Source organism: Nyctereutes procyonoides, unplaced genomic scaffold (genome assembly GCF_905146905.1).
Source record: "Nyctereutes procyonoides isolate TBG_1078 unplaced genomic scaffold, NYPRO_anot_genome, whole genome shotgun sequence".
Lineage (NCBI taxonomy): Eukaryota > Metazoa > Chordata > Mammalia > Carnivora > Canidae > Nyctereutes > Nyctereutes procyonoides.
Window position 1 is genome coordinate 18,301,582 of NW_026575141.1, and position 56,320 is coordinate 18,357,901.

The 56,320-nt window shown below is 39.2% G+C and overlaps 1 protein-coding gene and 1 pseudogene across 1 annotated transcript; one reads left to right on the forward strand and one right to left on the reverse strand.

The window, feature by feature from the left end:
• Positions 1–7,896: 7,896 nt before the first annotated feature.
• On the reverse strand, positions 7,897–35,984 carry PON2 (paraoxonase 2). Its single transcript, XM_055307582.1, has 9 exons — positions 35,838–35,984; positions 26,694–26,764; positions 19,878–19,933; positions 15,238–15,403; positions 14,575–14,701; positions 12,868–13,068; positions 10,023–10,104; positions 9,161–9,289; positions 7,897–8,520 (listed from the first exon to the last, which is right to left on the reverse strand). Exons 1-9 carry the CDS (start codon positions 35,909–35,911, stop codon positions 8,362–8,364), a joined length of 1,065 nt encoding a protein of 354 aa, XP_055163557.1. The 5' UTR covers positions 35,912–35,984; the 3' UTR covers positions 7,897–8,361.
• A 2,668-nt stretch (positions 35,985–38,652) lies between these two features.
• LOC129498098 (transmembrane protein 258-like) lies at positions 38,653–38,891 on the forward strand (annotated as a pseudogene).
• Positions 38,892–56,320: the final 17,429 nt, after the last annotated feature.

The following is a 56,320-nucleotide window of genomic DNA, read 5'->3' on the forward strand; positions in this document are numbered from 1 at the left end:
GGGATGATTTTCATGCCTCCTTGGTACTAGACATTTGTGTGCAACAGATTTGGGGTTAAGCTTTGTGTTCACTGGACCATGTACATGACATTGAGTGGGATTGACTGCATGACCAGGAGAAGTAGGAATTGGACAGAAGGGCTGGTGAGGTCCATAGAAAGACGGCATGGGATCTGTAGAGTACTGGGGGAATTACACCCAGAATGAAGTCAGTCCAGTAAGGACAGAGCAGTAGTTCCCAAGTTGGGTGATATGACTCAGTTGGAGGACTTTTTAAAACACAGATTGTTAAACTTTAGCCCTAGAGCTCGTGATTTGTTAGCTTGGGGATAGTTTCTGAGTATTTGCCTTTCTAACAAGTTTGCATGTAGTATTAATGCTACTGGTCCAGGAACCAGACTTGGAGGACCACTGGGCTAGAGCATAAAAGACTATGAGAACGATGGTGAGAATTGAATCCAGAGAGGTTGGCAGGGCCTTGTGGGCCAAGTTAGGAAACTCGAATTATATCCTAGGGGGTTGTGGGAAACCACTAGAGTGACATGACCCAGCAGATGTTTTAGAAACATCACTCTGCAGGAAGAATGGATTTAGGAGGGGTAGGCGGCTCGCATCTTCTGGAGCCAGACAGAATAGTTGGTGGCCTTGGAAAACTAATTGGAGAAGCAGTGGAGATCAATTAATTCCTAAAGTCCTTAGAACTGTATGGATTTGAGAAATATTTGGGAAGGGAGCTGATAGTATTGGCAACTGGTTGGATGTGGATGGAGGGATAGTGAGGGACAGGGAAAAATTAAGGAAGGTGTCTAGATGTGGAGAATCTGATGGAGAAGGTTACCCATTCATGGATCTGAGGACCAGAGGGCAGGAGCAACAGATAGAAAAGCAGGGAGTCCATTGAAAGCTCTGATTTCCACTAGGCTATTATAGGAAAAATCTCTTTACTATTATAGGAAAATTTCACTTTCTTCTTCTAAGTGGAGCAACGAAAGTCACGTTTATCATGATCATCACTTTCAGGCTCTGAACTGAGTCCATGCAATGAATTTATTGTTTATTGTTAAATTGTTTATTTAAAGTAAATAATTTGTTTATTGTTATATTAGCTCTGAGGAAAAATCTGAGTAATGTCTCCTGTAGCTCAATACTACAAGTGATGGGATAGCTGGGTTCCATGATTTTGGAGCTTGAAAATTGTGTACTGCTTTCTGCTCTAATGAGAAACATCATTTTCTGGTGCTTCCAAACCCTATCAAGAATTGCATAACTGATGATTTGCAGTTATGAACTGGAAAAATAATTCCATCCTTTACACATGAAGAACTCCTAGGAATTGATTTTTTTTTAAAAGCCAACATTCTAAAAGGAAAAAAAAAAGACAAGAAAGTTCACAGAAAAATAAACACAAATCTCTTTGAATATCTGAAAGTGTGCTTAATTAAACTCAGTTGTAGTAACATAAGAAAAACTAAATCACATTGGGATATCATTTTTGCAAACATTTGAAAGTTTGACAATAAAAACCTGTTGGTGATACTTTGGGGAAACTCTTACGTGTTGCAAAATGTTACAGTTTCTATAGTGAGTTATGAAGTATCTGTCAAACATTCAAATGAAATTACCTTTTGACCCAGATTTTACCCCCTTTTGACTCACTTTTGGGAACTTATTCCATAGATACACCTGCACTCGTACAAAATAAGGTATGCACTTAATTACTTATTGAAGCACTGTTTGTAAGAGCAAGTAATTGGACTGGTTAAGTAAACTAGGGCATACTACTAGGCAGCTATAAAATAAATTAGTGAAGATCTCTCTGTAATGATATGAAAACATGTCCAAAAATTATCGTTAGGTAAAGGGAATATGTGGAACTCAGTGTAGGCTGCTACTTTCTGTAAAATAAGAATATATATTTGTATCAGCTTGTCTTTATATAAAAATATTGGAAAGAGGGGTGCCTGACTGGCTCAGTAGGAGGAGCGTGTAACTCTTAATCTCGGGGTTGTAATTTGAGCCCCATATTGGGTGTAGAGATTACTTAAAAATAAAATATTGGGCAGCCCCGGTGGCGCAGCAGTTTAGCGCTGCCTGCAACCCAGGGTGTGATCCTGGAGACCCTGGATCGAGTCCCACATCAGACTCTCTGTATGATGCCTGCTTCTCCCTCTGCCTGTGTCTCTGCCTCTCTCTCTCTCTGTCTCTATGAATAAATAAATAAAATATTAAAAAAATAAATAAAATCTTTATAAAACACTGGAAAGATTTACACAAGAAACTAACAAACCGGTTTCCTATAAATGAGGCAGATGGGACAGGAAGAGACTTCTCAATGCATACCTTACTATATCAGTTTGATCTTTGAAACGTGAGAAGAAATGCCTGTGAAAACAATGATTCATATTGCGGATGAAAATGCATAAAATCACACACAGGATGTGGAGGTGCTGTTGCTATTGCTTCACATGTCAATGGGAGCATTTGTTTCAAAGAATAACAGACCACATGTAATGCTATGCTATGATGAACCATCAGAAGTGTTCATATCTACCCAATGGAACCTGTGCTCTGAAATGGTGCGTGATGGGACACTGGGTGACTGGAGACAAGGAACTTTTCTTGTCATTCACATAGCAATATTGGGTGAGCACTTAACGATTACTTACTTGGCACTGGAGACTCATTGCGAACAAGATACCCTTGTCTTCAAAGAGCTTACATTTGGGGTGGGAGGGAGATTTCTTTTCAGGAGGGAAGGGAGGGACAGAGACAAAAGGGGAGAGGGAAGAGGAAGGGAAAAAAGGCAAAGTAAACATACCATTTGTTTCGTATTGTTTTATGAGGTGGTCAGTCAACTGTGGCCAAAGAGAAGACAGAGAGTTTCAGGGAGAAACAACTTATTGTATTTACAGGTCCTAGAGACAGGAGGCAGGGCACACTAGGCAGGGTCACCTGGGAAAGACACCAGGGTGATCAGGAGGCAGAGGACAGCAGAGAGGTTTAGGTTCCTGCTTTTTGGGGTATCTACAGGAAACGCAAGGCAGGACATGGTGAACCGTTTAGGTTTGGCCAGTTTGAGTAATTTAGCTGGGCTTTGTGCTATAGGAGTGGTCTCTAGTTGCTTGGCACCTGGTCCTGGCAAGATTACAACAGAGGAATAGGGTCTCCTGGAGTGTGGGGAGTAGATAGAGGAATATGGCTCTGGATTGGTTAATCTGCCTATCAGAGAACTGTTCCAGGCTTTGCCCTTCGCTATCTCTAAGAATTGGGGAGGCTACTCTCAAAAGGTGACATTAAAACTGAGCAGGATGGGGAGAGGGAGGTGATGCTTGGGTGGCTCAGTTGGTTAAGCATCCGACTCTTGACCTCAGCTCATGTCTTGATCTCAGGGTTGCGGGTTCAGACTCTGCATTGGGCTCCATGCTGGGTATAGAATCTACTTAAAACCAAACCAAACAGAGCAGGAGGAGGAGCAATCCAGGGGAAGGAAAGAGTTTGCTCTGTGTATGCCAGGACATGCAACATCAGTGTGGCTTTAGCAATTACAAGGCAGAGTGGTGCCAGACGAAGTTGGAGAGGGAAACAGAGCCCAGATCACAGTAACACTTTGCAGGCCTTCTCAAAGAGATTGGATGAGCACAAAGGTTTTAGGTGGGATATGATGTGACCTGAGTACTTCACTATTGAGTAGAAAATGGCTTAGAGAGGGCAAATCCTAGATGAGAGGAGCCCACTGGGAAAAGCCTTTTGGATAAGAGGTAACAAAGGGCTCAGCTACAGAGCTGGCTGTGGAGCTGGATGAGAATGGATTTGAAATATCACTTGGAGATACAATGAGGAAGAGTTTCTGATTGTTAAGGACAAAGACAAATCAAGATGACTGCAAAGTTCAAGCTGACAATGTTAATTTTGGAGCAAGTAGTGTTTAGGTGGTATGTCAACCACTGGAATGAACGAGAGAGATGAAAGAGGAAGAGCACTCAATCCTGGACCCTAGAGAACCATTACATTTCTATTTTGAATGAGATACAGGAACTAGCAAAGGAGGCTGTTAAAAAAGCAACAGACTCCAAAATGAGTTATTTGTGCTAAGCTTACATGACCAAACTTAGACCTCATACCTAAAACCTAACTGCCTATCCCAGGAACCTTAACTAGGCAGTCTAGAATTAACTGGGCAGCACTAATGGGGGTCATCTGCCTGGTAAACAACTCCCATCCCCCAAAGAAAGGTGACCTTGCCTGAAAAATTATCTCTTTGCTAAGATAAGTTCCTTGTTCCACTACCTTCTGCCTATAAAAGCCTTCCATTTGTACAGCTCATCGGATCTCCTATTTGCTCAATGGGATGCTGAATGGGATTCATGAATCATTGAATAAAGCCAACAAGATCTTTAAAATTTACTCGTTGAGTTTTTTTAACAAGGTGAAAAAATTATTAGATCATCTAACTAAATTCCTACAGAATGAGTATTATCCTGACTTTAGAGACAGAAGTCAAGATAGAAGCCTGTGAAAAGGAACAAAGAGTATCTCTGTGATCTGATAGCAAATGATTTCCAGAAAAAAAGAGAGACAGTGCAGAAGAGTACAAATGGGAGACCAGAGCAGAGAATGTTTTTAATAAAGTGCTGCCTACCAATATCAGTGCTAGAAATGATAGGAAAATTGCCACTGTGCAACTCCGATATAGTAATCATCCAGGCAAGAATCATTAGCGGATGCTGCAACCAAAGAGATGAAACATTTTAGGGAACAGAATATTCACATGGACTTACAAATGGAGGGGAAAAACCGACCTTATCGACCTGGTGGTCGCCACCTGAATCAGTTATTCAGATTCAGGATCACAATGAAACAACCTGTCCATATATCCTGATGCAATGCAATGTGAAGAGCACATTACTTGTTAAATATTCTTGTCAAAATTGCTTAACCCGAATCTAATCAAGCCTTGAGTAATTTTACAGGAAATATAAATGATACTGACTGAATTAAGCTAAGACTCCAGGGAGAAACGATCAAATAAGTCCAGAATGCAGATCATTCTCTAAGACACCCTGCCTGCACTGGAAAAAAAAAAAAAAGTGTCATGAAGAAACAAACAAATGACAGAGCAACTGTTCCAGATTAAAAGGTAGTGAAGAGACATAATAAGCAAATGGAAACCTTGACTGGATCCCAGATTGGGAGTTGGGTTGGATGGGAAAGCAACTACTAAAGGCATTTGGATTATGTTCGGATAAGCAACCATTAAAGGAAATTGGAATTTGGATCAGATATCAAGTGGCATGACAAAAGCATCACTAATGCTCTTAGGTGTTATGATTACATGGTGGTTGTATAGGGGAATGGCCTTGTATTTAGAAGATGCAATCTAAGCCATGTAGAGGTGAAGGTTTATGATCTCTCCAACTTGCTTTCAAATAGATTCTCAGAACATTGAAAGCACCTATACTTGAAGACAAAAGCAAACGTGGCAAAGTGGTAACTGGTGATTGGTGAACAGAGGTGGAGGTTATATATTAGGTCACTGAACTACTCTTTCAAATTTTCTCCACTTTAAACCCTTCAAAAGTTGTGCTTGGCATGGGGAAAGTAGGTCTCTCCAAATTATTCCCTGATCACATTTCTTTGTTTAGCTCCTTCTAATCACTCCATCTATCAGCTGTCTAGCTATCTATCACCTATTAGCTGTTTTCTCATTTGTTGAATCTCCCACTAAAATACAGACACTGTGTCCAGTTCACCATTGTATCATAATGCCTAGCTCAGGGCTGGCTATGGGAAAGCCATTCAACGTCTTTAAGTTTTTTTTTTTAAGTGAACTGAAAGTTATTCACTTTGCAATAATAAAAATTAGACAAGGCTTTTTTTCCTCTTCTCGGCCTTCTATTTTATGGAATAAAAATCCTGAAAACGAGGAGAGAAAACTAAAAGAGCTATTGGGGTTCTCTCGACCCTACTCCTTTCACACTCAGAATTCCTTTGGTGGAAAGCCAAGTGAGTAATGACAATTATGAGTAGCCAGAGAGAGGTGGGAGTGGGTGGTATGGTAGTGGGTGCTGTTGAATTCTTCTTTGCTTTGCTGCAGAGACATCCACTTGCCTAGTTACATTGTGATTCTGGGATAGGATTCCATCTGATCAAATCAAAATGATTTTAGAAAAAGGATCAGCCTTAGAGTAGTTATCATTAATAATTAATCTGTATACAAAATGAGACAGAAATACTGTATTACAGCTTATATTTAACTTTCCTTGTTCCATGTATTAGGAATGTTGACATTTAGCTGTTGTTAAAGAAGTGAGGTTTGGTGAAAAACCAAAAGGATATTTGAATAAACCTATTGTCACTGAACATGATGTCATGTTGAAGAGAATGAAGACACTCGCACCCCCATGGGACTTGTATCCACCTAGTGGTGACATATCCCAATTGCAGTTTTAGTGCTTTTGAGTGACTTGACTTCATAACCAACCAAACTCTTAATCTCAATATTTGACCACAATGAGATCATCATTTATAAATGCAGTCTTTGTTATTAGATAAAACAAAATCCTTGACCCATAGAGGCCAAAATCAGTTTACTTTAAAAATTCTTTTTGTATTTCTAAGACAAATAATACATGAGCTTATTCAAGTTATATTTACCTTTGTTCAAATAAAATTTCTAATAAATACAATAGACAAGTTTATTTTACACCTGTATTCTGCTACTTCTCATGAATGTAAGCTTTTATATAGTCACTATTATCATCTAAAAACTAAAATAATGCTTTTTGGTTTTGCATTTCTAGTGAATAATATTTAATCTTGCTTTATTCATCTACGATTTATATTTTTTCCTATGGATAATGAAAACAGCAAAAAAATGGTCATGATTTTAGAACGAAATAGTTCCAATATACATTAGTAAGATACTATTTTGAAATGTAAATAAAAACATAGGTCAAGTAGACAGTGGCCAAGGTTAAGAACAGTTCTGCTGTCTACATTTAAAAGTCATTAAAAGATTCATTGAAAAGCAGAACTCAAACTGATAATTAAAAAAGAAAAAAAAAAAAACAGAAGAAACTATACAATAGGTAAAAGAGCCAATAAGGAGATCCTCATTGATTCCATGGCAGTGGCTTCATGTGGATGACAGTACAGCCTGTGACATTAGAAATAGATGGGGAGCCACCCCTCACTCGATTTGTGACCTTGAATATCTGTGAAATGTTAACAGTTATGTAACACTGATACCTACTTCCTCAGGACTGTAATTAGGACTCAATGAGATAATGAATGTACTATTTTTAGTGCACTATCTGGCAAGTTTAAGTAAATGGCAAATATTTTAATGATAATGATGCTGAAAATGGAAAAAAAAAGTATGAAAGGCGAAGTGCTTTGATAAGTTACAACAGGCAGAAACAAAAGCAAGTCTCTCTCCAGGACTTAAGGTGATTTTACAGGGCATTTAATGAATGAAAAGAACTCTCCTATGGGAGGCAGACACCCTTGGGCCTGACCCTAGCATGGCTAGGATTAACCATTTGGCCCTGGACAGCTGACTTCATCTCTCTCTGATGAAGGTCACAGTGGTTTCAATGGGGAGGTGGCATGACCTGCCAGCAGTGACCTTTTATTTCCTCTCTGTAGGCAAGGTTGGCTGCCATTAAGGAAGAGAGCTGAAGGAACACTCCATACTCATGGAGAATTGGAGTTGCTTTTTTAGTTGATTCTTTGTTCCATTTTATTGAAATAAAGAGCCCATTGACATTCAGCTTTCAGTGAAAGAAATTAACATCACCATGCCTGCCTATCCCAAGGAAACCCTACAAGGAAGCGGCCACTTTCCCATTCCCCTCCTGAGGACATGCCTTGAGAATAAGGCCACAGGCAAAAATCTGGATTTCAGTTGGCCTTTACTAGAACCCCAACTCATGAAGAGTAAACAAAGATGTAAGTACAAAACATCCAAATGTTATCTATCAGTAGTTCTGAGCAGTCACAGTGGTCGCACCGTTGGAGCTGAGGTTACTCACATTTTAGGGACACGTAGTTTACCCTGCTTCAGTGGAATGCATGCTCTGGCAGTGGGAAGGCAGAGATGAGGTTTCTTTTGTTCAATGAATCCACTTTACAGGAAGCAGCTGTGTTCTCTCTCCTTCACATTGTTAAAAATTGTCCCCTTTCCTTTTATGTTACAAGTGCTATCAGAACTGAAGGGGCCTTTCCTTGCCGAAATAAGACTAACTATACATGTCAGACATTTCTGGGCCCATTTTGCTGGTTAAATTCCCACAAAATTAGTAATTCATAGAAAATTAAGTGTTAAAAGAAGTTAGCACGCTTGCATGCCAAAAGTACAATTCAAAGTTCACAATACAGGGCTCTGTGATATAAAGTGCCTATGAGCAGCTTCCTATCATATACTGAGGCTACAGAACTTCCCTGGAGAACAGATCCGTTGTTGGCATAAACTGTAGTCACGGTAGGCTTCTCAGATAGAATATTCTGGATGCGGAGAACCTATTCAGGGGATACAAAAGATTAATACAGAACCACCGTACACCCATGTCACTCAATCACCAATAATCCTTGTCTTCCACAATGACACAATGATTAGGAGGACATGCTGTTGAAACACAGCAGTTACCAATCTTTTTAATGTTTAAATGAAAGTACTGTTTTAAGCCTTCAAAGAAAGTACTTTCTTAAACCTTCTAGCTACTGCATGCCAACACAGGATTTAGTGTTATTATAGTAATTGAGCATTAATGGAAATACTTCCACACTAATGTGAGTACTTTCACACTACGCTGGCACGAACAGAAGCCATGTCATGTGGTGAGCTGACAATAAGCCAGGTATTTAAAAAAATTGCCAGTATACCACACAAGGGGGGCGCACGTCTTTATAGAAAATGCCTTTTGACTAGTTTCCACCATAATTTAATACATCAAAAGATTATCTTTCTAAAAGTATTTGAATAAGTGAAATTCTGCCAATTATTGGCTTAAAGCACTTACAAAATCACTGCGTAAGTTTATTGTATTATTGGTTTAAAATAACTAAAGAACCCATCCCTGTGACAGTTTACTGTATTATTAGTTCAAAAGGACTTGAATAATTAAAGTTGAAAAATTAAGGTTTAAAAAAATATAAAAACCTCAGATGATGGAGGATTGTTCGGGTCATAAACGAAGAGCTTCTGGCCATTAGGATGACAGCCTACCAAGATGTCTCCCGAGGAAGGATCGATAGATAAATTATCCACCAGTGTATCCAACTTAAGTACCTTCCAAATGAAAAAATATCAATATCTAAATGACTTGAGAAACTTGATTAAATAATTTAGGGCTAACCTTTCTTGCCTCTTTACACATGGGAAAATTATACACAGCTCCCTGCTTCCACCCTTTTAACACCAATATTGCTTAAAATAAATTTAATAAACTGGTTTAGAGCCACTTTTCATCTTCCCTGAAATTAAGAAACTTTGGGTGATAATCAATCTTTCTAAAAAATGAACTCCTTTTCCCTTAAAAGATGCACAATGATCAGTTAGCTGAGGGAACTCATTCAAAGCAAAATAGGAAATTCTTAATCAATCTAAAATATGTGTTGTCAAGCAGGAAGAAAATAATGGTGTGGAACCCAATTTCTACCTTCATTTATTATTGAAAGAGCTGACAATGTGCATAAATCTTCATTTCAGAATTCATCTTTTAGTCTTTTCAATTGTGAAAATTCTTATTGGAATTCATTGGGTGCCATCAGTACTTCATGGAATGGGCTCTAAATCTGATGCAAATATCACTCCCAACCCTCTGCTGCATATAATCAGTCAGTCCTTGTGATTGCTGAGGACAGGAGATTTGGCCTGGTGTACAGAGGTAATATTTAAAAACTCAGAATAGCAACCCTGGCATCATATTCTGTTCTAAGTACTGTCATAATACAGCGTAACTTCATAGTTACAAAGCATGATAGGTTAATGCCTCTTTTATATATGAAAATAAGTATTTTACCTTCAATTGCGTTAAATTCATATTAGGGTGTTTTTCCAAAACGTGGATTTCATGAGCCAGTATATCAGCAACGTAGATGTACCTTCACAGAAAGGACACACTGGTTAGAGTTCCATGCCAATATAAAGCTTCATTAATACAGTATGGAAGAATAAGTCTTAATAACCTGCCAAGAAGTTAATCAATGATGGGCCCTCAAGGAATCCTTGATAAAGGTCAATTTTTATTTAAAAAGTAAGCTTTCAAAATCTATTCATTGTTGCTACAAACAATCACAGAATTGTTAAATTATTTTTCAAAAGGTTTGTAAGGGGAAAAGTAATATAGAACATTATTTTGAATATAAAGTCTGTGATATTTGCCACTGGAAGGACAAAACCAATGTTTGGCTTCCAGAAAAAAGCTTTTATATTCCGTGATATAATTTGATTATTTCTAGGTATCATTTTCACATAGAAATGTATGGTACAGAATATACTTTATTATTTATTAATAGCCATTCATACTTAATAAGATATTTATTAACATATTGAGAATTTTGAGAGTAAGAGATAAGTATTCAGAACAATCTGTCTACATCTAAGGAGGGTGAATTAATGGACTACTCTATGGTCATTTTACTCATTGAATTGACCGTTCCATGGCAACTGTTCTATTGAGCAATTATCATATATAAAGCCATGAGCTCGGTATTGTGACACACATAAAGAGGAGGCAGCCTTTTCCCAAAAAGGTTATAGTGTGTTGGGATGATCAGATTGGTTTGTACACACCAAACAAATAATACAGCATGACTGGTATTTCTCGTGGTAGCACAAGAAATATTTCAGGTCTAGAGACTGAGGAAATATCTAACTCCTGAGAACACAGAAGGCTTCACAAAGGAAAGGCATCTGCAGTGGATGTGGAAGGAGAGACTGGATTTGAGGAAATGAGGACAAAGAACCTTCTAGGCAGAAAAAAAAATACACGCAAGCAAAGGCGCAGGGGCAAGAATGAGAGACGCATATTTGCAAAATAATGAGTTCTTTGTCTAAAGCAGGGAAAGTATGAAAACAGTCAAAAAAGGAGGTAGAAACTGGCCTATTAAAGCAAGTCCAAGCCTTTAGCTTGCCTTGATTTGAGAAGCAATTGGGTCCCGCTGAATTTTTAGAATAACAAAGTGGCATAATAACAAATGGTCAGTTCCATTCAACAAGTACTGAGCATTTGCTTTGCACCTGGCAGTGCTCAGCAGGAGGAGTCAAAGATGAAGCCCACTGAGCCCTCTCTTTCGGAAAGCCTTAAAAGCTCCTGTAACACAGAAGGACAAAACTGGCGACAAGACAAAAAATGTCAGTGAGCTGAAAACGAGTTGGAAGAAAGTCATCACACTAGCCAGAGAGGATGAGAACCTAAAGTAGGCAGACGTCAGGGGGAAAGGAAAGGAGATGAGGGTGGGAGGCAGAAGCCCTGGTGGAAGCAACACTGCTCGCTCGCTGGTCGGACTGGGAGGGTGACAGAGAAGGAGTTAGAGCTGAATCCTCTCTCATCATTATAATTTGCAGCTTGGGTGCTGGAAAGTTTGAATTTCATAATTGAAAGATGAGAGTTGGGGAGAAAAACAGATTTGGCAGGAGAGTTACAGACAATTTAAATGATTCTACATCCATTTTCTGTAATCAACAAGAAAGAAGAAATTGTGTCATGAAAAAAGACATTTAGTTGTCAAGGAATGCCAAATTTATTTTGTGTTACATCTGTAGGAGTTTAAATTGTTCAGCATGCTAAGGTAGTACACGGGGAAGTTAATAAAATTTAACATCCCTTCTATATGTTACAGTTGGACGTATAGAAACAGGGAGATCATTTGGGAGGGGGGCAATTTGGCAAAATCTATTAAAGTTAACATTTAAAGAGGTCATTCTGGGGCACCTGGGTGGCTCGGTTGGTTAAGCATTTGCCTCTGACTCAGGTCATAATAGGGTCCTGGGATCCAGCCCCACAACCGGTTCTCTGCTCAGCAGGGAGTCTGCTTTTCTCTCTCTTTCTCTCTCTCTCTCTCCCCTCTTCCTATCACTCTGGTTCTTTCTCTCTTTCTCAAATAAATAAAAAAAAATTTTTTAAATAAATAAAGGAGGTCATTCTTTGAGTAAGTGGTTTTATTTTGAGGGTTTTTCTCTACAGAAATACTCGTACAAATGGGCAGAGGAAGAGTTCATAGTACTTTTAGCTAGTGCCCAGCTGGCATCTGAACCCAGGTCTCCTTGTATCATCTCCAAACATGAAGATGGATTATGCTGCAATGCTCCCTTAAGGAGCTGTTCTTTAAAAACATCTGAAGGAGCTTCAGTGGTAACTGACAAATACATTTTTTATTAAAAAAAAAATACAAAAAAAGACCTATGTATCCATTAACAGAGAACTGGGTTAAATAGCTTTAGGATCATCCCTATAATGGAATAATATGCAGCTGATAAAACAAAGATATATTCATTTAAAAGGAAGCACCCATCTCATGCTTTAATATCTATATGTAAATATCCCACTTCATAAAAATTTACATTTACAAATTTAAATTCTATAATGATATATAGCAAAATTTAGATATTGTAAGTAAATATATAAGTGCATATTATGTATTACATATTAACATAAGTTTAATACTATTTAATACAAATATATAAATATATACAGTATATTATATATGAGCTATATATCATGTATATATACATATATATGGTATATGTCAGAGACCAAAAAAAATCAAGGAAGCTTTTTACATTGGAAAAAAAAAAGCAAAGTGAAGAATTTGACCCAGCACACTACTAAGGAGAAATGAAGATACTCTTATAAGGAGTCATACTTTTTATCAGGTGAAATATTGATCCCATTTGCTGCATCAAATCCTTCTGCTACCACTTTAACTTCATCTGGACTGTAGTAAACAACATTTGCCCAGTGTAAGTTCAAGTATGTTTCCAAATACTTTAAGAAAGGATCAGAGAAATAGTGGTCATTGGTGGCATAGAAATGTGCTGGTCCAACAGCTATGATATCATTCACACTGAAAGAGAGAAAAATAACACATGAGAGAAAATAAAAAGCCAGTTGGTCTCCATATTAAAGATTAAATCTCTGGAAGGTATACACAATATGTGCTTTACATTTTTGGTCACAGATTTCCCAGGAACAGCTCAGCTAAAACTCACATGGCTATATTCATATGGATTCTATATAATATCATTTTTCAGAGAACAATTTTGTATGATAACAGGTAATTTGAAGACAGGTCATTTAGCAATTATGGCAGGACTATTACAAAAGAAAAAAGAACCTAGTGCCAATAGGGTATGTTTTTTGACAGCAAGAAATGCAGGGTTTAGCAACAATATGAAAGGATATAGCTCTCTATAGTATAAAGCTGGAGAGAGCCTCACTGGCTGCTGAGCTGGTTAGGCCGTCAATAACATTTACCTAGCTTTCATTTACTCAGTTGCTGGATTTTCTTGAGTTCCTTTGCTTAGTTATTAGTCAAACTAAGGTTGACTGTTCAATTTCTACCTGACTCACAAAGCCGACCTGCCGAGAATGAACGGGCACTCAATAAACACTTGCAGAGAGATGGATGATGATATTGCCATAGCACAATGCTGCAGGTGAGAGATTTATATGCTAAAAACAATTACATTTTTAAAACCAGTTAGGCAAGGGCGTTATTAAATTTAAATTCCAATTACCCTATGCAAAAATTTCTGAAAGAGCTGCTTTCTTTTTTGTTAAATGAGAAACAGAGCTATAGGGGAGGTGAGTCCCCTCTTTCTGAAACAGCACCGTGATGCAGAGGCTGCCTGGACAGTATTTATGCTCCTATTTATTATGAAGTGCATTTTTTGGAAGAATGATTAGAAGTTACATGCATAAGCTCTAGCTAAAGATGGAGAAATTAAAAATGCTCATCAAGTTCAAACTCAAAAGAAGCAGTAGGCTAACACAAGCAAAGCTGGGGAGATACACATGACTCTCTTTTCACCACATTATCAACCGGCTGTGTGTTCTAGAAGTAGGAGTGACCCACTTCCAGTCTGCATCCCTGCAATTCTGTGCAGCCATCAGCCTCCAGCTACCACTACCCCTGTGGAAGCACTTTGTGTTAGTACCAGACAAAACACAGACTTCATTTAAGCAGGCTACTCTTCCTTGCCAGGACAAGTATTATTGTTTGGGTGATGAGTCATCTGAGATGGAAGGTGACAGCAGGAAAAACAGTGAGGTTTGTCTTTGACTCCCAAGATGGTTCTGAAGAGCAGCTCCCCTGTAATCCTGTGTTTTATCATTTCTCAAGGGAGTCCTTACAGAACACTGATTATTAGGAGTGACATGGACTTTCCATGCTCTACAAGGAAATCACACACACACACACACACACACACACACACACACACACACACATGTACTTATGTATGTGTATGCATACACGTATTTTCGCTCTTATCAAGGCTGAAAGGACCATCATGGGGAATACATGGAAAAGCCAGACATAAACTGGAGAATGAACAAAAGGGCTAAGTACCTTGGAAGAAGTTCATGTTTGATTGTTTTTAGATGCAGAAGAGAATTTTCTTCTTCTTCAAATTTAAAAATTTCCACTGTATTCTTGAATTCTGGATGGTTTACAACAAAGAGATAAACTGTGTCGTCTAAAGAATTGAAAGAACAGAGTTAATTTACAAGACAGAACCATAGGACCTCTGGGCAGACACTGACATTTAAATACCACAGGCGGGGAAAGGTTGAATGTATAAGCCATTAGAGGACCTAACAGATCATTCTTCTTCCCAGGCTCTCCCATCACTGTCTGGCTGGTGTTATTTCTGATCATTGGTCCCCTGACCTTTAAGAAAGAGTGTTTCCCACTCCATATACCGAATTCATGAATAATCTGTTTATAGTTTAATTCAGAAATATAGCTCTTTTTTAATGCAATAATCATAGATATATGAAAAAGGTTATGAAATCTAAACATTCTCCCAGATGTTATCTGATAGAAATTCCGAACAGAGCCTAAGATGCTGCTAGCTGGAGAGGTAAATGATCAATTTATCTGTATGAAGAATAACAAAATAATTCATGAGTTAATTGTTCTTTTCTTACTATAGATATGATCCAAATCTATTTTCCAGTTATTTGCAAACCATGATAAGTTTCTCAGTGTGGGGAGCTCATCAGCTCTTACCGCTGTCTATGAAGGTGCTGATACCATGTGGATTGAACGAAGCCAAATTGAACCCACGGCTGATTCTTAATTCCAGTGCCCTCGGGTTTTCCTTTTTTAGATCCATCATTAATATCCCTCCAGGCTTATCTGGGGAAAAGCTGTGGAGTCCTGGACATTTTAAACCCTTTTTAAAACAGAGGAAAAAGTTAAGTAGAGAAGCTTAAGGGTGTTTATGGGCTAAAATAAACATATATGGCAGTATAAATAAATGATAGAAACTTTGGTTAAAGGTGTTTTCACTATAGCTACAAACAGCAAGAAAGCAGAGAGGAGACAATAGAAAAAAATAGGAACTGGGGGCCAGCAAGTTGCAAGATTAACAAGAACTTATTTTTCTGAGTGGAGGCACAAGACTCGGGTGCAGTCTCTTAAGGGGATACCCAAAAGGTTGGTGGACTGGGATATACCAGGCAGGCTTGAGAGGCATGGGGACAGAAGTGAAAATTTACAAATGGGCTGTTAACCCTCACGCCCTCAGCCTGCCCTTTGCTCCTACAGAGCCCAAAGTCTTGGTGAATGATGCCAGTCAACACTCGCCTCCTTGTCTCACACCCCAGATCCAATCCGTCAGCAAATCTTGTTGACTTTGCCTTAAAACATCTCTTCATAAGGATATGAACCTTTCTCACCACTTTGTCCATGACTGCCCTGCCCCAAACCACCAGCCCAATTATGGCAACAGCCTCACAACTAACTGCCCTTTTTCATTTTTTCTGGCCTTTCCCTATGGAAGGTTGGTTTCCCACCAGCATCCAAATGATGTCACGCCTCTGATCAAAACTCCAGCTCACTCAAATTACAAAGTAGAAGTTCTTCCGATTGACCAAAGGACCTGTGTGATCTGCCCTGCTCAGCCTCCTGCCCCTTCACCTCCTCAAACACTCCAGGTCTCTGCCCTCATCTCCTATTGGCACACAGTTTCCTTGATGATCTTCAAACAAACCAGCACATTCTCACTTCAGGGCCCTTATACATACTGTTCCCTCTGCCTAGGAATGCTCCCTCCATCACTTCCCCATCCCTGCAAGATCTAGGGCTCCTCGATGTTTTATATCTATGTCAAATGTCACTTATCACCACTTGGCACAGATACATATTTAGACATACATAAATGGCAGCCTGACCATACCCTCAACACAGCTGTCCCTCTCTACTGCCCCACTTTCCTGTATTTCTCAAGTGCTGCTGTCACCTGATACAGATTCATCCTCTTCCCATTGCAACATGAGTCAGAACTTTGTCTCATTTATTCACTGCTATATCCCAGGGCCTGGAGCAGTGCCTGGCATAAAGTTCATCCTTTTCTGACTAATTGCAAAGATCACCTTTATCATGTACAAGATCCCTGTCTGTATACTGATCTGTTTGGGGACTTAGGCCTATTCCTATACCAATATACCACTTTTTAACTACTACAGCTTTATTTTTATACATAGCCAATATATTTATGGCATGTCCCCATTCCTACACTTCATTGTTTTATTTTCACAAAACAGTCTTAAATATTTCTGCTTATTTCTCTGTATGAATTTTGAAAATAAAGTTGTTATGAATGGAACATTATTATTTTTATTTTTATTACTATTACATTTTCTTTTTTTTTATTTTAATTTTTATTTATGATAGTCACACAGGGAGAGAGAAAGAGGCAGAGACACAGGCAGAGGGAGAAGCAGGCTCCATGCACCGGGAGCCTGACGTGGGATTCGATCCCGGGTCTCCAGGGTCGCGCCCTGGGCCAAAAGCAGGCACCAAACCGCTGCGCCACACAGGTATCCCACTATTACATTTTCTATTTGGCTTTTCCCTGTGCGTGGGAAAGCCAGTGAGTTTTTCCATGCTCATTCTAAACCCAACCATTTCACTGAACTCTCCCCTCAGGTCGAATAGTCTATTAGTTGAATGTCTTGGATTGTTTAAAAGGCAGGTAATGATGATGTCTGAAAATTATGGCAGTTTTTTACTTTTTTTCTACCTCATATTTCCTTTTCTTGTTTTATTGGGTTATTAGGAGCTCTAGTAGATTACTGATAGTTATAATATTTAGGGGCATTTTCTTCCCTTTCTAAACATTTATAGGAAGGTGGCTAATGTTTTACCACTAAGAATGAAGCCTGCTGTAAGTTTCAGAGCAATTATCTTCTATTTCTTGTTTTCTTGGAACTTTCAATCAGGAATGAAATGTTGAATTTTATTTAATATTTTCTGAGGACTCACTGAAAATATCTGGGTCTTTTCTCTTTTAAATCTTTTAATAAATATTTTATGCAAATCTAAAAGAGTATACAAAACTTAAGTATCACTGTATGCACAAAATTGAAAATAATAGAAATTCTCTCCAATTTAAAAAATCCACCAAAATTATAAAACTTCAAGGCTGATAGGCTCAGTGCGGGATAAACTGGAATTACACTATTGCCATATGGCAGTGCCATTTCAGTGGCTAATAATCTCTATTTTGTATCACTATCCCATAAACAAGAGCATGATTTCAATGCACAGAAAGCTCTACCAGAGATGATGATAACTATTCATGTTGATTTTAATACTCAGTATCTTTTAAATCTTTTTTCTCTTTTTAAAAGTTTTATTTATTTTTACTTGCAGCAAAATATACATAACAAAATTTATCATCTTCACCATTTTAAGTGTACAGTTCAGCAGTGTTAAGTACACTCACATTGTCATTTAAATCTTTCTTATATCCCATTCTGGGTCATCCAGTTCTTCATTAAGTGTGATGTTGGTTTTGGGGTGACCCTCAAACCCATAACAATGGAACAGGATGGGTTGGATGGGCTAACTAATAAGCTTGGAAGAGGAAGAGACAGCTGCCATGAGGTAGGTATACATTCCTTGTTTAGAAAGGAGTACATTCTGGGAAACAGTAGAGACAAAGCTGAGTAATTTAAAAAACAGCAGTAAAGTGGGATTGTTTCTAAATTTGAAAAAAAGAAAGGACAGTCATATAACCAAGGAAGGACAAAAAAGCTGAAGAAATTCCATTGAGATGGCTATAAGATCACTGTGGCTGTTGTAAGCTCATCAGTGAAAATGACTATAGATTTATGTGCTTGGAGACCTCACTTCTCCTCATTCAGATTTATTCCTATGGGGTTTGAATCTTGAAACAGTTGAGTTCTGGATTACAAAAATCTCTGACAGGGCAGCCCAGGTGGCTCAGTGGTTTAGCGCTGCCTTCAGCCCAGGGTGTGGGCTGAGATCGAGTCCCACATCAGGCTTCCTGCATGGAGCCTGATTCTCCCTCTGTCTGTATCTCTGCCTCTCTCTCTCTGTGTCCTTCATGAATAAATAAATAAAATCTTAAAAAATATATATCTGAGAATACCTCCTTCCAAAAAAAAAAAAAAAAAGCAAGTGCTTTTTATATTCCTCAGGATTTTTGTGTCTCTAGTTATGAATAATTTTGACAAGGAGTTCCAATGTTTTCTCGTAAGCTTATATACATGTGTAAACATGTACTTCCCAACACATATTTCTAGTAGAATACAGAGTTTTCCTAGAAGTATTATTTTAATCATTTTGTGTAGGTGATTACATAAAACTTGTCTTTTGAAGCTGTATTTTAAAAATTTAATATAAATATTAGTGTTCTTGCCAAAGCCCAAACGTTTCCTTTTTTTCCTCAATGGTAACAATTAGCTGTTCAGTCTTCCACCTAAACACTATCAGGAACCTGATGAGCACCTTAACCCTCAATCCCCTCTAAACTCAGTACTCTTTCCTTTCCCTTGTGTCTGACAACTGTTTTATGAGGGCTGTGACTCTTCCGAAGCATCTCCACGCTTTTCACATCTGAGTCTGAGAGCCTGAAAATAATGGATGCTAAGAGGGAACAGAATCGTCACAGGCCGCTTTCCTCAAGAAAAACCGGACCCATGACAATACCAAGGACACTCACAGGGGCCCAAGCCAGAGAAGAAAAGTGGTCAGAACTTCCTCATCACCCTCTTACAGAGTTTTCCAATTAGATGGCTACTGGTGTAGGCCCGCACACAGGCTGATCAATTTTACAGTCTTTCTAATGTATGCCCAGGGAAGTGGTTATTTTTCAGCTTCTCAGAATTAAGGCAAAAGTGAAGAGTATAAATAAACTCAGTTGATAACTTTCACAAGAGGCTATTCAGAGGAAAAAGGAAGAGAGAAAAAGCCTTGGTCTGGGAAAGTTGATATTTTGTTTGAAAATAAACAAGAACAAGAAAATGAGATTAAAATTGAGTATCTAATGGAAAGAAAGATAGATGTTGGATTTGAAAAAGTATAAGGTAGTGTGGAATCTCCACTACCACACCCAAAGTATGCTTTTTAATAAGAAACTTTTGGAACAGAGACTACATTGGAACGTTTTAGTGCAGTGGGGACACAAAGAGCAATTAGTCAAGTGGCAAAGACTATTTCATCTCTGCATTTAGATAAGCTGTAGGACATTTTCCAAAATCCTGTTCAAACTGTATATTTTTTTTCCAGAACATATATTGGAAAGTGAGGAATTTTACAAACAAGCTACTGCTCTGCAGGCCTCATCCAACTTCCCTGGACCTCCTCCACTGAGACCAGGGAAGCAAGGAGATACTCACCACACTAAAGAAAGCCAGGCCATTGGGAAGTATATCAATATCATCCGCACCGGCTTCTGTAAGTTCAAGAAATAGATAAATGTCATGTTCAAATTCCATTATTTGTTAGATGGAGCATAACTGGGACTTAGTTTACTTTATCAGTGCCTGTATTTTTAGGAATGGCTCTAAGTTTTTCCAAGGAACCAACCACTCTTTTTAATACCCGTCAGTCTAAATCCCTTCCTGTAGTGCACCTCTGACTTTAAATGTTAGATATTTTATGTTTACTCAAATCAAAGTCAAGTAATCACCACATTTCCAGCTATAATACAGAAAAAGTTGACATCTGTACACTCTTACGATAAACATCCAGATGTCTGTACAAAAGTAATTGACATCAGGGGAATATTACTTTCAGAGAGAAGGGCTCATAGTCATTTAACCATGCAAATATCCTTGTCCCTTTCTCTGCTCATTCAATCTGAAGCAAACTCAGACATTTCTCTCATTAACAGAGATAAAACACCTGGGATTATATATTCCCTCTTTAAAAAACAATGTCTGCTTGTTCTCATAAGTGAAGAAAGCTGCCCATTTAATCTTTAAATTTAGGCTTTAAACTACAGAAAACAACCAGTAAAAGAAAATTAATGAAAAATACCATCCACCTAAGCCAGCTGAATCTTCTAACGCTTGTCTCTGAGCAAGCTACAATTACTATTGATTGTTTATTGATTGTCTGCAGTACACTCCACACAGCACAGCAAATAATTAGACATAAGACCTTCCCAGTGGTCTCACTGTGTAAATTCTGCAGACAGATAATAGACCCAAACACAAGAAAAGAGGAATAAAAATGGCTTAGATTAAGCCAAATCATGACACATTCTTTGAGTTCACAAAATCCAATCTTCCCCTTTAAGACCTCTCCAAAGGCTTTCTCCAAGATTATTTCTAGGTTGTCAAAAACAAACAGCATCTATGCAGCCATTTTGGTTTTGATTCATGAGTTTGCATTTGGCCGGTTGCCTCCAGTGTTGTTGGCTCTATCATAGTGGAGAAAAGCACAAGAAATTATAAATGCCAAGAACTCTGCTTTGTAAAGACAATTGCAATCATGAATGCCCTCATGCCTGTTCCTTGGCAAGATGATATGCTTAAGCAAGGCATAATGGAGGAGTTCTGAAACTAGGTCTGTGAATTCCTAAGGAGCCACAAATGGGTTTTAGAGTCTAGGAACTTGTTGCAATTCTGTACAATGCGAAATGTCATCTGTATGCTCAGCTGAGAAATTTTCTATTAAAAGGATCCTTGGCTTTCAGTAGGTTTAAAAAATGGCCAGTAATAGGGATCCCTGGGTGGCGCAGCGGTTTGGCGCCTGCCTTTGGCCCAGGGCGCGATCCTGGAGACCCGGGATCGAATCCCACGTCGGGCTCCCGGTGCGTGGAGCCTGCTTCTCCCTCTGCCTGTGTCTCTGCCTCTCTCTCTCTCTCACTGTGTGCCTATCGTAAATAAATAAAAATTCAAAAAAAAATACTAAAACCCACCTTCCTCCACTTTAAAAAAAAAAAAAAATGGCCAATAGCACAAAAAAGTTTTAAGAATCACTAGTCTCTGGCCCCGTGGTGGTTCTCAAATGGTAAAGAGCAGGGACCAGGGGAACTTAACACATATGTGCATATGCAACCACAAACATACAAACGCACACACTCACATATACATGTCACTCCAAGTTTTGCTTTCTGGAACCATTTAGTAGGAAGTCAATTAAATAAAATGTGTTGCTCCTGAAAAATTACTTAAAACATTTTAATTCCAATGTGTACATGTTTATACACATAGAGCAAGAAAAGATACACAGAAGCAGATTAACAATGTTTCTTTGGGTGCAGGATTATGAGTGATTTTCATTTTCTTCTTTATATTTTTGTTTAAAGTTTTCTACAAGTAATAGTATTGTTTTAGTAATCAGGAAAAGAACAATGTTTTTAAAAGATATTTTCATTTCAACCACATTGTAACCTTTCTGTTTAACCCCATTGCTTAATTCCAAGAAAACAAAGTCTTATCTGTAGGTTTTTTTAGTATATTTTCCAGAATCTACCCCCACCCCATCTTAATTTGATATCTATTACTACAACAGAATTTCATCATTTCGGGATGTCTGGGTGGCTCAGTAGTTGAGTGTCTGCCTTCGGCTCAGGGAGTGATCCTGGGTCCAGGGATTGAGTCCTGCATCTGGCTCCCTGTGAGGAGCCTGCTTCTCCCTCTGCCTATGTCTCTGCTTCTCTCTCTGTGTCTCTCATGAATGAATAAATAAATAAATACATAAATAAATAAATAAATAAATAAATAAATAAATAAATAAAATATTTTTAAAAAGAATTGTATCATTTCATATCACCTCTTTAGTGTGATTACTGCAAGAGTAGTCAATGCTGGAGAAATTTTTTCTGCTCTAATTAGTAACAGGAGTAGTACTAGTAGTAACCGGAATAGCTAGTAAGATAAAGTGTTTACCAAGGGCCAGGCTCATTGTTAAGCACTTTACATACATTATTTTACATAGTTTCTAACAGCCTAAGAAGCAAGATTATTATCTCTTATTTTAGACTTAAGAATACAGAGCCTTTGAATGGGGAGGCAAATTGCTCAAGGTCACAGACTGGGGACCTGAGACTCACATCCTTTTGTTCTAACTTAAAAGCACACAGAAAAAAGACAACCTAGCATCGAATGAATTCTTACAGTCAGAACCATCTCCTGGTTCCTCTCTAAAGACACTTTACTTTGTAAATTTGACTGTGGTCAATTCCATAGGTTGGCTTTCCCCCACAAAAGTTTGGCTTCCATTCCTCCTACCAAGATCTTCACCAATCCATATTCTGTGCTTTTAACAGACTCTCTCAAAACCCTCTTGCGCTAGTAAGTCTTCTAGCTTAGTACATCTGATTTTAAAACTTTTTTCTTACTTCCTTTGGTAATGATTTGTGTCAGAGACAGCCAACTGCTCCCCAGTATGCATACTCCCCTTCTACCTTTTCAGCTATAGGCACATGTCAACACAGCTCTGGACATATCCTACCCCTCCTTGCAATAGTTGTGGCCATTTGCCTCCATTCAGATTAATGGGATGTGAGAGCACAATATGAATGCAATTTCTGGGTAAAATACACTCAGCATAATATCCAAGTCTATGTTCTTTCTATTCTTTCCTGCTGGGAAGTGGCAATCACTGGAATTCTAGGCTTGGACCAAGAAAGAAACAGTATGTTGAAGACAGTTGTGTTGCTTCATCAGCCTTTGTCCCAGATTGGTCACATGGAACACAGTCATCTTATCACCGTAGGCCATTTGCTTATTTCTGGACTGTCAAGTAAAAGAAAATAAATTTCTCTCTCCTCTAGGTGTAACAGCAAATCAGCCCTTGCCATTCCCAATAGAGTATCTAATATGTAATGTACCTATTATTCTCCATCTTTTTGGCTCACTGGTGAGGTATGTGTGTTAACCACTCTGGGAGGAGATACTATATTGGAAAGAGAATTTGCAGAAGGTACTAAGCCCTTCTGAGCCTTGGGTCCTTCTCTGTCATAAAAAGAAAAGAAAAAAGAAATCTAAATCTCACAGTAGCATATATTTTATTTTCCTTTCATAGGTAGACTGTAAAGCAACTGATCACAAGAGCTGCAAACTTTAATGCTTTTTTCTTTTAATCTCCCGAGTAGCAGTTTTTGTAAAGGTCTTGATTGCCAAGTGTATAAAACCGCTAATTAACTCAAAAGAGACAATCCATTCAAAATTTTATTTTAGTCCAGAACTCTGAATGCATGCATTTGCAAAGACATTTAGAAAATGTTTTAAGCTTTTAAGCTTCAAACAGACTTAACTAGCTCCTGTCACTATAATTTTTATTATTTAGATGCTGACATTAGGCCAAATCTTGGGTAAAAGCTTGGTTTCTGTCTGTAAGATACAATGGGAAGGAATACAAAAAAAAAAAAAAAAAAAGGACAGTGAGCCTACTTTGTGACTCACAAAAAGCACATATCCTGTATGATATGTGGTAGATAACTATTTATTAAAAAACAGAAAGACATGAGATGATATGTATAAAGCACCCAAGAATTGCAAAGAGTTCATTTCTAGTCATGTAGCATTAGTGTGTATATGTGGGTGTGTGTGGTGTGAGTATGGGTGTTGATGGGGATGGAAGGGTAGGGAAAAGTGGTCTTACCTCTTGGAGGGATAGCTGGCCTCAAGTGCATGACTACTACTGTTTCCAAAGTGCAAACTAAAAAAGAGAACCCTTCTACCCTGTCGCCTACCATAAGAAGTTGCTTTTTCCTGTATGCGAATGTATATGCCCAGCACACTGTTATTCCTTGTAATGCAAAAGACCACCAAATAAGTGCTTGTTATTAAAAAAAATTAAAAATATAAAAACACATGCTATTATTAACCATTATGCATCACTAACATAGCATTCAACAAATGTTCATAGAGTGTGTGCTAACCACAGAGCAAAAAAAAAAGGAAAAAAGGCACAATTCTAATTAGACCTAAAAATGTATCCCAAATGTGCTTCTAATCACTCATCGTCTTCGCTCTGTTGCCTTTTGAAGTGCCTCAGAGGCATTAAACACTTCACAAGAAGGGCCATAGGTGACATATTTCCTCATTCTTTCCAATTCCAGACAGCAGCTCACACACATCACAACATAAAGGTCACAAACACAGACAGACGCCTGTTCAGAATACAAATGTCTTTGGGCTTGTTTTTCTCCGAGGAGCCCTCCATCCCAGTGAGTTGTAACAGCAATACACTTGGCGGTTCATCCTGTAATGTGTCTGGCTGTGCCCTATTGTCTACTCTGAGACTTCAATTCACAGAAGGTGGGCTCCACGGGGCCAAGGGCTGTTTAATAATTTGACAATTATTAACTCAGTAGCAAAAGTAACCTTCAAGATCACTGACTCAACCTCCCAACCTTGTACAACATCCCTCACAGACGCCATCTGGCTTTTGCTTTGTGGCCAGTTTTGAGAGGGCTCTTCATGATTGCAATCAGAAGGCAGGATAGAGTGGCAGAGTTTCTTCCGACTCCAGATAACCTTATTTCTAGAACAGTCTGCCTTATCCAGCGCAGATCTAGACTGTCTGGTATTTGATACTGAGTTTGTATCCTCCTGCTAAGTGTGTGGGCCACAGTAACAAAGAGAAGAAGCTTCAGGAGAAAGAAGTCAAGGAATCTAGGCCTAGGGAGATAGGACTGGGAAAAAGTATCAAAGTAGCAATAGAAAATAGTAGACAGGGCACATAAAAAACAGATGTTTAAAGAAGAGGCAAGAAACAGAACCAAAAAGAAAGTTTGAAGAAGAGAAGGCTGCTCTGAAAACTGATAGGTTTCATGAAAATGAAGCCTTCTTGCATGTGATCCAGCAGAGGATCACTAGTTTGTTTTTGCTCAAAGAGCATTTTGAGCCCTGTCTGTGGTAAATATGCTTATAAATATGAGCTACTGAGTTTATTAGCATTGCCAACTCCAGGGCAACATAACAATGGCTAAAATTTTTAATATTTTTTAATATTTATTTATTTATTTTTTTAGAGAGAGGGAGGAAGAGTGTATCCACGGGTGCATGCACTTGCGCACATGCTCACACACACACACACACACACACACACACAAACACGTGAGTGGGGAGAGAGGGGAAGATAATCCCAAGCAGGCTCCACACTCAGAGTGGAGCCCAGTTTGGGGTTTGATCCCTCAACCCTGAGATCATGACCTGAGATGAAACTAAGAGTTGGACCCCCAACCAACTGAACCACTCAGGCGGCCCAACTATCAAAACTTTAAACAGATATGCTAACTGAACGACAATCTCACTATTAAGAATTCACCCTAAAGGGATCCCTGGGTGGCGCAGCGGTTTGGCGCCTGCCTTTGGCCCCGGGCGAGATCCTGGGGATCCCATCCCGGATCGAATCCCACGTCGGGCTTCCGGTGCATGGAGCCTGCTTCTCGCTCTGCCTGTGTCTCTGCCTCTCTCTCTCTCTCTGTGACTATCATAAACAAATAAAAAAATAAATAAAGATTTAAGAATTCACCCTAAAGATATACAAGAGCTCTATGTACAATGATGGTCACTGATTTGTTTGTAGTTGCAAAAAAACTACAACCATCCGAATGTGCATTAGGAGGGAAATGATTAAATAAATCCTGGTACCTGCAAACATTAAAAAGATTGAGGTAGACCTACATGTGTTGACGTGGGAAGCTGTTCACACTGCATTTGGAATAAGCAGGTTGTAGAATATAATCTTACAATAAGATGCCATTTGTGAAAAATATGTATGTGTGCATATGTTTGCTTGCCTTTGAGCTGGAAAGAAAAACTTTATCTCTAGAGTTATTTCTATAGGGATGGAGATTTTTGTTGACAGATTTTTATTTTCCATTTTGTTACTTCTCTTCCTTCTCACACCTTCACTAGCTGACTGCTACGCTGTCAGAGCACCACTTCCAGGGGCCACACAGTGAAGATACAGACTTTATAAAACTGGTTCAGAAACGTCACTAAACAAGCAAGAAATCAAACAATAAACATAAGATTACACAAATAATTAACAAATTGCAGCAAGAGTGAGAAAGAGAAGAAATACAGGTGCATGAGATCAAAAAAAGATTGACTGAAGAGGTTTTTGTTGATTTAATGTGATTTTTCCTCTGATAAACACTAGTGGCATGCCAAAATACTGTTAATGAGTTTTTTTGTGTTTGTGGCCAAATGATGTAGGGTGTATAGCCAGCATTTTCTCATACTTACCGATTCCTTTAATGAGGTGGCAGTTTGGAAGGTCTACAGATTCTACTTCTCTGGAGGCTTTAAGTCGATTCCTGTTTAAAAAAAAAAAAAATCTATCTGTTTATGTATTCCTTGCTTTGTTGCAGACAGGGTTTAAAGAGGCTTACAGCAATACATAAAACACAGCATAAATCTAAAGCAGATAAAAGAGAAGATAGAAAAACAAGGGTAGGAACATAAAATCGCACCAGAAATGAAGTTAAAATAAAAATGCATATCACAAAGTTCTATATGTGAATGTGGGTCATAAAAGAAAGCCAATAACTCAACAAATAAAACTTGCAATGCAAGTTCCAATGCAAATACAAACACGGCACCACCAGGTCACATTTCTCACGGCTCTGGTGTTACGGGAAGAGCTCCAGATGTAGAACCAGAAGCCCTGTCTCCCTCCCGAGGGCCCAAAGGAGCCAAAAAACACCCAGGCCCTCTGCAAAATGACACAGTGCCTGACAGGAGGCCGAGAGAGGATGTGGGTTCAGAGCCAGGCACACAAAAGATACCCCACAAACAGCCATTAAGAAATACATGGAGGAGGTCCTGCCCCCATCACAACATTTATTGGGTGAGAACTTTGGAGAACACCAACTACTGTAACAAAAGTACATGCTGTTGTTTCACAAAGAGTAAAAGTGCAGAAATAATGAGGAGATGGTGAACTGTAATACAATATCTTCCCCACCCCCGGGCCCGGAAGAGGACCACAAAGCAGTCTGGCCAAACGCATCTGGGAACTCTTCTTTAGAAGCCACATGTTGTAGGCCTTCCCTTCTCGTCCCTAGCTCTCTCTCACCTTCTCTTTCTGTTCTCTACAGTCATTAATAATCATAATGCTCACAGACTAGTTTACATTTCTTCAAAGTGAGTCACACATACCACACATTTAAGAGATAAAACTGACAATTTGCCGCTTGTCCCTCTCCTTTTCATATCACTGACAGCGTCTGACTTCTAGACACAGGATTTAGGGAAGGTTACCAGTCTCAGGAATGTGGAAGAAGGCGGAGGCCTACCTAACCCAGAATTATGAACAGGTGGTAGCGACTATATATTTTGGCAACTCATATCTCGTATATAAAGTCTGTATATAAAGTCTCTAACTAAAATGTTCATCAGTGTGTTACTTCAAATTGTATAATTCAAATAGTGTCAAAATTTCTCGAAACAATATAGCAATAAGGCAACAAAATAAAAATTAAAGTGAATAAAATAAATATGTAAAATATACAGGCATAATAAAAATTAAAAATAAGTCTTTAAAAGTAAAGCAATAAAAAAAGACCATAAATCTCACATTTACAAGTCCCAGGAGTGATTTAAAGGGGGGGGGGAGGACAGAAATATGTATATTTCACCTAATGTGGTAGGCTGAATGACTTCATTTAATTGTAGAAACAACCCTAAGTACGTACCACTGTCCCTGCTTTAGGGATGAGGAAAGTGACTCAGAGGTGAAGGAACTTTGCTGAGGTCTGGCACCTGCTGGGAAAAACCTTCCAGAAGCAGTGCTCTAACCCACTCTGGTATTTTTCTCAAAAAGAGTGAAGAGATCTGTGTTTCTGTCTTAGCAGCAAAGCTACCTGATTTGACTCTCTATGGGCTTCAGTCTTCTTTATGCATAAAATAAGGATGAGGCTAGTTGACCTCCCAGGTTCAGTGGACACTGCATGACTCCAGAATGGAGATATGTCAGTAGGTTCCAGCTATGGTTTCATCAAGTTTCTGTATCATGCATTGGTTTGGGTGTCACTTTCATACAACCTACTATTATGCCCATTTAACGATATAAAAATAGATAATGAGAATTGTCATCTACCATTTTCAAAGATAAATTATATGGATAAAATAAAATTCAGATGTGTTTAAATGGTTTAATATGGGTTATTTTTTAGAGTCAACTTAGATCTGCAAAGATGACTGATAATTACACACTGCTAATAGGGCAATCTTCATCAACTAGTTAAGTTGTACAATATCATCTCTAAATACACAGACTGCCGACTATTCAAACGAGAATTACACATGGGCTGTGCATAAATTCTGGTTAACCAGGTCATTTTTTCTTTCTTTCTTTTATAATAAAAGACAGATGGGATTTTGCTTCCAACCTTTGTGACCCATCGAGACTTTCAAATTCATTCAGTGGAAAACTGCTCGGCTTTTTACCTGGTAGAAGTACCAGTTCCCTATTCATTACTGAACTTCTGTATTCCAGGGTGGTAGGCCCTATTAGCGACAAACCTAAAGCCATTCTCACTTCCTTTCTTCCTTGCTCCTTTCCATTGCAGAGAGAGACAAGCCAAATATTTGCTTTCCCAGCCTCCTTTATACTTAGGGGCAATCCTATGACTTGGGCTTTGGAGAAAGATTTTTGTTCCTGATAAAAAAGGCAGATACAAGAATAGTGCTAACTGGAGTCACCCCTTCTCTCTTCATGATTTGACCACACATGCCATGCTCAGGACTGTAACAATCATTCAGCAGCCTTAACATGACAAGATTGAAGACAGAAAGCCAAAAGTGAAGGATTGAAGGACAAAACTATAAGAACCTAATTTTTTGATATGATCATGGGCTTAAGGGACAAGCTGTAGAATGACTCTCCTACAAAGTTTTTATCATGTGAGAAAAATAAGCCTTATATTTGTATATGTTATAATTAATTGAAGTATAATTGAGGTATGTTACTTGAGGCTGAAAGCACTCTTAACTGTTAATAGAATTAAGAAGTTTGGGGGAATATACAAGAGAAAGCTACACAAACATCTTTGGGCTAGTACATCAATAAGCCTAAATGCTAGTTAATTCAGGCCAAATTAAAAATAAATAAGTAAATGGTACAAACACAAATAAGTGACATTTTGGCACAGCCTACTTGCTTCCTACCACTTATGTCCATAGCCTGCTTATGAATATACTAGGTCAGAGACAGCTGTCTGCTGTCATGCAGACATTGCTAATCAATCCCAGCATTCTTTCCCTTTAATCCATAGCCATCCTCACACACAACATTCCAGGCAACCACTACTGCTCTGGGTTCCCTTTGCTTTTCTCACTTTCCTCTTCTTTTTCATTAAAAGTTGGTTATTTTCCTTTGAGTCATAACTATGTGATAGGTATAATACAACAAAGCAAATACATTGTGTCCCTGGTGCACCTGAGTGGCTCAGGGGTTGAACGTCTGCCTTCGGCTCAGGGTGTGATTCCAGGGTCCTGGTATGGAGTCTCACATCTGGTCCCTGCATGGAGCCTGCTTCTCCCTCTGCCTATGTCTCTGCCTCTCTCTGTGTGTCTATCATGAACAAATAAATAAAATCTTTTAAAAAAATACACTGTCTTCCTTCAACTGAGCCAGCAATCATTTCCCCAATGACATCCACCAGACACATGTACATCAAGTTTCCTCATCTTGGGGTCCAGTGACCTTCAAAGAGTCCATGGGTAAAATTCAGGGATCCGTGAACATGGATGGGGGAAAAATACATCTTTATTTAAACCTTCTGAAATTAAGCATTTCCTCTGATGATGAGTGCAGGCAAGAAACCACAGAACTTTCTATTAGCAGCATCTGTGTCCCTCTGTCAAAACAGAAATCGCAGATACTGTTATAGTAAATATCACATTTCAGTTATAGTAAATATCTCAAAATATCATTTATACTCACCACTACTTCAAAATATCTATAGCTACATATTTAACTACCTTTATATCTATTTAAGGCTTTAATTAAGAAGCCTATGTTATTATATCTTACATTAGATTTTAAAAATAGGTTGGTAATGGTATTAAAGTATATAAATTAGTATTAACTCAAATAGTATTTAATTTTGTCTTGGAATCCTGTGTATTTTATTTTATGCATTTAAAAACATGATGTTGACCAAGGGTCCATCAACTGATCAATAGATAAAGAACATGTGGTATATATATATAACATAGAACAGCATTCAGCCATAAAAAAGAATGAAATCTTGCCATTTGCAATGACATAGATGGAGCTAGAGGGTACTATGCTAAGTGAAATAAGTCAGAGAAAGACAAATACCATATGACTTCACTCATATGTGGAGTTTAAGGAAAAAAAAAACAAATGAGCAAAGGAGGGAGAAAGAGGGAGGAAGAGAGAGAAATAAAAAATAAAATGTTAATTAGAGAGAACAAACTGATGGTTACCAGAGGGAGGTTGGGGGGAGGGGGATGAGATAGGTGATGGGGATTAAGGAGGGCACTTATCTTGAGGAGTACAGGGTGATGTATGGAAGTGCTGAATCACTATATTGTACACTTGAGCCTAATATAACATTGTATGTTAACAAATGGAATTAAAATAAAAACAAAACAAAAACAAACGAGGAGCACCACATGTACACACAAAAAAAATTTAAATAAAATAAAAGCATAATGCTAAGAAGCCAAGGCTTTAACAGACTGCCAAACAGATCTATGTCACAAAAGTCTAAGGGCCCCTGTTTGCACATTGTCATTACAGGTAACTTTCACTGAACGCTTACTATATATTTGGTGTTGTTTTAGCACTTTACAAGAATGAACTCTTTTATTTTTCATGGCCCCACTATGGAGTGTGTAGTATTAATATTCTCATCCTACAGGTTAGGACACTGAGGTACAGAAAGGTGAAATAAAAAGCCAAGAACCCAGGTAAACAATGGAGCTAAGAAATGAATTCAGGCTATCTAGCCACAAGCATGAACCCTTAGCCAATAGTCATGACCATGAAATCAATTTCTATTTTTTAAATGTTTTTTTAAAAAGATTTTATTTATTTATTTGAGAGAGTGAGAGCAAGAGCAGAGGGAGGGGCCAGAGGAAGAGGGAGAAACAGATTCTCTGCTGAACAGAGAGCCCTTTGTGGGGCTCGATCACAGGACCCTGGGTTCATGACCTGAGCTGAAGGCAGGTGCCCAGCCAACTGAGCCACCCAGGTGCCCCTCAATTTCCATTTCTTTTACTCAGGAGACAGCATTATCCATACAGAGTGGGAGGAGAGGGGCAATTAGTTATTATGTTGCCTCATCTTCAGCAAACTAGGAACACAGTGTTACTACCTGGCATGGCTTTGTTCCATATTTCATGGCCTCTGAATTTACAAACTACTTGTGGGGCTTTATCTTTTAAGTACAGACTTAAATATAGGCAAACGGGGGCTTTATCTTTTATATACAGACTTGAAAAACCCATTGGAATTCACCCCTTGGGCCCCTGTAATGCTTTTAGTACTTAGTAGCTAAGAATTTGTGAGTAAGCATCTTAGGCTGGAATTTGCTCCAAAGGCAGGAAAGCTAAGAGGCAGTGAGGAAATTGGGGCATCCAGAAGACTTGGTTTGGAGTATAGGTTCAGCACCAATTACCTGCTGAAATAACTAGTTGACCTCCTCCAGCCTCAGTTTTAACATGTCTAATACAGAAAGGAAGACATTATTGCAGAATGAAGGCATAAATGTAAAAGGCTTTCTTTCCAAATGTCAGTACATGTATGTATATTTTGGCTTAGGGACACCTGGGTGGTTAAGCACCTCACTCCTGATTTTGGCTCAGGTCATGGTATCTGTTGTGGGATCGAGCCCCACATGGGGTTCCACACTCAGCAAGAAGTCTGCTTGAGATTCTCTCTCTCTCTCCCTCTGCATCTCCCCCTTGCTCTCTCTCTCTCAATAAGTAAAAAAATATATATATTTTTTTAAATGTACATTTTGGCTTAATATTAAAGAACGTTTGACACTTTTGACACAATGATCAGCACACAGTAGTCACACAATACATGGTAGGGAAGATGGTAGTTAAAAAATAAAGCCTGACCTTGCAGAAGTGTTCAAAAGCAGTCTGGATGGCTTTTTGGTGTAACTGTCATAAAATCTATCACGCAAAAGGCAGAATGTTCAGATGCCTGTTTAGGGATTCCTGCTCATGCGTGGGTCTCTGATGTACTCAAGCCTCATGATTCATCCAAGGGTGTGTACTTTGCAACAGGTAGCAACTGGCTTGGGGATATTTGCGTAGTTCTATTTTCCCCTTTATTGCTCAACTTGGGAGGAGTGGAAAACTTGGGTGTAATATGCCATCCTCCCCTGAGAACTTTAGCCAGTTACAGTCCAGAAGGAAAGAGATGGCTTTGATTCCATTTATCCATCTGGGATATACTTATACTAAAAAAATATTCATTATCCATTATTTATCTGAAATTCAAATTGAAGTTTAAGTGAATACCCTGGGGGAGAGAAACAACTTGAGTGCCTAAGTACAAAGTGCCATCTCTAAAAATAGAATAATGAAATAGCAGGGGGCAGCCCTGATGGCTCAGCAGTTTAGCACTACTTTCAGCCCAGGGTGTGATCCTGGAGACCCGGGATGGAGTCCCCCATCGGGCTCCCTGCGTGGAGATGGAGCCTGCTTCTCCCTCTGCCTGTGTCTCTGCCCCCCTTTCTCTCTGTGTGTGTGTGTCTCTCATGAATAAATAAATAAAATCTTTTTAAAAAAATGAAATAGCGAGGAAACCTATTTCAAAAACCAGCCTGTTTTTTGAAGAGCCTTTCCTTATGGGGAAGTAGGAACATGCTGCTTTTCAAAATAGACCCTAGGGTGTAAAAGGAGAGATGCTATGCATTTGAGCACTCCACCTATAACCCTGTAAACAGCAGGCACTTGATATTCCACAATCACAAGGTTACCAGATAAAATACAAGACGCCAAAATTTGAATTTCAAATAAAGAATGATATTTTAGTACAATTATGCCCCAATATTGCAATGGGATATGCTTATATAACAAAATGATTTGTTGGTTATCTGAAATTCGCATTTAACTGGGCATCCTGCATTTTTGTTTGCTGCATCTAGCCACCTATCACATATCCTAATGTTCTCACATCAACTGATTTGGGACTCCAACTATCCAATGAAGTTAGATCTAGTGACCTAGAAAGTCACTGCTCAGTAAAATGTATTGCGGTCAAATCTTTATAAAGAAAAGACGCATTAAATTGTGAATTACCTATAAGGTACATTCTATGTAAATAAGCCTTATTTACTTTTTCTTGGTTTTGCAACTACAATTACCATTTAAAGGGACTTAAATTTAAAACTTGAAGATTATTAAGAAGAAGAAACCATTATTTGGGAAAACTTCAACTTGTGGGAATACGGGTGGTTTGGACTTTAGGGAAATTTAATGAGCTTGTACATTTTAGTGGTATCACCTTTGAAACTGAAAGTTGGACAGTCGTACAAAATCATCCATCTCAAGAACGTTCTGCAGAGCAGGTTTGGGTATTTACGTAACAGGAAAATTAAGGTCAGCATGTCCATTTTCTACCAGTAAGCAATCCTTCCTCCACCACATGTGTTCCTCCTACTTGCATCCCTCTATCAGCAGATGAAGCTCCAGCTCCAGGACGGTAGAGACAGAAGCCCTGGTATCACCTTTGATGTCCCCCTTTCTCAGTGAGGCTCCAGAGTATGGGCCCCTGTCCTGTTATTCTCTCCAAACTACTGCAACTACCTTAACGAGTTTCCCCACGTCTATTCACTCTCTGTTCTACTACTTCTCAATTGTAACTGCATATTACAATTATAAGGAGAATTTTTAAAAATAAAAAACACTCATCCCCAGGGCCCCACACAGACCAGCTGGATATGAATCTCTAGGGGTCCAGCCCAGACATCAGCCTACCAGGAGATGCTAAGGTACAGCCAGGATGGAGAACTACTGCTCTCTTCCAATCCGTCCTTCCAGCTTCATCTCTACAGCAGCGCAATTAATTCTGCTTTATAGCACAGCAACTGATTGTATTTTATATGATTCCTATTTAAACACACATACACAAACATCAATAGTTCTGCCTTGCCTATCAAAGCAGGCCCCAATTCTTGAACTTCTAATTAACCACCTCAAGACCCACCTTTTCCCCAACCCTGACTCTTCTCATCCCTTAACTTTATGCTCCCCTCAAGCTGGTCTACAGCTAGTCTCCAAACTTCACCACCTTTCCCCTCTGTTGGGGCTGCACTTTTCATCTGGAATGACCCCATATGTGTTTCACTGATCCTTCAAGGCTAACGTCAAATAGTCTCTTCCTCCTGAATGCCACCTTCAGGGGCTGGAATCTTTCCCCTTAAGCCTGTAGGGGTTGGTTTGTCCCTGGTCTGGACATCCTAATGGATATATTTGTTTTATTTCTCTCCTCCCCTGGCATAGAGTGAATTTAGAGATTAAGGACCGTGCCTCACTCCATTACAGGGGTCTAGGAGGGCACACCATACACAGAAGGTGCTCACTATTTCTGGAATCCTTTTGCAGGAGGCTTCTAAAATTTGAGTTGGTTAATATGTCCACGCATCCGCGGTTTTCCTCACAATTAAACTGGGAGATGGACCAGGCTCATGCTGTCTGACATTCCGGCCCCAGGGTTCCCTAGTGGCCATAAATAAGGAAGTGATGTAAGAACAGTAGCTGAGGATCTCGAGTCACTTCGATCTCCACAGCGCCAAGATTAGAAAGTTGAAAAGTTTCTCCAACTACGCGGGGGAAGGGATGGTGAGCAGCTCTATTACCGACGGCGACTGGTCTGGGCAGCAAAGAGCAGCACAGCAGCCCCCAAGATCTGAAACAAATCTTTATAACTAAAGGTTCGGTGCACGAGTAATACTAGTTCTGCTAACAAAGCTGAAGCGCTGGGTTTGCAACTGCAAAGCACCCGCTGGTCCAACCGGGTGGAAAAGAACCCTGCGAGGCTGCAAGGGCGCCTCCACTTCCCGGGAAGTCTGCAGCGCCGGCCCACCCGGTGCGGGGCGCGGGGGCCAGGAGCCGGGCGCGGGGGCCAGGAGCCGGGCGCGGGGGCCAGGTGTGCACCGAGCTGCGGCGCTGCCAGCACTCGGGGCTCCCCGCCCGCAGCTCGAGATTCCCGGCTCGGCCTGCGCCCTCCCCCGCAGCCCGGGCCGGCCGGGCCTGGGGGCCCCGGGGCGGGGGCCGCTCGGGGAGCCCGCCCCCCTCCGCCCCCCTCCGCCCCCCTCCGGCCCCCTCCGCCCCCCGCGCCCCCCGCCCCGCGCCCCGGCCAGGCCGCGCGCCGACGGCTCGGGGCCCCCCACCTACCTGAGCGCCAGGAGCCTCTCGCCCAGGAGCGCCAGCGCTATCCCCAGCAAGCCCACGGCCAGCAGCCGCCCCATGGCGCGGGAGCCGGCGCCGCCTCGCTGGCGCGGGTCGGGGAGCCCTGCGCGCGGCGCCCGCCTCCCCGCTCAGGCCGCGCTCCGCCCCGGCCCCGGCCCCGCCCCGGCCCCGGCCCCGGCCCCGGCCCGGCCCTTGGCCTTTGTCACCGCGGGCTCACCCAGGCGCCGGCCCCGGACGCCCCGCGGAGGCTCGGGCGCGCACCTGGACCCCTTCCCCGCCTCGCCCCGACGGGCGCCCCCAGGAGCCGCGAGCAGCCCGCGGAGCCCGCCCCTCCTCGTCTCCACCGACCGTCCCTGCTCCCTGGGCCTGGAAGAAACTTCTAGATAAAGTTTCCGAGACTCTTTTTCGCTACAGGAAAAGATTCCGGATTCTCTCTTGTAAATAACGCAGGTTGGAACCAGCTACCTTATATAACAAGGTGTAGACGCTCTGCTCCCCGTAAGGCTTCATCCAGACCAGAGGCCTCAAGACGTAGACCCTATTTTTGATCTCAGCTCAGCTCATGGGAATAAGAGCAGGGGTGGGGGGTGGGGGTTGTTTTCTTTTACTTCAACAGCCATAACATGAATAAAGAAAGAAAAAAAAGGCAGCCTGGGTGGCTCAGCGGTTTAGCGTCTGCCTTAGGCCCAGGGCCTGATCCTGGAGACCCGGGATCCAGTCCCACGTCGGGCTCCTTGCATGTAGCCTGCTTCTCCCTCTGCCTGTGTCTCTGCCTCTCTCTCTCTTTGTGTCTTTCATGAATAAATGAGTGAAATCTTTTTTTTAAAAAAAAAAAAGGAAAAAAAAATGTTAAGAGGGAAAGCTAAGTCATTAAGATTGAGACAGTTACAACAAATGAGTATGTCGGAAATAAGCTTCTACTGGTTCACAGTATTTATTTGCCACCCTGGAGGCCTGACAATTGCCAGTTTTCAACAAACATCAGTAAATAAAAGCAGATTCTAGTTTCTCATCCCCCTCCCCCTCCTCTGCCCCGCTTGCCAAAAACACATCCCTTTTGCTTCTGTGTGTATCTCTGATTCAGTCCTAAGGGATATTAGGTTATGCTGAATGGTAGAGAGATAAACAGCTGTCTTTTGAAAGAACCTTTCTGTGTCATGGTCCCTCTGGTAGGGACAAATCTCAATTCAGGATGAAGCCTAGACCAGATTTGGTGCTGGGCCACCAAGGGGAGAACACCCCAGAGTGTAGGGCGGAGGTGTTTGTGGTAAAGAACCAGGGCTTTCAAGGTCAGCAAAACCAACATAATCTCAGAGAATCTTGAAGAAACTTTAGTTTCACATTATTAACATAACCAGTGAGTTGCCTCAAGCCCCATCTCCTAATTCCCTAGTCACTCGTGTGAAGAGTACTATTTAACTCCATTCTTTTTTTCCTTAGTGTTGCTTCTGAAACAGTTTCTGCAGAAGTAGCCCCCTTCTTACTCTATCCCCACCACTGATCCTGCTAGGGCTAGGAATCGCCATTTCTCAGGGCAGATGGGGAAGGGAGAGATTTTCTGATTTGGAAATCAGAAGTCTCTCTTTTTCATTGTTGGAAGAGGGAGAAGACAGGTTATTGAAGGCTACAGTATATATCTGTTATCAAATTCTATAGTATAGCTTAGCAATTTTTTGAGATAACTGGGATTTCTGGGCTACACTGAGAGCATAACCCCAGGTTTATGTTATTTCGTGGGATAAATGGTTTCTAACTCTTAAATACCAAGTTACCCAACACGAAACAAACTTGTTCTGGACTTGTTTGTATGCTGGCAACTCTTTACACTTGGTATGAAACAGTGTTTCTCAAATAATGACATGTAACTAGTTTATAATTAGAAATTTAATGGTTCTTAAGTAAAATCTCAGAAATAATAATACCTTTTATCAATGCTTCACAAACTATGTGTAGTGAAGGACAGGTTTTTCTTTGCCTTTGTGAAGCACAATGAAAATAATTACTAGAAATGAAGTAAAAAATCAGACATACAGAATACAAGCCCAAATCTTTTATTATTTGATTCAACAGATGTAAAATTACTTTGTCAAATTTCTATAACAGTTTCTAAATGCTTGCTTTCAAATTTTCATATTTATCTCACCATGGACCAGAAACAAAGAGTTCACAGATTGAAAATGGTCTTTGGAGCACACTGTAAGTGGACTGCCTTTCATGATTGTACTTTTAACTCTTTAAAGTTCTTTGCCTCTATTATCATGTGTAATGTCCCTGGTAATTTGTGAAATAGGTGGCTCATGATTATTGTCATTTTATATACTGTGTGATCCCCTCAGTATGCCTTTTATTTTTCTCTCTCTCCTTACCTTTCTTTTAAAAGGGGGGGGGGCAGATCTTTTAACACAAAAATACGTTGAGGAGATATTATAAAGAATAATTATTGTTAGTAAAAGAAAGTATTGCTTTATAGATGGCTCTACTCTATGGCTTCTCATAGAGCAAAGGAGATCTACCTCCAACCCAAGTCATCTTTTTGAGAATCCAAATATGTTAAAAAATGTAAAAATACAGTAACAGAAAAATAGTTGTACAAACACATTTTAATATTTATAGTTAACAAATTATCATTCTTCGGTGATTAGGTTGAACACTATGAACTCACTTTTTGTAGAGATCAAAAACACCCCAATACAAAATACAATATAATTTGTGGTTCAGTAATGGAACTCAAGTTTAAAATGAGTAAGCAGCTCCTGCCAACATGTTATTCTGGTGGCAGAGCGGTGGATGACCTGGTGAAATGGAGCTCAAGGCCATGAGCCAATATACCAGCCCAGTGAACCCTGCCATCTTCCCCCATCTGACAGAGTGCTATTGGCAACTGGCATGTTCTTTACTGCCTGGTTCTTCATTTATGAGGTCACCTCCACCAAGTATACTCGGGACATCTACAAAGAGCTCCTCATCTCCTTGGTGGCCTCAGTCTTCATGGGCTTTGGAGTCCTCTTTCTGCTGCTCTGGGTTGGCATCTACGTATGAGCTCCCAAGGGTTCCAGCCAGGTGGCTTCACTGAACCCCTGCTTTTGTAAATTAATTTTTTTACTATTGCTGGAAGTGTCCCACCTGCTGCTCCCAATAAAGGCAGATGTGTGACCATAAAAAATAAAATAAAATAAAATAAAATAAAATAAGTAAGCTTATTCAGTTGGGTCAAGGCATGACCCAATTGCTATGACATATGGATAAATAAATTGTAAGATAATACTGAAAGTCAAAAAGAGTGCCCACCTATTCCCACTAGACCCAAGCCTATTTCTACAGAGGGCTGTAGGATTTGCTCCCTTTCTTCCAGGAGCAGTAGGACCCTGGAGAGAGAGGACAGAGGGGTAGAAAACAATGGGACAGAGAAAAGTTGGCAAGACCAGAGACAAAAACTTTCAATCTTCTTCAGAAGCTGACTCTGTATGGCCTGAACTCTATGGAAAAAAGTAAAGACACATTTCCCCCATTCTAGGAAATACATGCATGTTTCTTGTCTAACAGCAGTAATGTCTCCACTTACCTACAAATGAACCATGCAGGCAACTTCTTTCAGAGTATCAATCACAGCTCTTATTTACTGAACATCTCCTCTTCCACACACTTTAATCTCCATAAGAACCATTTGAATCAGATACTATTAGTATAGAGGTTATAAAGGCTACAGAGTTTAAGTATCTTACCCAAAGTCACACACCTTGAAAATGGTGACGCCAGAATCCAATATTAGAAAATTCATATCAAGACCCCATTTCCACCCTTGATATATATTTTATTAATTGTCAAATAAAAACATATCTGTACCTCTGCTATTCATAATAAGAACAGAGATGAATGAATTGGCAGTGAGAGCTAGTAGAAAATGATCTCATGTCAACTGGCATGAGAGAGTCTTTAAAACGAGGTTGCTTTTTATACTTTTCCTCTACCTGCTTGCATTACCTCACTTAATATTTATTGAGTATGTTCTGTATCTCCAAGTTGTTATTAGGTTACTGGGAATTCAAAGTAAAGGAGGTGCACATTCCTACCCTAGTAGGGTCTAGTCTAGCAAGAGAGAGAGAGGTACCTGGACAAACCTATGCAATGTTGTGTATCAAGGATTAAGAATTTTGATCTTTATCCTGTAAGTGATGTAAAGCCATGAAGTTAGGAAGACTGGTGTTTTACAAAGGTCACTCTGATGGCTGTGGGAAGGGGAGCTGAAGTGTACTTCCCAAGTCCACTTGAGAGAAGAGACAGATGGTGAACAAGGTAGAGGCAGTGGGAAGGGAAGGGAGGGAGCAGATTTAAGGAATGGCAGAGGCCTGGACAGCCTTGGTGGCTTAGCGGTTTAGCGCCGCCTTCAGCCCAGGGCCTGATCCTGGAGACCTGGGATCAAGTCCCACGTCGGGCTCCCTGCATGGAGCCTGCTTCTCCCTCTGCCTGTGTCTCTGCCTCTCTCTCTCTCTGTCTCTCTCTCTCTCTGTATCTCATGAATAATTAAATAAAATCTTTTTTAAAAAAAAGGAATGGCAGAGGCCAAATGCATAGAAACTGGTGACTGCAGGAAAAGGAGAGTTGAAGATGACTTGGGTTGTTCAAATGGGCAAATGGAGGTACACTGTTGGGATGGGAGAAAACACCTCGGAGTTGCAGGGGAGGGGAGTTTTGAAGAACATATCTGACGTGCTCAGAGCCCCAGAGACAATTGCAGACAAGTTTCTGACGCTCAGGAATGAGGACTTGTCTGGACATGGAGATTTGAGGATCATTAGCAGACAGGACAGCAGGCTGAGTAGATCACCTTCAGGAAGGGTAGAGGTTGTGTCCCAAAGTGAAGTGCTATATGCTAAAGTCCTAAAAGCTTTTATGGGTGTATAAGTAGCTAGGAGGTGGGTTACAAAGTGAGGAATGGGATAGAAAATTAGGAATTGAATTGAGCTTTAGGGAATTACCTTCAACTTGGGAAAGCAGACACTGGCATAGATGGGGACCATTTATTTGCCTTTTCTCCTGAATCAGGGCATGGTCTTGAAGTTGCTCATATCATGGTGCTCCAGGCATTTCCCTATCCATGGAAAATGAAACCTATTTGTGATGCCTGTATAGGGCCTGGGACCCACATGGAAGATGAAGATAGAGGGAGATTGGAAGGAAACTTCCAGTTACTTGTGCTTGACATAAGAAGGTCCCTCTCCTCGCTTCTGTATCTCCACTGGCAGGAGTTATAAGAGAGCCTTGGAACATGCTTCTAGCAAGACCTCTCCTCCAACACTCACTGCCTTACCTTCAATATCTATGGTCTCTGATTAGGCCCTTTAACCCTATGTTATGTGGTCAACATCTCGCTACTCAATCATCATCCTCTAGACTCTCTTACCATTTGGCTGAGTACTTTTTCCCATCTCCTTATCCCCCCTAACTTCCAAAACTCTTTTGTTGTGTGCTCTGGAACGCACAGTCATAACAAAATCCCCTATATTCTCACTGTCTTCTCTAAATATTCTCTTTGACTTTATGCATTATCATAAATGCATAACTGGGACAACTTTCCCACCTGTCCTAGAAGATTCTAGCTCGTGGTTCACAATCACTCCCTTTCCATGATATCCTTTCCTCTACCCTAATCTGCCACCTACTCCTATGGATTATATTTTAAGACTTTGCCATTACCAGTAATGACAATATCTCCAAAATTTCAACTTTAAGATCTCATTTTTACTACTACCACCTCTTATCTTTTTAGCTCATTCTCTTGCTCCACTTTTGAAAAATTTTTGACCTTGTTTTGATGTCTTACTTCTTAAAAGCTATTGCCTCTCCATTTAATTTCACTTTTCACAGGGCTGATTCATTATAAAGTGGCTTTTCACTGAAATAACATATATATAAATTTAGAGTAGTGGTTCTAAGTTCTGAGGATGATCATATACTTTTACCTAGTAAGAACTAGCGAAAAACTATTTGGCTAATTTCTTCAAGTGGGCAAGTTTTCTGAAAAATGCATTATTTCTTCCTTCGAGTACCCTTTCCTGCCATTTATTCTTTGTTCTGGTGAACAGCTTTGACTCATCCAGGCTGACAAAAGCAGTCCCAGGGATAGAACTGGGCCTGCCACAGAAAACAAAAGAAGAGTATCACTTCAGTTTTAGACGGGAGACTCAAAGTCCATTCAAGGAAACATCTCAGGAAAGGAGTAAAGATTAGCCAGCTGACTATCAGATTCTGGGGCTAGTCTTTGACATTGTCAGAGACATCATGAACCTGACTGCAGCTGGGAGGACAAGACAGCATTTTAACTAGTGGAAGGCAAAGGCAAAAGGCAACCATTGCCAGAGTCAGTGAAAGGACAATGATGGGCAGTGGGAGAGGCCAAGAAGTACCTCTGTAATGGCAATGTTTTACAGACCAGGAAAATGCTCACTTGTTTAATGTCCCAATTCCAGGACCTCCATCTCCCCTGCTAATGTACTATGTGTGTACAGCACAGACAAGCAGGAGGAATTTAGATTTTATTTGATACGTATTATTTTTGGAGGATAGATGTGAGAGTCTTAAGGAATTACTTTGGAGACCTATTTCATTTTCTGCCTTCCATTTATTATTCCTGCAAGCAGTGTTTTATTATTATTATCATTATTTCTTTTTAAGCCTATACGTTTTCTTTTCATTATTTTATATTTCACAGAAGTTGTGGAGTTTGAATTTGCCTGGGTGCCTTGGGAGAAAGAAGAGCTCACTTTTGGCATGGGAGTTAGGGGCAGGCTGATTTCTCATTTCAAACATAGATAGATATATGTTGATTTAATATTTTACGACTTAAGAACATAATGGATGTTTACATGAGGTATGATTAATGACAGAGATGGAGGGAAGGGATACTAACTTAAGTCATCTATATTCTTGGTAAACTTATGTTTCATTTCTAAGAACCTTTTTTATGTTCTTTGACACATATAAATCTTAATGTCTATGACTCTTCTATATAAGAAGAAATCAAAGTTACTTGAGAGTCTTAAGAATGGAAAATAAAGGCAACATGAGGCACTGCCTACAGGACCGTAGGCCATGAGAAATCATAAGAGTATGTCCAGGCAGGCCAGTGGAATAATGGAAAGTTCCTAGTGGAGGACATTGGACAGAATTGGACAGTGGGCAACATACAGGAAGAAGTCCTAAAAAAGGACTGTGGGCTTGTGGGCCACCAGCATCTGCTCAGATCAGGTGATGCTTGTCTGAGAGCACTCCCTGCTGACTCCCTTCTAGCCCAAGGTCAGCTGTGGAGCTATCTGGGATTGATAGTTGTCCCAGTGGTGCTGCAGGAGATATGGAAAAACTCACCCAGGCAATCTCCTAAATCTCTGGTAAGCCACCTCCTTGCCACCAAAGAGGGAAACAAGAAAAAATACTTTTTTCTCACTCCACCCAGTTTTCCTGCTTGCGTGGCATTTTGCATTTTGTTGCATTAAGTTGGTGACCACAGACTGTACCATTCTACCCAGGAAAAGAAAACAAAAATTCTCAAATTTTGAAAAAACCTTTAAAAGCTTAAGGGAAATATAAATAAAGAGTTATTGAGGACAGTTGAGGATGGACATGATAGATAAAATCAGTGATAGACAGGCAGATGGATGGATCAAGAGGTGGGTGATGAATCTTAGAGTCCACTGGAATACATAGAACCATTCTTTGAAAAAAAAAAAAAAAAAGAACCATTCTTTGAGCTTTTTGTTTCTCCATGTCTGGTGTCAATGATTATGTAATCCACATGACAGAGTCCTGGATGGTCCCCAGACCACCAAACTTAGAGATTACCTTTCTTTTTAATATATTTTTTACACTCTCTCAAGCCCCATCTCACAATCTGCACACCAAATTTCTACAAAGATTCCTTGGCATGAAGTGCAGGGCCTTATATCACCCTTCTTTCTTGTTTACTTTACTTGGAATTCCATCTCTGCTCTGTGTCTTGTACCTTGTGTCTCTTCTCTTCCCTCCATCCTGCGGTAGGCAGCTCTCTTTCATTTCCTTTAATTTTCAAGTAAGAACCATGAAAGCAATTAATGCATATGGCACCGAAGATTTGGGTAAATAGGGGATGGAGAAGAATAGCATTACATCACAGCCAAATAAACAGTATGAAAGTTACTATTATTTTACCTTATTCTATCTATCCTTGTTGTAGTTTCCAGTCATCTTCATCACTGGGCTTCTCTCTGGTTTTTGTTTCTTCTTCAGCCCAGTTGTCCTGCCATTTTGCTGGTCCATCAATCAATTTATCCAGGACATCTTTCTCCCTTTTGGGTTTCCAAGGGCAAAAACCACCTCCTCTGTGTTTTCTTATTGTCCCAGGAAAACACTGAAGGAAGTTTTCTCTGTAAATAATTACAACTGGTCATTCATTGATGAATTGTTCCTAATATACTGGCTATTAGGAACAGAAATTATCTTATTGCCATCATCCCTAGGGACTGCCCTTTGGGGAGTCCCTGTTCCTCTGGGATAAGGAGGGGTGGTTCTGAACCCAGGAGTTGGGTGTCTTATCTGCACAGCCTGGGACTTGCTCTTCTAAGGATTAACATGTAGAAGCAAAGAAGTCTGGCAGATCTTTCAGCTTCTGGCTCTAGTTTCCAGGTCAGGCTCTAGTTTCCCTCCTGTGCTAGGCAAATTTTTACACAATTTCATTCAGGAGTTTTGAAATCCTATCAGACATTACTAAAGCCTCAGCCAGGGAAGACACTATGTACTACTGATCTATTTCTTAAGGAAAATAATAATAATTAAATTTAGGGATCCCTGGGTGGCGCAGCGGTTTGGCGCCTGCCTTTGGCCCAGGGCGCGATCCTGGAGACCCGGGATCGAATCCCACGTCGGGCTCCCGGTGCATGGAGCCTGCTTCTCCCTCTGCCTGTGTCTCTGCCTCTCTCTCTCTCTGTATGACTATCGTAAATAAATAAATTTAAAAAAAAAAGAAAAAATAATAATAATTAAATTTAGAACCTCATAATTTTACAAACCAATAACATTTCTAAGCACAAGGTTTTAACAGGTAGCAGCAATTTTAATTAAATATCCCGTCTTCCAAAAACCGCTGCTTCTGAGCTCTATATTTTGCCTATTTGCTCTTCAAGGCAGGATCGTAGATGATAATTTTAAAAGGACTTCGATCCAAGGACACTTGGCTTCAATATGAAGACCTTCCCATTTTTGCCCTAGGATGAAATCTTTATGCCGAGGATTTCAACCTTCCCTTTGTTCTGCTTTCTCTTCCAGACCTCGGCTCAAAGCCTATCATTTCACACCCAACCTGGCTGCAGGTTCTTTTGCTAGCAAACAAACGAAAGTCTTAGCCCTCAAGAGGAATTCTACCTTTAGAACTCCAAAATAAGTGTTTTCTCCAGGCTATGCTTGGAAAACAAGGTCTTATATGTCAATAACTCTTCACCCCAGAGCCCCCCTTTGAGTTAGCTTTTCTATTCCTTATTCTGTAAACTATTAGAGGGTGCTTTGCTCTTGCCATGATAATATTGACAAATACAACTAAACTCTCAGCATTAGTACAAAAATGGTTCTCTGAGTCTTGTTTGTACTGTTTAGTTTTACCCATTATATAAGGCTTCTCAAGTACAAAGTTTTTTGGAAATGTTACTGCTAAGAGAGTACCTGTATATTGCTACAGAAGGAGCAAGAATGACTTTTATGCAAACTCCTTTTGAGGCCGCATGGAGAGTCATAAATATATTGACCCTGATTATCGAACCCAAAATGGGCACATATGACCTGACAAAAGATTTTCTATATTTTTACTTACACAAGCAATATATGAATGCTTTTGCACTACAAAATATTCAACAGTTACTGATAAAATTAAAATCTCCCTGACCCTTTTCTGAAGGAGAACACTATTCTTAGTTTCATATGTATTCTCTTTGTCTATTGTTTGTACCTATAGAAACATATGGTATTATTGTATGAATGTGTTTTTACTAAGCAATATTGCCAACTAATTTTTTTTGGTGCCTTGAGGATGGCTTTTCTTTTTGCTACAGAAACATTCTCAGAGGTAATTTTTGGTTTTAAAATGTAATAGTTTGGGATGCCTGGGTGGCTCAGTAGTTGAGTGCCTGCCTTTGGCTCAGGGAGTGATCCTGGAATCCCAGGTTTGAGTCCTACTTCAGGCTCCTTGCAAGGATCCTGCTTCTCCTCTGCCTCTGTCTCTGCCTCTCTCTGTGTGTCTCTCATGAATAAATAAAATCTTTTTAAAAATAAATAAATAAAAATAAAAAATAAAAAAATGAAATGTAATAGTTTATTAAAGTTACAGATTATGAAACCTATTTCTTATATTTATGGTAGCACTTATAAATATCTGTTCAGCACATTTTAACAATCATTTATAAGAGTTTATAAATGTTAAAACCAATTTATAAAATTAGTTATTTAAATTTATTTCAACCTGTGTTCATGAAACTAATATCATTTCTTTCCCTTTAAAGTTCTACATTGTTTGATTTAATCAACAAAATTTTCCAAGTACTTAAATAACTCATATATAGAAAATAACTATAAACAGGTGATTCTTAAGTTCTCCTAATGTTTCATTAATGACTATGAAGCACAGATATTAAATTAAAATCACAAGCCTAAAACCATTATATTGGAATCACAAGATTGTTGTTCCAATTAGCTATTATCTTGGTAGACTAAATTCTAAGTATTACAGAGATATATAATATAAATAAGTGCAAAATTCTTAATGCTAATTTATTGAAAACACACATTTGCTTATCTTGGCATTTATATACTTAATTTCAAATTTTCTTAGTAAACCCTAAGAAGACATTACCTACTAAAGAACAATAATGTTATCTTACACCATATTTGGGATGACTTTCTCATATGGTTTTGGAGTTGTTTTCTTTGCTTGATGGAGTTTTACAACAAACAGAGGACCTAGACTGTTATATAGTTGGAGCACTGTGATCATGATATGCACAGAACCTTACTTACATGAAAAGTTACAAAGCCAATGATTCCATAAGTTTAAAAGTGGGCTGGCCACAGACATAGTTTACATCCCTGGATTTGAGTCTTGTCCTTACTGGATTAGACTGTGAAATCCTACCCAGGTGGCAACATCATTTGATTAAAATTTACATTTCTAAGGGTAAAATAGGTAAATTTATTTCCATTTAATTCTAAAGACCTTTGAGCTTGCATAAATCCTACCTGAATTCTTTTCATATACTGTCTGTCACTACTGCCTATCACTGAGGTCCATAAAATTTCTATAGACACTTAAATTACCTATCAGAACATTCACCTACGTTTATTTTCCATGTTACTAGGTATCATAGCAGCACTCCTTCTTTGGTGCATCATATTTCACTGCATAGATAGATATGCCATTGTTTATTAACTGTTTCTATATCAATAGATATTCAGATGGTTTCTAATTTTTTGCTGTCCCAAATCATTCTACAATAAATAATCTTAAATGTGCTGTCTTGTCCCTAAGTACAAATGTTTCTATAGACTACATGCTTAGAAGTAGATTTGCTAAGTCTTTAGAGGATGCATATATTCAGTTTTAACTGATTACTGTCAAATTGCCCTTCACAGTAGCTATGCTAATTTAACACATCAGCAATATGAAAATACCTTTTTCTCTAGTAACAATCAACTGATATTGTTAAACTTTTTTTTTTGCCAGACTCTTGCATGACAAAAAGATATGTCATTTTCCTTTTTATTTGTATTGTTAAGAATATTTGTGAGGCTAAATATCTTTTTGTATATTCATTTGTATTACTTCCAGTTTGTTTGACTTTCTTATACATTCATGGGTCTATTTCTGGAATCTTTATTCTTTTTATGCTGAGCTAGATTTTTAGTGTGCCAATAATGCACTATTTTAATCACTATAAATCTATAATACACTTAGATGTTAGATTGAACAAATTTTATTACCTTAGCCCAGTTGCCTTTATTTAAACCAAAAATACCTTGGTTACTCTTAAAATTTTACACTTTCTTATAAGCTTTGTAATTAACATGTAAAAGTTTATAAAAAAAATACTATTGATCTCAGTTATGGAGCATACTGAATTTATGCTCCAGTTTTTGGAGAATTGATGTTAAGATGATGAATCGTCCCATCCATGAACTTGGCATTTACCTACTTTTTAGGTCTTCTTTTTGCTTTTCTGTAAAAATATATGACATTTTCATGAAGATTGTGTACATTTATAATTAGAATGATTACTAGGGAATTTATAGGGTTGTTTTTTTTTGTGTGTGTGTGTGTGTGTGTGTGTGTGGTGTCATGAATTGTTGTGCTAGTTTCCTAGGACTGTCATAAAAATTACCACAAACTTGGTGGCTTAAGACAATAGAAATTTATTCTCATTGCTCTGGAGTCTTGAAGTTTGAAATCAAGGTGTGGTCAGGGCCACACTTCTTCCAAAAGCTTGGGGAAAGGATTCCTCTTTGCTTCTAGCTTCTGCTGGCTCCTGACATTCCTTGGTTTGTGGCAGCTTTAGTCCAATCTCTGCCTCTGTCTTCTTGTGGCCTTCCTCCCTGTGTTTACAAAAAGTCCCTCTCCCTTTTCTTATAAAGACATCAGTCATTATTAGATGTAAGATCTATCCTAAGTTTAGGATGGTTTCATCTCAAGAGGCTTAACTAATTATATTTACAAAGGACAATTTCCAAATAAAGTCATATTCTGAGGTTCTAGATACACATGAATTTTAGGGGAACATGATTCAACCCACTACAAATAGGAATTCAATTTTTTCTATGTATTTTTTGATTAGTTACTAAATGGAAATGGGAAGGATACTAATTTTTGCATGTAGATTATATTTCTATTCCTCCTTGCTGAAAATCCAAGAAAATGTCTTGCCAGTTTCTTGGATTCACTTTAATTTTCTGGGCAATCAATATTATTGACTGCAAAAAAGACCAATTTTAAATCTTTCCTTCCACCATTTATACTTTGTTTTTTTCTATCTCTTTCATTGCTTAAGACTTCTCATAAAATGTTGAATTTTTTCAATTTATTCAAGTTTTCTTTCATGTTTTTCAATAAAGTTTCATAGTTTCTCCACAAAGGTCTTATACAAATTTTAAATTAACTTTATTTCAAATACTTGATGATTTTGTTGCTTATGTGAAGAAGTCTTTTAAAAAACTGTATTTTTGACTTTGTTTTTACTGATACATGGAAATACTTTAAAAATTAATCATGTATTTTATGCCTAACTAAACTTTCTTTGTAATTCTAAAAGTTTGCTAGTTTATTGCTCTGGATTTTCTAGTAGAAAATAGTATTTTCTGCAAAGAAAGAGTTTTGTCTCACCTTTCTTAGTATTTATATATTGTAAAGCCTTCAAGATACATTGAATAATAGTACAAAGGAAGAAATGACTTTAACTGAAGTGTTTCTAAAGTTCTATGATTGAAAATGGTTTAAGTTTTTGATAGGTAAATTTTTGAAGTTGAAGAAGCTTAGAAATCACCATTCCATCCTTACAGCAGGTAAAAAGCTAAACAAACTGAAAAATGTACAACTCTGTTTAGATCTATCACAGAAATTAGATCACTGAATAAACTACTACCTCCCAAATTGGAGAGACAGACAGAGAACCACAGAGAATTACAACTTACTGGAACAGAAATCCATGAGGAAAAACTTCTTTTGAAACCAGTGCTGTGGTAGGAAAACCTGAGATATCATTAGTGAATTGCTATAGGCTCAATCTGGACCAATTCGAATGTTAAAAACTCCAGAAAGATCCAGTCCCTGGTGGGGGTGGCGGACATCCCCACACCTCTGTGAGTTTCCTCGGTAGGATCTCAACTAGTTTCTCACAGTGGCTATCAAAGAAAAGGCCCCCGAGCTTCCGGCAGAGAAGAGGTAAAGTAAATCATTTTAAAATATGCTATTGCATTTTATTCTTCTTTAAAATGCCTGCCCTCAGGAGAAGCTATTTACTAGAGTTTAACTTGTTGTGGTTTTATCAAAGCCTACACTACTTGAGGAAGGGAAATAACCAACTCCAGTCCTCTATAGCCACGGTGTCTCACCTAAAAGGGGAATAATCTAAGAAGAGCTGAAGGTGACAGTCCAGGGACACTGGCTCACTAAAAGACTGACACCTAACTATAGGGCTATAGAACACTTCCTCTCCTCCCACACCTTACCACAACATTGCTAAAGGTCTTTTCACAACAGTGCTGTTTGTTCAGTAGATCATATCTGGTTATCAGGCCAAAATTTGCAAGACATACTGAAAGGCAAAAAGCACGTTTTAAAATTTTTTAAGATATTTTATTGATTCATTTGAAAGAGAAAAGAGAACATGGGCAGGGAGAAGGATTAGAAGGAGAGGGAGAAGCAGACTCCCTGCTCAGGGAGCCTGATGCAAGGCTAGATCTCAGGACCCTGGAATCATGACCTGAGCCAAAGGCAGATGCCCAACCATCTGAGCCACTCAGGCCCCCCCAAAACACATTTTAAAGAGACTAAACAAGCACGAGACAGGGCAAGGATGTTGGAATTATCACATCAGAAATTTAAAACAACTATGATTAATATGCTAAGGGCTCAAATGGAAAAAGTAGACAACATGCAAGTACAGATGGATAATATAAGTAGAAAGATAGGAGTCTGAGAAAGAATCAAAAAGAAATACCAGAGACCAAAAACACTGTAACAGAAATGAGGAATACCTTTGGTGGGGTCATTAGTGGACTGGACACAATGAGGAAAACATCTCTAAGCTTGAAGACATAACCATAGAAACTTCCTAAACTGGCAAGCAAAAAGAAAAAAAGACTGAAAAAACAAACAGAATATCCAAGAACTATGGGACAACTTATAAAGAGCTTAATGTAAGCAAAGTGGGAGTACCAGAAGAGAGAGAGGAACAGAAACAATATTGGAAGCAATCATTGTTACCGGTGGGAGAGTCTGCATTGTGTGAATGGAGGTCTCGGTTCTTGGATTCCTCATGGAAGATTTACCTGAGGGTACACTCTCCAGTAAAGACGTCCAGAAGGAAGATGACAAGCACAAAGCAGTTTATTAAGGACAGTATGCTCTCAAGCTGGGAGAACAGGTAGACCCAGAGGTGGCAAATGCACTGGGGTTAGTGGTGTCTTTTCATGTTTGCATAGGTTATGGGTCATAGCTAGGAGTGGGCTCCAACTGATGTTGCTTCCAGTCATCTAAGGGACTTCACCTACTGGTTGTGAGGGAGAATTTTTGGCCCTACAACATTCTTGCCAGAACTGCCAAGGCCATCTTCCCCTGTGGGTTTGGGTGTTTGTTGGGGGGGGGGGGGCTGTAGGAGGGAGGAGAAGGTCAAAACCACAATGTAAACATATTATAATGAAGCTGAGGCAGAGGTTGAAGAGGACAGCACATGTTCTGCATCTCTGGCTGTTGGTCTGTCAGCCCTAGGGTGTTGGAAGCCACAGACCATGATGTAAAAAGCCACAAAGTCAGTGGTATTTTGATAGCCAGCATTTTTCCTAGAGCTAGAACAAACAATCCTATAACTTGTATGAAACCACAAAAGACCCTGAATAGCCAAAGCAATCTTGAGAAAGGAAAGTAAAGCTGTAGGCATCACAATTCTAGACTTCACGTTATATTACAAAACTGTAGTGATCAAGACAGTATGGTACTGGCACGGAAATAGATGCATAAGATCAGTGGAATGGAACAGAGAACCCAGAAATGGACCCACAATTATATAGTCAACTAATCTTCGATAAAGCAGGAAAGAATATCCAATGAGAAAAAGAGAATCTCTTCAAAAAATAGTATTGGGAAAACTGGACAGGAACAAGTAAAATAATGAAACTGGACCACTTTCTTACACCATACACAAAAATAAATTCAAAATAGATGAAAGACCAAATTTGTGAGACAGGAAACCATAAAATGCTAGAAGAGAACACAGGCAGAAATGTCTTTGACATCAGCCATAACAACTTCTTACTAATACACTCCCTGAGGCAATTGGGACTTCATCAAGATAAAAACCTTTTGCACAGTGAAGGAAATAATGAAACTAAAAGGCAACCTTTGGAATGGGAGAGGATATTTGCAAATGACATATCTGATAAAGGGCTAGTATCCAAAATCTATAGAGAACCTACCAAACTCAACACCCCAAAACAAATAATCCATTTAAGAAATGGGCAGAAGACATGAATAGACATTTTTTTTTCAAAGAAGACATCTAGATGGCCAACAGACACATAAAAAGATGTGCAATATCATTCACCATCCAATCCAAATCAGAACTACAATGCAGTTATCACCTCATATCTGTCAGAATGGCTAAAATCAACAACACAAAACAATTATTGGTGAGGATGTGGAGAAAGGGGAAACTTCATGCACTGTTGGTGGGAATGCAAACTGGTGCAGCCATTTTGGAAAGAGTATGGAAGTTCCTAAAAAAAGTTAAAAATAGAGTTACCTGGGATTCCTGGGTGGCGCAACGGTTTGGCGCCTGCCTTTGGCCCAGGGAGCGATCCTGGAGACCCGGGATCAAATCCCACATCGGGCTCCTGGTGCATGGAGCCTGCTTCTCCCTCTACCTATGTCTCTGCCTCTCTCTCTCTCTCTCTCTCTCTCTCTCTCTCTCTCTGTGACTATCATAAAAAAAAGAATTAAAAAAAATAGAGTTACCCTATGATCTAGCAATTGCCCTACTAGGCATTTTCTCAAAGGATATAAAAATGATGGTTCAAAAGGATACATACACTCCGATGTTTATAGCAGCATTATCAAGAGCCAAATTATGGAAAGAGGCCAAAAGTCCATTGACTGATGAATGGATAAAGAAGTGATATTTATGTATATAATGGAATATTACTCAGCCATAAAAAAGGATGAAATCTTACCATTTTGCAATGACATGGATTGGACTAGAGGGTATTCTGCTAAGTGAAATAAGTCAATCAGAGAAAGACAAATACTATATGATCTCATTCATATGTGGAATTTAGGACAAGAAACAAATGAATATAAGGGGAAAAAAGAGCTAGGCAAATTGTTAAAGAGACTTAACTATAGAGAACAAACTGAGGGTTACTGGAGGAAGGAGGGTAGGAGAGGGGCTAGATGAGTGATGGGGATTGAGGAGGGCACTTGTGATGAGTGCTGGGTTTTGTATATAAGTGATGAATTATTAAATCCTACTCCTGAAACTAATATTACACTGAATATGAACTAAATGGAATTAAAATAAAAACTTGAAACTAAACCAAAAAAAAGAAGAAATTTTTAAAAATCCTCATAATCAGGGTGTTGTGCCCTCAAGCTTCTAATGTGTCACCTATTTTTCAACACCTTTGCCTCAAGGTGCATTCTAACTTACTGCCTACCCTATCATAATGATTGAGGATTTCCCCAAATTAATGTCACACACCAAACCATAGATGCAGGAAGCTCAGAGGATACCCAGTAAACAAACAAAACAAAACTGCACCTAGACATATATTCAAACTTTAGAGAATCAGAGATAGAGAAAAAAAATCTTTTAAAAAGCCAGAGCTTTTAAAAAGCTCTTAGAAGTAGCTTTTAAAAAGCTTTTATAAAGCTACTTCTTTCTATAGAAAGGAGTAAAGATAAGAATTACATTGGGGAGTGCCTGGGTGGCTCAGTCAGGTAAGCAGTCTGACTCTTGATTTCGACTCAGGTCATGTCTCAGGGTCATGAGATGGAGTCCCAGATTAGGGCTGCAGGCAGAGGACAGAGTCTGTTTGAGATTCTTTCTCTCCTTCTCCTTCTGTCCCTCCTCCCAGAAAGAGCACAGGCTCTTTCTCTTAGATAGATAGATGGATGATAGATGATAGATAGATGGATGATAGATAGATAGATAGATAGATAGATAGATAGATAGATAGATAGATAGAATTACATTGGACTTCTACTCAGAAACCATGCAGGCAAGAAAAGAGTGAATTGAAATATTTAAAGTTTAAAGGAGACCTTCCCACCTCTACCTACTGCCTACCTAGAATTCTGTACCCTGTAAAATTAATCTTTAAAGGTAAGGGAAAAGGGGACTGGCTGACTCAGTTGGAAGGGCATGCAACTTTTGATCTGGAGATTGTGAGTTTGAGCCCCACGTTGGATGTAGAGATTAGTAAGATAAACTTAAAAAGATAAAAAATAAAGATGAAGGAGAAATAAGGACTTTCTCAGATAAACAAAAATTGAGGGATTTTGTTGTTGTTTTTAGTAGATCTGCCATGCATGCGATGTTAAAATACATTCTTCAGAGAAAAGAAAATGATATAGGTCAGAAATTCAGCTCTACGTAAAGAAAGGAATAGCACTGGAGAAGGGACAGGTGAAAGACATCAGTCACCCAAATGCTGAACAAAATGATTTCTGGATCACTGAAAACTTACGGCTTGACCATCCTATGAAAAGCCAAGCTTTTCACAGGCTGAGGCTGTGACTTCATATGAAATCACACCCATCCTTGACTTCTTCCCTTTCCCCATCCTTCCCCCACTCACTTTATGGTGTGTCCTGGGAGTCTTTCCTTAAATCTTTTTTATCTGAAAAAGTAGAATGTAAGTTATATATGAATGTTGAAATCTACCCAAGGTTTTACTTGTATCATTTGACATAGTCATGTTGTTTCAACTTTAATCTATTAACGACGGAAAATTACATGTATGGCTTTTTAAAAATATTGAACAATCAGTATATGAAAATAAACTCTACTTGGTCATAGTTGGGTTTTTTGTTTACATACACTGTCAGATTTGATTTCTAAATATTTATTTAGGAGTCTACCTCTATGTTCTTTCTTTTTTAAAGGATTTTATTTATTTATTCATTAGAGACAGAGAAAGAGAGGAAGAGACATGGACAGAGGGAGAAGCAGGCTCTCTGTGGGGAGCTGGATGTGAGACTTGATCCCAGAACCTGGGGATCAGGACCTGAGCCAAAGGCAGACGCTTAACTGACTAAACCACTCAGGCACCTCTGCCTCTATGTTCTTGAGTGAAATTGGCCTCTAATTTTATTTCTTGTGTGAAATTTTGTTTCCATTTTGAGATGATAATAACCTTATAGAATAACTGTGTATCTTGTTGTGTTGTATATGGTCAAATTTCATAATGATCCATGGATATTTGATAAGTATTTATATCTTTATTATGTGCAGAATTTGCTAGTTCTTATATATTGTAGACTTTGAATGGAATTATTCAAGTATATATTTATATTTGTATTGTTTTGAATTATCATCTCTCTTCCGTTTTTCCTATAAAGGCTTTGTAATAGTATCTTCTAACACTTCTATTAGATAAAATTTGGATCTTCTGGATGGGTTTTTTGAGTCTCTGTCTTCCTTGTCTTACTTTGCATCTTTTAATTGTATGTTTGTCCTGTATTCTGTGGGGAAAATATTTGAGTTTTTCCTCAAGCTTACTAATGTGCTCCTTTTTTTGTGTCCCATCTGCTATTCTGCTCGTCTATTGAATGATTCATTTCAAAGATGAAGCCTTTAATTTACATGACTACTAATTGATTCTTTTTAAAGAATTGCTGTTTAAAATATTCTATTGCATCTCTAGGTTCATGGAATATTAATTAAGCTTCAAATAAAATCACTAGTTTTTATAATGACCTAGAACGTACTAGATGATCAGGTTCATGTAGATCTCTGAATTCTCACCCACCTTGCCCATTCTGCTCCAAACATTTTGGTCTGCCTGCATTTGTCAACATTTCAATGCCTCCCAACACCTACACCTGTCCCTCCTCCCTGCTTGCCGTCTTCTGGCCTGGATGTGATAAGGCTTGTTCACCCACATTATTCAGATCTGTGCTCAAAGGTTACCTTTTCATCAGGGAGATATTCCCCAACTACCTTAGCCAAGGCAGCACATAATGCCCTCGCACAAACATTCACTTGCTCTCTCCCCCAATCCTTTACTTACTCCACTTTTGTTCCTTGATATTTTATTTGGTTTCTTTCCCCCCCATCAGTAAATTGAAATGTCCATAATGGTAGAGATCTTGCCTGCTGTGTTTACCATAAAACTTCCAGAGTTAAAAAAAAAAAAAGGGACTTCCGGAGTTCAAAAAAGTGCCTGGTACACATTGGAGAGACCAAGAAATATGTATTGAATGAAGTAATGATGGTGTTTCTCAAATCCAGTGCCACCAGTTCTTTCTACGTGTGTGCATTCTTCCTTGCTTGGTGGCTCTTCTCTGTGATGCTGGCTTATCTCAACTGGTAAAGGGTCCTATGTGTATCTTGTATTCGTGATGCCCTGTTAGGCCATCATGGAAAAGCTCTATCAATGTTCTCCAGCCCGTACCTGGAGAAGATTCCTGAATGATCCTGGTGGGGGACTGACAGATGCCTCCAGCCACTTTGGTTGGGGGAGTGGTTGTG

Excerpts from the sequence above, each read along its gene's own strand:
- PON2 (XM_055307582.1), bottom strand. The coding sequence starts at position 35,911 with ATGGGGCGGCTGCTGGCCGTGGGCTTGCTGGGGATAGCGCTGGCGCTC. Across the intron at positions 10,105-12,867 it reads AATATTTCACCTGATAAAAA|GTACATCTACGTTGCTGATA; the intron begins GTATGACTCCTT and ends CTTTCTGTGAAG. Across the intron at positions 8,521-9,160 it reads ACAATCCTCCATCATCTGAG|GTTCTCCGCATCCAGAATAT; the intron begins GTTTTTATATTT and ends TCCCCTGAATAG.